This window comes from Telmatherina bonti (assembly GCF_933228915.1).
Source record: "Telmatherina bonti genome assembly, chromosome: 16".
In the NCBI taxonomy this organism is placed as follows: domain Eukaryota; kingdom Metazoa; phylum Chordata; class Actinopteri; order Atheriniformes; family Telmatherinidae; genus Telmatherina; species Telmatherina bonti.
The window spans coordinates 4027942-4100030 of NC_136614.1; positions in this window are offsets into that span (position 1 = coordinate 4027942).

Consider the following 72089-nt stretch of genomic DNA (forward strand, 5'->3'; position numbering starts at 1 on the left):
CATGTTTAACACAGTCACACACCAACATCATGCATGTTTACCACAGTCACACACCAACATCATGCATGTTAACACAGTCACACTCCAACATCAGGCATGTTTAATACAGTCACACACCAACATCATGCATGTTTATCGCAGTCACACACCAACATCATGCATGTTTAAAGCAGTCACACGCCAACATCAGGCATGTTTAACACAGTCACACACCAACATCATGCATGTTTAAAGATTTCACACGCCAACATCATGCATGTTTAACACAGTCACACCCCAACATCCTGCATGTTTAATACAGTCACACGCCAACATCATGCATGTTTAACACAGTCACACTCCAACATCATGCATGTTTAAAGCAGTCACACACCAACATCATGCATGTATAACACAGGCACACGCCAAAATCATGCAAGTTTAAAGCAGTCACACGCCAACATCATGCATGTTTGAAGCCGTCACACGCCAACATCGTGCATGTTTAACACAGTCACACACCAACATCATGCATGTTTAACACAGTCACACACCAACATCATGCATGTTAACACAGTCACACTCCAACATCATGCATGTTTAATACAGTCACATGCCAACATCGTGCATGTTTAACGCAGTCACACACCAACATCATGCATGTTTAAAGCAGTCACACGCAAACATCATGCATGTTTAACTCAGTCACACGCAAACATCATGCATGTTTAAAGCAGTCACACGCCAACATCATGCAGGTTTAAAGCAGTCACACACCAACATCATGCATTTTTAACACAGTCACACACCAACATCATGCATGTTTAAAGCAGTCACACTCCAACATCATGCATGTTTAAAGCAGTCACACACCAACATCATGCATGTTTAACACAGTCACACTCCAACATCATGCATGTTTAACACAGTCACACACCAACATCATGCATGTTTAACACAGTCACACACCAACATCATGCATGTTTAACACAGTCACACTCCAACATCATGCATGTTTAAAGCAGTCACACACCAACATCATGCATGTTTAACACAGTCACACACCAACATCATGCATGTTTAAAGCAGTCACACACCAACATTATGAATTTTTAACACAGTCACACACCAACATCATGCATGTTTAACACATACAAACGCCAACATCATGCATGTTTAACACAGTCACACTCCAACATCATGCATATTTAAAGAAGTCACACACCAACATCATGCATGTTTAACACAGTCACACGCCATCATCATGCATGTTGAACACAGTCACACACCAACATCATCCATGTTTAACAAAGTCACACACCAACATTATGCATGTTTAACGCAGTCACACGCCAGCATCATGGATATTTAACACAGTCACACACCAACATCATGCATGTTTAAATCAGTCACACGCCAACATCATGCATGTTGAACACAGTCACACACCAACATCATCCATGTTTAACAAAGTCACACACCAACATTATGCATGTTTAACGCAGTCACACGCCAGCATCATGGATATTTAACACAGTCACACAACAACATCATGCATGTTTAAATCAGTCACACACCAACATCATCCATGTTTAACAAAGTCACACACCAACATTATGCATGTTTAAATCAGTCACACACTAACATCATGCATGTTTAAAGCAGTCACACACTAACATCATGCATGTTTAAAGCAGTCACACGCCAACTCCATGCATGTTTAACACAGTCACACACTAACATCATGCATGTTTAAAGTAGTCAAACGCCAACATCATGCATGTTTAACACAGTCACACACCAACATCATGCATGTTTAAAGCAGTCACACGCCAACATCATGCATGTTTAACACAGTCACACTCCAACATCATGCATGTTTAACACAGTCACACACCAAAATCATGCATGTTTAACACAGTCACACGCCAACATCATGCAAGGTTAAAGCAGTCAAACGCCAACATCATGCATGTTTAACACAGTCACACGCCAACATCATGCATGTTTAAAGCAGTCACACACCAACATTATGCATGTTTAACACAGTCACACTCCAACATCATGCATGTTTAAAATAGTCACACACCAACATCATGCATGTTTAAATCAGTCACACTCCAACATCATGCATGTTTAAAGCAGTCACACACCAACATCATGCATTTTTAACACAGTCACACGCCACCATCATGCATGTTAAAAGCAGTCACACACCAACAACATGCATGTTTAACACAGTCACACACCAACATCATGCATGTTTAAAGCAGTCACACACCAACATTATGCATGTTTAACACAGTCACACACCAACATCATGCATGTTTAAAATAGTCACACACCAACATCATGCATGTTTAAAGCAGTCACACTCCAACATCATGCATGTTTAAAGCAGTCACACACCAACATCATGCATGTTTAACACAGTCACACTCCAACATCATGCATATTTAAAGTAGTCACACACCAACATCATGCATGTTTAACACAGTCACACGCCAACATCATGCATTTTGAAAGCAGTCACACGCCATCATCATGCATGTTTAACACAGTCACACACCAACATCATGCATGTTTAACACAGTCACACACCAACATCATGCATGTTTAAGACAGTCACACACCAACATCATGCATGTTTAAAGCAGTCACACACCAACATCATGCATGTTTAACACAGTCACACACCAACATCATGCATGTTTAAAGCAGTCACACGCCAACATCATGCATGTATAAAGCAGTCACACACCAAAATCATGCATGTTTAACACAGTCACACTGCAACATCATGCATGTTTAACACAGTCACACACCAACATCATGCATGTTTAACACAGTCACACACCAACATCATGCATGTTTAACACAGTCACACGCCAACATCATGCAAGTTTAAAGCAGTCACACGCCAACATCGTGCATGTTTGAAGCAGTCACACGCCAACATCATGCATGTTTAAAACAGTCACACACCAACATCATGCATGTTTAAATCAGTCACACTCCAACATCATGCATGTTTAACACAGTCACACTCCAACATCATGCATGTTTAACGCAGTCACACACCAACATCATGCATGTTTAAAGCAGTCACACGCAAACATCATGCATGTTTAAAGCAGTCACACTCCAACATCATGCATGTTTAAAGCAGTCACACGCCAACATCATGCAAGTTTAAAGCAGTCACACGCCAACATCATGCAAGTTTAAAGCAGTCACACGCAAACATCATGCATGTTTAACACAGTCACACGCCAACATCATGCATGTTTAAAGCAGTCACACTCCAACATCATGCATGTTTAAAGCAGTCACACACCAACATCATGCATGTTTAAAGCAGTCACACTACAACATCATGCATGTTTAAAGCAGTCACACGCAAACATCATGCATGTTTAACACAGTCATACGCCAACATCATGCATGTTTACAGCAGTCACACTCCAACATCATGCATGTTTAAAGCAGTCACACTCCAACATCATGCATGTTTAAAGCAGTCACACTCCAACATCATGCATGTTTAAAGCAGTCACACTCGAACATCATGCATGTTTAAAGCAGTCACACGCAAACATCATGCATGTTTAACACAGTCACACGCCAACATCATGCAAGTTTAAAGCAGTCACTCTCCAACATCATCCATGTTTAAAGCAGTCACACTCCAACATCATCCATGTTTAAAGCTTTCACACACCAATATCATGCATGTTTAACTCAGTCACACGCAAACATCATGCATGTTTAACACAGTAACACGCAAACATTATGAATGTTTAACACAGTCAGACGCCAACATCATGCATGTTTAACACATACACACGCCAACATCATGCATGTTTACAGCAGTCACACACCAACATCATGCATGTTTAAAGCAGTCACACACCAACATCATGCATGTTTAAAGCAGTCACACGCCATCATCATGCATGTTTAACGCAGTGACACGCCAACATCATGCAAGTTTAAAGCAGTCACACTCCAACATCATGCATGTTTAAAGCAGTCACACACCAACATCATGCATGTTTAACACAGTCACACTCCAACATCATGCATGTTTAAAGCTGTCACACTCCAACATCATGCATGTTTAACACAGTCACACACCAACATCATGCATGTTTAAAGCAGTCACACTCCAACATCATGCATGTTTAATACAGTCACATGCCAACATCATGCATGTTTAACACAGTCACACGCCAACATCATGCAAGTTTAAAGCAGTCACACGCCAACATCATGCATTTTTAACACAGTCACACACCAACATCATGCATGTTTAAAGCAGTCACACACCAACATCATGCATGTTTAAAGCAGTCACACACCAACATCATGCATGTTTAAAGCAGTCACACGCAAACATCATGCATGTTTAACGCAGTCACACGCCAACATCATGCAAGTTTAAAGCAGTCACACTCCAACATCATGCATGTTTAAAGCAGTCACACTCCAACATCATGCATGTTTAACGCAATCACACACCAACATCATGCATGTTTAACACAGTCACACACCAACATCATGCAAGTTTAAAGCAGTAACACGCAAACATTATGAATGTTTAACACAGTCAGACGCCAACATCATGCATGTTTAACACAGTCACACACCAACATCATGCATGTTTAACACAGTCACACTCCAACATCATGCATGTTTAATACAGTCACACACCAACATCATGCAAGTTTAAAGCAGTAACACACCAACATCATGCATGTTTAACACAGTCACACTCCAACATCATGCATGTTTAACACAGTCACACACCAACATCATGCAAGTTTAAAGCAGTAACACGCAAACATTATGAATGTTTAACACAGTCAGACGCCAACATCATGCATGTTTAACACATACACACTTCAACATCATGCATGTTTACAGCAGTCACACTCCAACATCTTGCATATTTAAAGTAGTCACACACCAACATCATGCATGTTTAACACAGTCACCCGCCATCATCATGCATGTTTAACACAGTCACACGCCAACATCATGCATTTTTAACACAGTCACACGCCATCATCATGCATGTTTAACACAGTCACACACCAACATCATGCATGTTTAACACAGTCACACACACCAACATCATGCATGTTTAACGCAGTCACACACCAACATCATGCATGTTTAACACAGTCACACACCAACATCATGCATGTTTAACGCAGTCACACACCAACATCATGCATGTTTAAAGCAGTCACACGCCAACATCATGCATGTTTAACGCAGTCACACGCCAACATCATGCATGTTTAACGCAGTCACACACCAACATCATGCATGTTTAACGCAGTCACACACCAACATCATGCATGTTTAAAGCAGTCACACGCCAACATCAGGCATGTTTAACGCAGTCACACACCAACATCATGCATGTTTAACGCAGTCACACACCAACATCATGCATGTTTAAAGCAGTCACACGCCAACATCAGGCATGTTTAACACAGTCACACACCAACATCATGCATGTTTAAAGATTTCACACGCCAACATCATGCATGTTTAACACAGTCACACCCCAACATCCTGCATGTTTAATACAGTCACACGCCAACATCATGCATGTTTAACACAGTCACACTCCAACATCATGCATGTTTAAAGCAGTCACACACCAACATCATGCATGTATAACACAGTCACACGCCAACATCATGCAAGTTTAAAGCAGTCACACACCAACATCATGCATGTTTGAAGCAGTCACACGCCAACATCGTGCATGTTTAACACAGTCACACACCAACATCATGCATGTTTACCACAGTCACACACCAACATCATGCATGTTAACGCTGTCACACTCCAACATCATGCATGTTTAATACAGTCACATGCCAACATCGTGCATGTTTAACGCAGTCACACACCAACATCATGCATGTTTAAAGCAGTCACACGCAAACATCATGAATGTTTAACTCAGTCACACGCAAACATCATGCATGTTTAACACAGTCACACGCCAACATCATGCAGGTTTAAAGCAGTCACACACCAACATCATGCATTTTTAACACAGTCACACACCAACATCATGCATGTTTAAAGCAGTCACACTCCAACATCATGCATGTTTAAAGCAGTCACACACCAACATCATGCATGTTTAACACAGTCACACACCAACATTATGAATGTTTAACACAGTCACACGCCAACATCATGCATTTTTAACACATACACACGCCAACATCATGCATGTTTAACACAGTCACACTCCAACATCATGCATATTTAAAGAAGTCACACACCAACATCATGCATGTTTAACACAGTCACACGCCATCATCATGCATGTTTAACACAGTCACACACCAACATCATGCATTTTTAACACAGTCACACACCAACATCATGCATGTTTAACACAGTCACACTCCAACATCATGCATGTTTAATACAGTCACACACCAACATCATGCAAGTTTAAAGCAGTAACACACCAACATCATGCATGTTTAACACAGTCACACTCCAACATCATGCATGTTTAACACAGTCACACACCAACATCATGCAAGTTTAAAGCAGTAACACGCAAACATTATGAATGTTTAACACAGTCAGACGCCAACATCATGCATGTTTAACACATACACACGCCAACATCATGCATGTTTACAGCAGTCACACTCCAACATCTTGCATATTTAAAGTAGTCACACACCAACATCATGCATGTTTAACACAGTCACCCGCCATCATCATGCATGTTTAACACAGTCACACGCCAACATCATGCATTTTTAACACAGTCACACGCCATCATCATGCATGTTTAACACAGTCACACACCAACATCATGCATGTTTAACACAGTCACACACACCAACATCATGCATGTTTAACGCAGTCACACACCAACATCATGCATGTTTAACACAGTCACACACCAACATCATGCATGTTTAACGCAGTCACACACCAACATCATGCATGTTTAAAGCAGTCACACGCCAACATCATGCATGTTTAACGCAGTCACACGCCAACATCATGCATGTTTAACGCAGTCACACACCAACATCATGCATGTTTAACGCAGTCACACACCAACATCATGCATGTTTAAAGCAGTCACACGCCAACATCAGGCATGTTTAACGCAGTCACACACCAACATCATGCATGTTTAACGCAGTCACACACCAACATCATGCATGTTTAAAGCAGTCACACGCCAACATCAGGCATGTTTAACACAGTCACACACCAACATCATGCATGTTTAAAGATTTCACACGCCAACATCATGCATGTTTAACACAGTCACACCCCAACATCCTGCATGTTTAATACAGTCACACGCCAACATCATGCATGTTTAACACAGTCACACTCCAACATCATGCATGTTTAAAGCAGTCACACACCAACATCATGCATGTATAACACAGTCACACGCCAACATCATGCAAGTTTAAAGCAGTCACACACCAACATCATGCATGTTTGAAGCAGTCACACGCCAACATCGTGCATGTTTAACACAGTCACACACCAACATCATGCATGTTTACCACAGTCACACACCAACATCATGCATGTTAACGCTGTCACACACCAACATCATGCATGTTTAAAGCAGTCACACGCAAACATCATGAATGTTTAACTCAGTCACACGCAAACATCATGCATGTTTAACACAGTCACACGCCAACATCATGCAGGTTTAAAGCAGTCACACACCAACATCATGCATTTTTAACACAGTCACACACCAACATCATGCATGTTTAAAGCAGTCACACTCCAACATCATGCATGTTTAAAGCAGTCACACACCAACATCATGCATGTTTAACACAGTCACACACCAACATTATGAATGTTTAACACAGTCACACGCCAACATCATGCATTTTTAACACATACACACGCCAACATCATGCATGTTTAACACAGTCACACTCCAACATCATGCATATTTAAAGAAGTCACACACCAACATCATGCATGTTTAACACAGTCACACGCCATCATCATGCATGTTTAACACAGTCACACACCAACATCATGCATTTTTAACACAGTCACACGCCATCATCATGCATGTTTAACACAGTCACACACCAACATCATGCATGTTTAACACAGTCACACACCAACATCATGCATGTTTAACACAGTCACACACCAACATCATGCATGTTTAACGTAGTCACACACCAAGATCATGCATGTTTAAAGCAGTCACACACCAACATCATGCATGTTTAACGCAGTCACACACCAACATCATGCATGTTTAAAGCAGTCACACACCAACATCATGCAAGTTTAAAGCAGTCACACACCAACATTATGAATGTGTAACACAGTCACATGCCAACATCATGCATTTTTAACACATACACACGCCAACATCATGCATGTTTAACACAGTCACACACCAACATCATGCATATTTAAAGAAGTCACACACCAACATCATGCATGTTTAACACAGTCACACACCAACATCATGCATTTTTAACACAGTCACACGCCATCATCATGCATGTTTAACACAGTCACACACCAACATCATGCATGTTTAAAGATTTCATACGCCAACATCATGCATGTTTAACACAGTCACACCCCAACATCCTGCATGTTTAATACAGTCACACGCCAACATCATGCATGTTTAAAGAAGTCACACACCAACATCATGCATGTTTAACACAGTCACACACCAACATCATGCATTTTTAACACAGTCACACGCCATCATCATGCATGTTTAACACAGTCACACACCAACATCATGCATGTTTAAAGATTTCATACGCCAACATCATGCATGTTTAACACAGTCACACCCCAACATCCTGCATGTTTAACACAGTCACACACCAACATCATGCATGTTTAAAGATTTCATACGCCAACATCATGCATGTTTAACACAGTCACACCCCAACATCATGCATGTTTAACACAGTCACACGCCAACATCTTGCATGTTTAACACAGTCACACTCCAACATCATGCATGTTTAAAGCAGTCACACTCCAACATCATGCATGTTTAAAGCAGTCACACACCAACATCATGCATGTTTAAAGCAGTCACACTACAACATCATGCATGTTTAAAGCAGTCACACGCAAACATCATGCATGTTTAACACAGTCATACGCCAACATCATGCATGTTTACAGCAGTCACACTCCAACATCATGCATGTTTAAAGCAGTCACACTCCAACATCATGCATGTTTAAAGCAGTCACACTCCAACATCATGCATGTTTAAAGCAGTCACACTCCAACATCATGCATGTTTAAAGCAGTCACACGCAAACATCATGCATGTTTAACACAGTCACACGCCAACATCATGCAAGTTTAAAGCAGTCACTCTCCAACATCATCCATGTTTAAAGCAGTCACACTCCAACATCATCCATGTTTAAAGCTTTCACACACCAACATCATGCATGTTTAACTCAGTCACACGCAAACATCATGCATGTTTAACACAGTAACACGCAAACATTATGAATGTTTAACACAGTCAGACGCCAACATCATGCATGTTTAACACATACACACGCCAACATCATGCATGTTTACAGCAGTCACACACCAACATCATGCATGTTTAAAGCAGTCACACACCAACATCATGCATGTTTAAAGCAGTCACACGCAAACATCATGCATGTTTAACGCAGTGACACGCCAACATCATGCAAGTTTAAAGCAGTCACACTCCAACATCATGCATGTTTAAAGCAGTCACACACCAACATCATGCATGTTTAACACAGTCACACTCCAACATCATGCATGTTTAAAGCTGTCACACTCCAACATCATGCATGTTTAACACAGTCACACACCAACATCATGCATGTTTAAAGCAGTCACATGCCAACATCGTGCATGTTTAAAGCAGTCACACACCAACATCATGCATGTTTAAAGCAGTCACACGCAAACATCATGCATGTTTAACTCAGTCACACGCAAACATCATGCATGTTTAACTCAGTCACACGCAAACATCATGCATGTTTAACACAGTCACACGCCAACATCATGCAAGTTTAAAGAAGTCACACGCCAACATCATGCATTTTTAACACAGTCACACACCAACATCATGCATGTTTAAAGCAGTCACACACCAACATCATGCATGTTTAAAGCAGTCACACACCAACATCATGCACGTTTAAAGCAGTCACACGCAAACATCATGCATGTTTAACGCAGTCACACGCCAACATCATGCAAGTTTAAAGCAGTCACACTCCAACATCATGCATGTTTAACACAGTCACACACCAACATCATGCATGTTTAACACAGTCACACTCCAACATCATGCATGTTTAAAGCAATCACACACCAACATCATGCATGTTTAACACAGTCACACACCAACATCATGCAAGTTTAAAGCAGTAACACGCAAACATTATGAATGTTTAACACAGTCAGACGCCAACATCATGCATGTTTAACACAGTCACACACCAACATCATGCATGTTTAACACAGTCACACTCCAACATCATGCATGTTTAATACAGTCACACACCAACATCATGCAAGTTTAAAGCAGTAACACACCAACATCATGCATGTTTAACACAGTCACACTCCAACATCATGCATGTTTAACACAGTCACACACCAACATCATGCAAGTTTAAAGCAGTAACACGCAAACATTATGAATGTTTAACACAGTCAGACGCCAACATCATGCATGTTTAACACATACACACGCCAACATCATGCATGTTTACAGCAGTCACACTCCAACATCTTGCATATTTAAAGTAGTCACACACCAACATCATGCATGTTTAACACAGTCACCCGCCATCATCATGCATGTTTAACACAGTCACACGCCAACATCATGCATTTTTAACACAGTCACACGCCATCATCATGCATGTTTAACACAGTCACACACCAACATCATGCATGTTTAACACAGTCACACACACCAACATCATGCATGTTTAACGCAGTCACACACCAACATCATGCATGTTTAACACAGTCACACACCAACATCATGCATGTTTAACGCAGTCACACACCAACATCATGCATGTTTAAAGCAGTCACACGCCAACATCATGCATGTTTAACGCAGTCACACGCCAACATCATGCATGTTTAACGCAGTCACACACCAACATCATGCATGTTTAACGCAGTCACACACCAACATCATGCATGTTTAAAGCAGTCACACGCCAACATCAGGCATGTTTAACGCAGTCACACACCAACATCATGCATGTTTAACGCAGTCACACACCAACATCATGCATGTTTAAAGCAGTCACACGCCAACATCAGGCATGTTTAACACAGTCACACACCAACATCATGCATGTTTAAAGATTTCACACGCCAACATCATGCATGTTTAACACAGTCACACCCCAACATCCTGCATGTTTAATACAGTCACACGCCAACATCATGCATGTTTAACACAGTCACACTCCAACATCATGCATGTTTAAAGCAGTCACACACCAACATCATGCATGTATAACACGGTCACACGCCAACATCATGCAAGTTTAAAGCAGTCACACGCCAACATCATGCATGTTTGAAGCAGTCACACGCCAACATCGTGCATGTTTAACACAGTCACACACCAACATCATGCATGTTTACCACAGTCACACACCAACATCATGCATGTTAACGCTGTCACACTCCAACATCATGCATGTTTAATACAGTCACATGCCAACATCGTGCATGTTTAACGCAGTCACACACCAACATCATGCATGTTTAAAGCAGTCACACGCAAACATCATGAATGTTTAACTCAGTCACACGCAAACATCATGCATGTTTAACACAGTCACACGCCAACATCATGCAGGTTTAAAGCAGTCACACACCAACATCATGCATTTTTAACACAGTCACACACCAACATCATGCATGTTTAAAGCAGTCACACTCCAACATCATGCATGTTTAAAGCAGTCACACACCAACATCATGCATGTTTAACACAGTCACACACCAACATTATGAATGTTTAACACAGTCACACGCCAACATCATGCATTTTTAACACATACACACGCCAACATCATGCATGTTTAACACAGTCACACTCCAACATCATGCATATTTAAAGAAGTCACACACCAACATCATGCATGTTTAACACAGTCACACGCCATCATCATGCATGTTTAACACAGTCACACACCAACATCATGCATTTTTAACACAGTCACACGCCATCATCATGCATGTTTAACACAGTCACACACCAACATCATGCATGTTTAACACAGTCACACACCAACATCATGCATGTTTAACACAGTCACACACCAACATCATGCATGTTTAACGTAGTCACACACCAAGATCATGCATGTTTAAAGCAGTCACACACCAACATCATGCATGTTTAACGCAGTCACACACCAACATCATGCATGTTTAAAGCAGTCACACACCAACATCATGCAAGTTTAAAGCAGTCACACACCAACATTATGAATGTGTAACACAGTCACACGCCAACATCATGCATTTTTAACACATACACACGCCAACATCATGCATGTTTAACACAGTCACACACCAACATCATGCATATTTAAAGAAGTCACACACCAACATCATGCATGTTTAACACAGTCACACACCAACATCATGCATTTTTAACACAGTCACACGCCATCATCATGCATGTTTAACACAGTCACACACCAACATCATGCATGTTTAAAGATTTCATACGCCAACATCATGCATGTTTAACACAGTCACACCCCAACATCCTGCATGTTTAATACAGTCACACGCCAACATCATGCATGTTTAAAGAAGTCACACACCAACATCATGCATGTTTAACACAGTCACACACCAACATCATGCATTTTTAACACAGTCACACGCCATCATCATGCATGTTTAACACAGTCACACACCAACATCATGCATGTTTAAAGATTTCATACCCCAACATCATGCATGTTTAACACAGTCACACCCCAACATCCTGCATGTTTAACACAGTCACACACCAACATCATGCATGTTTAAAGATTTTATACGCCAACATCATGCATGTTTAACACAGTCACACCCCAACATCATGCATGTTTAACACAGTCACACGCCAACATCTTGCATGTTTAACACAGTCACACTCCAACATCATGCATGTTTAACACAGTCACACTCCAACATCATGCATGTTTAAAGCAGTCACACACCAACATCATGCATGTTTAACACAGTCACACACCAACATCATGCATGTTTAACACAGTCACACACCAACATCATGCATGTTTAAAGCAGTAACACACCAACATCATGCATGTTTAACGCAGTCACACACCAACATCATGCATGTTTAAAGCAGTCACACTCCAACATCATGCATGTTTAAAGCAGTCACACTCCAACATCATGCATGTTTAAAGCAGTCACACACCAACATCATCCATGTTTAAAGCTTTCACACACCAACATCATGCATGTCTAAAGCAGTCACACACCAACATCATGCATTTTTAACACAGTCACACACCAACATCATGCATGTTTAAAGCAGTCACACACCAACATCATGCATGTTTAAAGCAGTCACACACCAACATCATGCATGTTTAAACCAGTCACACGCAAACATCATGCATGTTTAACGCAGTCACACACCAACATCATGCATGTTTAAAGCAGTCACACGCAAACATCATGCATGTTTAACTCAGTCACACGCAAACATCATGCATGTTTAACACAGTCACACGCCAACATCATGCACGTTTAAAGCAGTCACACACCAACATCATGCATTTTTAACACAGTCACACACCAACATCATGCAAGTTTAAAGCAGTCACACACCAACATCATTCATGTTTAAAGCAGTCACACACCAACATCATGCATGTTTAACACAGTCACACTCCAACATCATGCATGTTTAAAGCAGTCACACACCAACATCATGCATGTTTAACACAGTCACACACCAACATCATGCAAGTTTAAAGCAGTCACACACCAACATTATGAATGTTTAACACAGTCAGACGCCAACATCATGCATTTTTAACACATACACACGCCAACATCATGCATGTTTAACACAGTCACACTCCAACATCATGCATATTTAAAGTAGTCACACACCAACATCATGCATGTTTAACACAGTCACACGCCATCATCATGCATGTTTAACACAGTCACACGCCAACATCATGCATTTTTAACACAGTCACACGCCATCATCATGCATGTTTAACACAGTCACACACCAACATCATGCATGTTTAACACAGTCACACACCAACATCATGCATGTTTAACGCAGTCACACACCAACATCATGCATGTTTAACACAGTCACACACCAACATCATGCATGTTTAACGCAGTCACACACCAACATCATGCATGTTTAAAGCAGTCACACACCAACATCATGCATGTTTAACGCAGTCACACACCAACATCATGCATGTTTAACGCAGTCACACACCAACATCATGCATGTTTAACGCAGTCACACACCAACATCATGCATGTTTAAAGCAGTCACACGCCAACATCAGGCATGTTTAACACAGTCACACACCAACATCATGCATGTTTAAAGATTTCACACGCCAACATCATGCATGTTTAACACAGTCACACCCCAACATCCTGCATGTTTAATACAGTCACACGCCAACATCATGCATGTTTAACACAGTCACACTCCAACATCATGCATGTTTAAAGCAGTCACACACCAACATCATGCATGTATAACACAGTCACACGCCAACATCATGCAAGTTTAAAGCAGTCACACGCCAACATCATGCATGTTTGAAGCAGTCACACGCCAACATCGTGCATGTTTAACACAGTCACACACCAACATCATGCATGTTTAACACAGTTACACACCAACATCATGCATGTTAACACAGTCACACTCCAACATCATGCATGTTTAATACAGTCACATGCCAACATCGTGCATGTTTAACGCAGTCACACACCAACATCATGCATGTTTAAAGCAGTCACACGCAAACATCATGCATGTTTAACTCAGTCACACGCAAACATCATGCATGTTTAAAGCAGTCACACGCCAACATCATGCAGGTTTAAAGCAGTCACACACCAACATCATGCATTTTTAACACAGTCACACACCAACATCATGCATGTTTAAAGCAGTCACACTCCAACATCATGCATGTTTAAAGCAGTCACACACCAACATCATGCATGTTTAACACAGTCACACTCCAACATCATGCATGTTTAACACAGTCACACACCAACATCATGCATGTTTAACACAGTCACACACCAACATCATGCATGTTTAACACAGTCACACACCAACATCATGCAAGTTTAAAGCAGTCACACACCAACATTATGAATTTTTAACACAGTCACACACCAACATCATGCATGTTTAACACAGTCACACACCAACATCATGCATGTTTAACACAGTCACACACCAACATCATGCATTTTTAAGCAGTCACACACCTACATCATGCATGTTTAACGCAGTCACACCAACATCATGCATGTTTAAAGCAGTCACACGCCAACATCAGGCATGTTTAACACAGTGACACACCAACATCATGCATGTTTAAAGCAGTCACACGCCAACATCATGCATGTTTAACACAGTCACACCCCGACATCATGCATGTTTAATACAGTCACACTCCAACATCAGGCATGTTTAATACAGTCACACACCAACATCGTGCATGTTTAAAGCAGTCACACACCAACATCATGCATGTTTAAAGCAGTCACACGCAAACATCATGCATGTTTAACTCAGTCACACGCAAACATCATGCATGTTTAACACAGTCACACACCAACATCATGCAATTTTAAAGCAGTCACACACCAACATCATGCATGTTTAAAGCAGTCACACTCCAACATCATGCATGTTTAACGCAGTCACACGCAAACATCATGCATGTTTAACACAGTCACACGCCAACATCATGCAAATTTAAAGCAGTCACACTCCAACATCATGCATGTTTAAAGCAGTCACACACCAACATCATGCATGTTTAACACAGTCACACTCCAACATCATGCATGTTTAAAGCAGTCACACACCAACATCATGCATGTTTAACACAGTCACACTCCAACATCATGCATGTTTAAAGCAGTCACACACCAACATCATGCATGTTTAACACAGTCACACGCCATCATCATGCATGTTTAACACAGTCACACGCCAACATCATGCATTTTTAACACAGTCACAAGCCATCATCATGCATGTTTAAGACAGTCACACACCAACATCATGCATGTTTAACACAGTCACACACCAACATCATGCATGTTTAACGCAGTCACACACCAACATCATGCATGTTTAACACAGTCACACACCAACATCATGCATGTTTAACGCAGTCACACACCAACATCATGCATGTTTAAAGCAGTCACACACCAACATCATGCATGTTTAACGCAGTCACACACCAACATCATGCATGTTTAACGCAGTCACACACCAACATCATGCATGTTTAACGCAGTCACACACCAACATCATGCATGTTTAACGCAGTCACACACCAACATCATGTATGTTTAACACAGTCACACACCAACATCATGCATGTTTAACACACTCACACACCAACATCATGCATGTTTAAAGCAGTCACACGCCAACATCAGGCATGTTTAACACAGTGACACACCAACATCATGCATGTTTAAAGCAGTCACACGCCAACATCATGCATGTTTAACACAGTCACACCCCAACATCATGCATGTTTAACACAGTCACACGCCAACATCATGCATGTTTATCACAGTCACACTCCAACATCATGCATGTTTAAAGCAGTCACACCCCAACATCATGCATGTTTAATACAGTCACACGCCAACATCATGCATGTTTATCACAGTCACACTCCAACATCATGCATGTTTAAAGCAGTCACACACCAACATCATGCATGTATAACACAGTCACACGCCAACATCATGCAAGTTTAAAGCAGTCACACGCCAACATCGTGCATGTTTGAAGCAGTCACACGCCAACATCGTGCATGTTTAACACAGTCACACACCAACATCATGCATGTTTAAAGCAGTCACACCCCAACATCATGCATGTTTAATACAGTCACACGCCAACATCATGCATGTTTATCACAGTCACACTCCAACATCATGCATGTTTAAAGCAGTCACACACCAACATCATGCATGTATAACACAGTCACACGCCAACATCATGCAAGTTTAAAGCAGTCACACGCCAACATCGTGCATGTTTGAAGCAGTCACACGCCAACATCGTGCATGTTTAACACAGTCACACACCAACATCATGCATGTTTAACACAGTCACACACCAACATCATGCATGTTTCAAGCAGTCACACGCAAACATCATGCATGTTTAAAGCATTCACACACCAACATCATGCATGTTTAACGCAGTCACACACCAACATCCTGCATGTTTAACGCAGTCACACACCAACATCATGCATGTTTAAAGCAGTCACACGCAAACATCATGCATGTTTAACTCAGTCACACGCAAACATCATGCATGTTTAACACAGTTACACACCAATATCATGCATGTTTAACGCAGTCACACACCAACATCATGCATGTTTAACGCAGTCACACACCAACATCATGCATGTTTAAAGCAGTCACACACCAACATCATGCATGTTTAACGCAGTCACACACCAACATCATGCATGTTTAAAGCAGTCACACGCCAACATCAGGCATGTTAAACACAGTCACACACCAACATCATGCATGTTTAAAGATTTCACACGCCAACATCATGCATGTTTAACACAGTCACACCCCAACATCATGCATGTTTAATACAGTCACACACCAACATCATGCATGTTTAACGCAGTCACACACCAACATCATGCATGTTTAAAGCAGTCACACACCAACATCATGCATTTTTAACGCAGTCACACACCAACATCATGCATGTTTAACGCAGTCACACACCAACATCATGCATGTTTAACGCAGTCACACACCAACATCATGTATGTTTAACACAGTCACACACCAACATCATGCATGTTTAACACACTCACACACCAACATCATGCATGTTTAAAGCAGTCACACGCCAACATCATGCATGTTTAACACAGTCACACACCAACATCATGCATGTTTAAAGATTTCACACGCCAACATCATGCATGTTTAACACAGTCACACCCCAACATCATGCATGTTTAATACAGTCACACGCCAACATCATGCATGTTTATCACAGTCACACGCTAACATCATGCATTTTTAACACAGTCACACGCCAACATCATGCATGTTTATCACAGTCACACGCTAACATCATGCATTTTTAACACAGTCACACGCCATCATCATGCATGTTTAACACAGTCACACACCAACATCATGCATGTTTAACACAGTCACACACCAACATCATGCATGTTTAACACAGTCACACGCCATCATCATGCATGTTTAACACAGTCACACACCAACATCATGCATGTTTAACACAGTCACACACCAACATCATGCATGTTTAACACAGTCACACGCCAACATCATGCATTTTTAACACAGTCACACGCCATCATCATGCATGTTTAACACAGTCACACACCAACATCATTCATGTTTAACACAGTCACACACCAACATCATGCATGTTTAACACAGTCACACACCAACATCATGCATGTTTAACGCAGTCACACACCAACATCATGCATGTTTAACACAGTCACACACCAACATCATGCATGTTTAACGCAGTCACACACCAACATCATGCATGTTTAAGCAGTCACACACCAACATCATGCATTTTTAACGCAGTCACACACCTACATCATGCATGTTTAACGCAGTCACACGCCAACATCATGCATGTTTAACGCAGTCACACACCAACATCATGTATGTTTAACACAGTCACACACCAACATCATGCATGTTTAACACACTCACACACCAACATCATGCATGTTTAAAGCAGTCACACGCCAACATCAGGCATGTTTAACACAGTCACACACCAACATCATGCATGTTTAAAGATTTCACACGCCAACATCATGCATGTTTAACACAGTCACACCCCAACATCATGCATGTTTAATACAGTCACACGCCAACATCATGCATGTTTATCACAGTCACACTCCAACATCATGCATGTTCAAAGCAGTCACACCCCAACATCATGCATGTTTAATACAGTCACACGCCAACATCATGCATGTTTATCACAGTCACACTCCAACATCATGCATGTTTAAAGCAGTCAGACACCAACATCATGCATGTATAACACAGTCACACGCCAACATCATGCAAGTTCAAAGCAGTCACACGCCAACATCGTGCATGTTTGAAGCAGTCACACGCCAACATCGTGCATGTTTAACACAGTCACACACCAACATCATGCATGTTTAACACAGTCACACACCAACATCATGCATGTTTCAAGCAGTCACAAGGAAACATCATGCATGTTTAAAGCATTCACACACCAACATCATGCATGTTTAATACAGCCACACAGCAACATCATGCATGTTTAACGCAGTCACACACCAACATCCTGCATGTTTAACGCAGTCACACACCATCATGCATGTTTAAAGCAGTCACACGCAAACATCATGCATGTTTAACTCAGTCACACGCAAACATCATGCATGTTTAACACAGTTACACACCAACATCATGCATGTTTAACGCAGTCACACACCAACATCATGCATGTTTAACGCAGTCACACCAACATCATGCATGTTTAAAGCAGTCACACGCCAACATCAGGCATGTTTAACACAGTGACACACCAACATCATGCATGTTTAAAGCAGTCACACGCCAACATCATGCATGTTTAACACAGTCACACCCCAACATCATGCATGTTTAATACAGTCACACTCCAACATCAGGCATGTTTAATACAGTCACACACCAACATCGTGCATGTTTAAAGCAGTCACACACCAACATCATGCATGTTTAAAGCAGTCACACGCAAACATCATGCATGTTTAACTCAGTCACACGCAAACATCATGCATGTTTAACACAGTCACACACCAACATCATGCAATTTTAAAGCAGTCACACACCAACATCATGCATGTTTAAAGCAGTCACACTCCAACATCATGCATGTTTAACGCAGTCACACGCAAACATCATGCATGTTTAACACAGTCACACGCCAACATCATGCAAATTTAAAGCAGTCACACTCCAACATCATGCATGTTTAAAGCAGTCACACACCAACATCATGCATGTTTAACACAGTCACACTCCAACATCATGCATGTTTAAAGCAGTCACACACCAACATCATGCATGTTTAACACAGTCACACTCCAACATCATGCATGTTTAAAGCAGTCACACACCAACATCATGCATGTTTAACACAGTCACACGCCATCATCATGCATGTTTAACACAGTCACACGCCAACATCATGCATTTTTAACACAGTCACAAGCCATCATCATGCATGTTTAACACAGTCACACACCAACATCATGCATGTTTAACACAGTCACACACCAACATCATGCATGTTTAACGCAGTCACACACCAACATCATGCATGTTTAACACAGTCACACACCAACATCATGCATGTTTAACGCAGTCACACACCAACATCATGCATGTTTAAAGCAGTCACACACCAACATCATGCATGTTTAACGCAGTCACACACCAACATCATGCATGTTTAACGCAGTCACACACCAACATCATGCATGTTTAACGCAGTCACACACCAACATCATGCATGTTTAACGCAGTCACACACCAACATCATGTATGTTTAACACAGTCACACACCAACATCATGCATGTTTAACACACTCACACACCAACATCATGCATGTTTAAAGCAGTCACACGCCAACATCAGGCATGTTTAACACAGTGACACACCAACATCATGCATGTTTAAAGCAGTCACACGCCAACATCATGCATGTTTAACACAGTCACACCCCAACATCATGCATGTTTAATACAGTCACACGCCAACATCATGCATGTTTATCACAGTCACACTCCAACATCATGCATGTTTAAAGCAGTCACACCCCAACATCATGCATGTTTAATACAGTCACACGCCAACATCATGCATGTTTATCACAGTCACACTCCAACATCATGCATGTTTAAAGCAGTCACACACCAAAATCATGCATGTATAACACAGTCACACGCCAACATCATGCAAGTTTAAAGCAGTCACACGCCAACATCGTGCATGTTTGAAGCAGTCACACGCCAACATCGTGCATGTTTAACACAGTCACACACCAACATCATGCATGTTTAAAGCAGTCACACCCCAACATCATGCATGTTTAATACAGTCACACGCCAACATCATGCATGTTTATCACAGTCACACTCCAACATCATGCATGTTTAAAGCAGTCACACACCAACATCATGCATGTATAACACAGTCACACGCCAACATCATGCAAGTTTAAAGCAGTCACACGCCAACATCGTGCATGTTTGAAGCAGTCACACGCCAACATCATGCATGTTTAACACAGTCACACACCAACATCATGCATGTTTAACACAGTCACACACCAACATCATGCATGTTTCAAGCAGTCACACGCAAACATCATGCATGTTTAAAGCATTCACACACCAACATCATGCATGTTTAACGCAGTCACACACCAACATCCTGCATGTTTAACGCAGTCACACACCAACATCATGCATGTTTAAAGCAGTCACACGCAAACATCATGCATGTTTAACTCAGTCACACGCAAACATCATGCATGTTTAACACAGTTACACACCAACATCATGCATGTTTAACGCAGTCACACACCAACATCATGCATGTTTAACGCAGTCACACACCAACATCATGCATGTTTAAAGCAGTCACACACCAACATCATGCATGTTTAACGCAGTCACACACCAACATCATGCATGTTTAAAGCAGTCACACGCCAACATCAGGCATGTTAAACACAGTCACACACCAACATCATGCATGTTTAAAGATTTCACACGCCAACATCATGCATGTTTAACACAGTCACACCCCAACATCATGCATGTTTAATACAGTCACACACCAACATCATGCATGTTTAACGCAGTCACACACCAACATCATGCATGTTTAAAGCAGTCACACACCAACATCATGCATTTTTAACGCAGTCACACACCAACATCATGCATGTTTAACGCAGTCACACACCAACATCATGCATGTTTAACGCAGTCACACACCAACATCATGTATGTTTAACACAGTCACACACCAACATCATGCATGTTTAACACACTCACACACCAACATCATGCATGTTTAAAGCAGTCACACGCCAACATCAGGCATGTTTAACACAGTCACACACCAACATCATGCATGTTTAAAGATTTCACACGCCAACATCATGCATGTTTAACACAGTCACACCCCAACATCATGCATGTTTAATACAGTCACACGCCAACATCATGCATGTTTATCACAGTCACACGCTAACATCATGCATTTTTAACACAGTCACACGCCAACATCATGCATGTTTATCACAGTCACACGCTAACATCATGCATTTTTAACACAGTCACACGCCATCATCATGCATGTTTAACACAGTCACACACCAACATCATGCATGTCTAACACAGTCACACACCAACATCATGCATGTTTAACACAGTCACACGCCATCATCATGCATGTTTAACACAGTCACACACCAACATCATGCATGTTTAACACAGTCACACACCAACATCATGCATGTTTAACACAGTCACACGCCAACATCATGCATTTTTAACACAGTCACACGCCATCATCATGCATGTTTAACACAGTCACACACCAACATCATTCATGTTTAACACAGTCACACACCAACATCATGCATGTTTAACACAGTCACACACCAACATCATGCATGTTTAACGCAGTCACACACCAACATCATGCATGTTTAACACAGTCACACACCAACATCATGCATGTTTAACGCAGTCACACACCAACATCATGCATGTTTAAAGCAGTCACACACCAACATCATGCATTTTTAACGCAGTCACACACCTACATCATGCATGTTTAACGCAGTCACACGCCAACATCATGCATGTTTAACGCAGTCACACACCAACATCATGTATGTTTAACACAGTCACACACCAACATCATGCATGTTTAACACACTCACACACCAACATCATGCATGTTTAAAGCAGTCACACGCCAACATCAGGCATGTTTAACACAGTCACACACCAACATCATGCATGTTTAAAGATTTCACACGCCAACATCATGCATGTTTAACACAGTCACACCCCAACATCATGCATGTTTAAAGCAGTCACACGCAAACATCATGCATGTTTAACTCAGTCACACGCAAACATCATGCATGTTTAACACAGTTACACACCAACATCATGCATGTTTAACGCAGTCACACACCAACATCATGCATGTTTAACGCAGTCACACACCAACATCATGCATGTTTAACGCAGTCACACACCAACATCATGCATGTTTAACGCAGTCACACACCAACATCATGCATGTTTAAAGCAGTCACACGCCAACATCATGCATGTTTAACACAGTCACACACCAACATCATGCATGTTTAAAGATTTCACACGCCAACATCATGCATGTTTAATACAGTCACACGCCAACATCATGCATGTTTATCACAGTCACACTCCAACATCATGCATGTTTAAAGCAGTCACACACCAACATCATGCATGTATAACACAGTCACACGCCAACATCATGCAAGTTTAAAGCAGTCACACGCCAACATCATGCATGTTTGAAGCAGTCACACGCCAACATTGTGCATGTTTAACACAGTCACACACCAACATCATCCATGTTTAACGCAGTCACACACCAACATCATGCATGTTTAACACAGTCACACACCAACATCATGCATGTTTAACGCAGTCACACACCAACATCATGCATGTTTAAAGCAGTCACACACCAACATCATGCATGTTTAACGCAGTCACACACCAACATCATGCATGTTTAACGCAGTCACACACCAACATCATGCATGTTTAACGCAGTCACACACCAACATCATGCATGTTTAACACAGTCACATACCAACATCATGCATGTTTAACACAGTCACACACCAACATCATGCATGTTTAACGCAGTCACACGCCAACATCAGGCATGTTTAACACAGTCACACACCAACATCATGCATTTTTAAAGATTTCACACGCCAACATCATGCATGTTTAACACAGTCACACGCCAACATCATGCATTTTTAACACAGTCACACACCAACATCATGCATGTTTAAAGCAGTCACACACCAACATCATGCATGTTTAAAGCAGTCACACACCAACATCATGCATGTTTAAAGCAGTCACACGCAAACATCATGCATGTTTAACACAGTCACTCGCCAACATCATGCAAGTTTAAAGCAGTCACACTCCAACATCATGCATGTTTAAAGCAGTCACACACCAACATCATGCATGTTTAACGCAGTCACACGCCAACATCAGGCATGTTTAACACAGTCACAGACCAACATCATGCATGTTTAAAGATTTCACACGCCAACATCATGCATGTTTAACACAGTCACACCCCAACATCATGCATGTTTAATACAGTCACACGCCAACATCATGCATGTTTATCACAGTCACACTCCAACATCATGCATGTTTAAAGCAGTCACACTCCAACATCATGCATGTTTAAAGCAGTCACACGCAAACATCATGCATGTTTAACACAGTCACACACCAACATCATGCATGTTTAAAGCAGTCACACTCCAACATCATGCATGTTTAAAGCAGTCACACTCCAACATCATGCATGTTTAAAGCAGTCACACTCCAACATCATGCATGTTTAAAGCAGTCACACGCAAACATCATGCATTTTTAACACAGTCACACACCAACATCATGCATGTTTAAAGCAGTCACACTCCAACATCATGCATGTTTAAAGCAGTCACACTCCAACATCATGCATGTTTAAAGCAGTCACACGCAAACATCATGCATGTTTAACACAGTCACACACCAACATCATGCATGTTTAACACAGTCACACACCAACATCATGCATGTTTAAAGCAGTCACACTCCAACATCATGCATGTTTAAAGCAGTCACACTCCAACATCATGCATGTTTAAAGCAGTCACACGCAAACATCATGCATGTTTAACACAGTCACACGCCAACATCATGCAAGTTTAAAGCAGTCACACTCCAACATCATCCATGTTTAAAGCAGTCACACACCAACATCATGCATGTTTAACACAGTCACACTCCAACATCATGCATGTTTAACACAGTCACACACCAACATCATGCATGTTTAACACAGTCACACTCCAACATCATGCATGTTTAATACAGTCACACGCCATCATCATGCATGTTTAACGCAGTCACACACACCAACATCATGCATGTTTAACACAGTCACACTCCAACATCATGCATGTTTAACACAGTTACACACCAACATCATGCATGTTTAACGCAGTCACACACCAACATCATGCATGTTTAACGCAGTCACACACCAACATCATGCATGTTTAAAGCAGTCACACACCAACATCATGCATGTTTAACGCAGTCACACACCAACATCATGCATGTTTAAAGCAGTCACACGCCAACATCAGGCATGTTTAACACAGTCACACACCAACATCATGCATGTTTAAAGATTTCACACGCCAACATCATGCATGTTTAACACAGTCACACCCCAACATCATGCATGTTTAATACAGTCACACACCAACATCATGCATGTTTAACGCAGTCACACACCAACATCATGCATGTTTAAAGCAGTCACACACCAACATCATGCATTTTTAACGCAGTCACACACCAACATCATGCATGTTTAAAGCAGTCACACACCAACATCATGCATGTTTAACGCAGTCACACACCAACATCATGCATGTTTAACGCAGTCACACACCAACATCATGTATGTTTAACACAGTCACAAACCAACATCATGCATGTTTAACACACTCACACACCAACATCATGCATGTTTAAAGCAGTCACACGCTAACATCAGGCATGTTTAACACAGTCACACACCAACATCATGCATGTTTAAAGATTTCACACGCCAACATCATGCATGTTTAACACAGTCACACCCCAACATCATGCATGTTTAATACAGTCACACGCCAACATCATGCATGTTTATCACAGTCACACGCTAACATCATGCATTTTTAACACAGTCACACGCCATCATCATGCATGTTTAACACAGTCACACACCAACATCATGCATGTTTAACACAGTCACACACCAACATCATGCATGTTTAACACAGTCACACGCCATCATCATGCATGTTTAACACAGTCACACACCAACATCATGCATGTTTAACACAGTCACACACCAACATCATGCATGTTTAACACAGTCACACGCCAACATCATGCATTTTTAACACAGTCACACGCCATCATCATGCATGTTTAACACAGTCACACACCAACATCATTCATGTTTAACACAGTCACACACCAACATCATGCATGTTTAACGCAGTCACACACCAACATCCTGCATGTTTAACGCAGTCACACACCAACATCATGCATGTTTAAAGCAGTCACACGCAAACATCATGCATGTTTAACTCAGTCACACGCAAACATCATGCATGTTTAACACAGTTACACACCAACATCATGCATGTTTAACGCAGTCACACACCAACATCATGCATGTTTAACGCAGTCACACACCAACATCATGCATGTTTAAAGCAGTCACACACCAACATCATGCATGTTTAACGCAGTCACACACCAATATCATGCATGTTTAAAGCAGTCACACGCCAACATCAGGCATGTTTAACACAGTCACACACCAACATCATGCATGTTTAAAGATTTCACACGCCAACATCATGCATGTTTAACACAGTCACACCCCAACATCATGCATGTTTAATACAGTCACACACCAACATCATGCATGTTTAACGCAGTCACACACCAACATCATGCATGTTTAAAGCAGTCACACACCAACATCATGCATTTTTAACGCAGTCACACACCAACATCATGCATGTTTAACGCAGTCACACACCAACATCATGCATGTTTAACGCAGTCACACACCAACATCATGTATGTTTAACACAGTCACACACCAACATCATGCATGTTTAACACACTCACACACCAACATCATGCATGTTTAAAGCAGTCACACGCCAACATCAGGCATGTTTAACACAGTCACACACCAACATCATGCTTGTTTAAAGATTTCACACGCCAACATCATGCATGTTTAACACAGTCACACCCCAACATCATGCATGTTTAATACAGTCACACGCCAACATCATGCATGTTTATCACAGTCACACGCTAACATCATGCATTTTTAACACAGTCACACGCCATCATCATGCATGTTTAACACAGTCACACACCAACATCATGCATGTTTAACACAGTCACACACCAACATCATGCATGTTTAACACAGTCACACGCCATCATCATGCATGTTTAACACAGTCACACACCAACATCATGCATGTTTAACACAGTCACACACCAACATCATGCATGTTTAACACAGTCACACGCCAACATCATGCATTTTTAACACAGTCACACACCAACATCATGCATGTTTAACACAGTCACACACCAACATCATGCATGTTTAACGCAGTCACACACCAACATCATGCATGTTTAACACAGTCACACACCAACATCATGCATGTTTAACGCAGTCACACACCAACATCATGCATGTTTAAAGCAGTCACACACCAACATCATGCATTTTTAACGCAGTCACACACCTACATCATGCATGTTTAACGCAGTCACACACCAACATCATACATGTTTAACGCAGTCACACACCAACATCATGTATGTTTAACACAGTCACACACCAACATCATGCATGTTTAACACACTCACACACCAACATCATGCATGTTTAAAGCAGTCACACGCCAACATCAGGCATGTTTAACACAGTCACACTCCAACATCAGGCATGTTTAATACAGTCACACACCAACATCATGCATGTTTAACACAGTCACACACCAACATCATGCATGTTTAACGCAGTCACACACCAACATCATGCATGTTTAACACAGTCACACACCAACATCATGCATGTTTAACGCAGTCACACACCAACATCATGCATGTTTAAAGCAGTCACACACCAACATCATGCATTTTTAACGCAGTCACACACCTACATCATGCATGTTTAACGCAGTCACACACCAACATCATACATGTTTAACGCAGTCACACACCAACATCATGTATGTTTAACACAGTCACACACCAACATCATGCATGTTTAACACACTCACACACCAACATCATGCATGTTTAAAGCAGTCACACGCCAACATCAGGCATGTTTAACACAGTCACACTCCAACATCAGGCATGTTTAATACAGTCACACACCAACATCATGCATGTTTAAAGCAGTCACACACCAACATCATGCATGTTTAAAGCAGTCACACGCAAACATCATGCATGTTTAACTCAGTCACACGCAAACATCATGCATGTTTAACACAGTCACACACCAACATCATGCAATTTTAAAGCAGTCACACACCAACATCATGCATGTTTAAAGCAGTCACACTCCAACATCATGCATGTTTAACGCAGTCACACGCAAACATCATGCATGTTTAACACAGTCACACACCAACATCATGCATGTTTAACACAGTCACACACCAACATCATGCATGTTTCAAGCAGTCACAAGGAAACATCATGCATGTTTAAAGCATTCACACACCAACATCATGCATGTTTAATACAGCCACACAGCAACATCATGCATGTTTAACGCAGTCACACACCAACATCCTGCATGTTTAACGCAGTCACACACCATCATGCATGTTTAAAGCAGTCACACGCAAACATCATGCATGTTTAACTCAGTCACACGCAAACATCATGCATGTTTAACACAGTTACACACCAACATCATGCATGTTTAACGCAGTCACACACCAACATCATGCATGTTTAACGCAGTCACACACCAACATCATGCATGTTTAACGCAGTCACACACCAACATCATGCATGTTTAACGCAGTCACACACCAACATCATGCATGTTTAAAGCAGTCACACGCCAACATCATGCATGTTTAACACAGTCACACACCAACATCATGCATGTTTAAAGATTTCACACGCCAACATCATGCATGTTTAATACAGTCACACGCCAACATCATGCATGTTTATCACAGTCACACTCCAACATCATGCATGTTTAAAGCAGTCACACACCAACATCATGCATGTATAACACAGTCACACGCCAACATCATGCAAGTTTAAAGCAGTCACACGCCAACATCATGCATGTTTGAAGCAGTCACACGCCAACATTGTGCATGTTTAACACAGTCACACACCAACATCATCCATGTTTAACGCAGTCACACACCAACATCATGCATGTTTAACACAGTCACACACCAACATCATGCATGTTTAACGCAGTCACACACCAACATCATGCATGTTTAAAGCAGTCACACACCAACATCATGCATGTTTAACGCAGTCACACACCAACATCATGCATGTTTAACGCAGTCACACACCAACATCATGCATGTTTAACGCAGTCACACACCAACATCATGCATGTTTAACACAGTCACATACCAACATCATGCATGTTTAACACAGTCACACACCAACATCATGCATGTTTAACGCAGTCACACGCCAACATCAGGCATGTTTAACACAGTCACACACCAACATCATGCATTTTTAAAGATTTCACACGCCAACATCATGCATGTTTAACACAGTCACACGCCAACATCATGCATTTTTAACACAGTCACACACCAACATCATGCATGTTTAAAGCAGTCACACACCAACATCATGCATGTTTAAAGCAGTCACACACCAACATCATGCATGTTTAAAGCAGTCACACGCAAACATCATGCATGTTTAACACAGTCACTCGCCAACATCATGCAAGTTTAAAGCAGTCACACTCCAACATCATGCATGTTTAAAGCAGTCACACACCAACATCATGCATGTTTAACGCAGTCACACGCCAACATCAGGCATGTTTAACACAGTCACAGACCAACATCATGCATGTTTAAAGATTTCACACGCCAACATCATGCATGTTTAACACAGTCACACCCCAACATCATGCATGTTTAATACAGTCACACGCCAACATCATGCATGTTTATCACAGTCACACTCCAACATCATGCATGTTTAAAGCAGTCACACTCCAACATCATGCATGTTTAAAGCAGTCACACGCAAACATCATGCATGTTTAACACAGTCACACACCAACATCATGCATGTTTAAAGCAGTCACACTCCAACATCATGCATGTTTAAAGCAGTCACACTCCAACATCATGCATGTTTAAAGCAGTCACACGCAAACATCATGCATTTTTAACACAGTCACAGGCCAACATCATGCAAGTTTAAAGCAGTCACACTCCAACATCATGCATGTTTAAAGCAGTCACACACCAACATCATGCATGTTTAACACAGTCACACTCCAACATCATGCATGTTTAACACAGTCACACACCAACATCATGCATGTTTAACACAGTCACACACCAACATCATGCATGTTTAAAGCAGTCACACTCCAACATCATGCATGTTTAAAGCAGTCACACTCCAACATCATGCATGTTTAAAGCAGTCACACGCAAACATCATGCATGTTTAACACAGTCACACGCCAACATCATGCAAGTTTAAAGCAGTCACACTCCAACATCATCCATGTTTAAAGCAGTCACACACCAACATCATGCATGTTTAACACAGTCACACTCCAACATCATGCATGTTTAACACAGTCACACACCAACATCATGCATGTTTAACACAGTCACACTCCAACATCATGCATGTTTAATACAGTCACACGCCATCATCATGCATGTTTAACGCAGTCACACACACCAACATCATGCATGTTTAACGCAGTCACACTCCAACATCATGCATGTTTAACACAGTTACACACCAACATCATGCATGTTTAACGCAGTCACACACCAACATCATGCATGTTTAACGCAGTCACACACCAACATCATGCATGTTTAAAGCAGTCACACACCAACATCATGCATGTTTAACGCAGTCACACACCAACATCATGCATGTTTAAAGCAGTCACACGCCAACATCAGGCATGTTTAACACAGTCACACACCAACATCATGCATGTTTAAAGATTTCACACGCCAACATCATGCATGTTTAATACAGTCACACACCAACATCATGCATGTTTAACGCAGTCACACACCAACATCATGCATGTTTAAAGCAGTCACACACCAACATCATGCATTTTTAACGCAGTCACACACCAACATCATGCATGTTTAACGCAGTCACACACCAACATCATGCATGTTTAACGCAGTCACACACCAACATCATGTATGTTTAACACAGTCACAAACCAACATCATGCATGTTTAACACACTCACACACCAACATCATGCATGTTTAAAGCAGTCACACGCCAACATCAGGCATGTTTAACACAGTCACACACCAACATCATGCATGTTTAAAGATTTCACACGCCAACATCATGCATGTTTAACACAGTCACACCCCAACATCATGCATGTTTAATACAGTCACACGCCAACATCATGCATGTTTATCACAGTCACACGCTAACATCATGCATTTTTAACACAGTCACACGCCATCATCATGCATGTTTAACACAGTCACACACCAACATCATTCATGTTTAACACAGTCACACACCAACATCATGCATGTTTAACACAGTCACACGCCATCATCATGCATGTTTAACACAGTCACACACCAACATCATGCATGTTTAACACAGTCACACACCAACATCATGCATGTTTAACACAGTCACACGCCAACATCATGCATTTTTAACACAGTCACACGCCATCATCATGCATGTTTAACACAGTCACACACCAACATCATTCATGTTTAACACAGTCACACACCAACATCATGCATGTTTAACGCAGTCACACACCAACATCCTGCATGTTTAACGCAGTCACACACCAACATCATGCATGTTTAAAGCAGTCACACGCAAACATCATGCATGTTTAACTCAGTCACACGCAAACATCATGCATGTTTAACACAGTTACACACCAACATCATGCATGTTTAACGCAGTCACACACCAACATCATGCATGTTTAACGCAGTCACACACCAACATCATGCATGTTTAAAGCAGTCACACACCAACATCATGCATGTTTAACGCAGTCACACACCAATATCATGCATGTTTAAAGCAGTCACACGCCAACATCAGGCATGTTTAACACAGTCACACACCAACATCATGCATGTTTAAAGATTTCACACGCCAACATCATGCATGTTTAACACAGTCACACCCCAACATCATGCATGTTTAATACAGTCACACACCAACATCATGCATGTTTAACGCAGTCACACACCAACATCATGCATGTTTAAAGCAGTCACACACCAACATCATGCATTTTTAACGCAGTCACACACCAACATCATGCATGTTTAACGCAGTCACACACCAACATCATGCATGTTTAACGCAGTCACACACCAACATCATGTATGTTTAACACAGTCACACACCAACATCATGCATGTTTAACACACTCACACACCAACATCATGCATGTTTAAAGCAGTCACACGCCAACATCAGGCATGTTTAACACAGTCACACACCAACATCATGCTTGTTTAAAGATTTCACACGCCAACATCATGCATGTTTAACACAGTCACACCCCAACATCATGCATGTTTAATACAGTCACACACCAACATCATGCATGTTTATCACAGTCACACGCTAACATCATGCATTTTTAACACAGTCACACGCCATCATCATGCATGTTTAACACAGTCACACACCAACATCATGCATGTTTAACACAGTCACACACCAACATCATGCATGTTTAACACAGTCACACGCCATCATCATGCATGTTTAACACAGTCACACACCAACATCATGCATGTTTAACACAGTCACACACCAACATCATGCATGTTTAACACAGTCACACGCCAACATCATGCATTTTTAACACAGTCACACGCCATCATCATGCATGTTTAACACAGTCACACACCAACATCATTCATGTTTAACACAGTCACACACCAACATCATGCATGTTTAACACAGTCACACACCAACATCATGCATGTTTAACGCAGTCACACACCAACATCATGCATGTTTAACACAGTCACACACCAACATCATGCATGTTTAACGCAGTCACACACCAACATCATGCATGTTTAAAGCAGTCACACACCAACATCATGCATTTTTAACGCAGTCACACACCTACATCATGCATGTTTAACGCAGTCACACACCAACATCATACATGTTTAACGCAGTCACACACCAACATCATGTATGTTTAACACAGTCACACACCAACATCATGCATGTTTAACACACTCACACACCAACATCATGCATGTTTAAAGCAGTCACACGCCAACATCAGGCATGTTTAACACAGTCACACTCCAACATCAGGCATGTTTAATACAGTCACACACCAACATCATGCATGTTTAAAGCAGTCACACACCAACATCAAGCATGTTTAAAGCAGTCACACGCAAACATCATGCATGTTTAACTCAGTCACACGCAAACATCATGCATGTTTAACACAGTCACACACCAACATCATGCAATTTTAAAGCAGTCACACACCAACATCATGCATGTTTAAAGCAGTCACACTCCAACATCATGCATGTTTAACGCAGTCACACGCAAACATCATGCATGTTTAACACAGTCACACGCCAACATCATGCAAATTTAAAGCAGTCACACTCCAACATCATGCATGTTTAAAGCAGTCACACACCAACATCATGCATGTTTAACACAGTCACACTCCAACATCATGCATGTTTAAAGCAGTCACACACCAACGTCATGCATGTTTAACACAGTCACACTCCAACATCATGCATGTTTAAAGCAGTCACACACCAACATCATGCATGTTTAACACAGTCACACGCCATCATCATGCATGTTTAACACAGTCACACGCCAACATCATGCATTTTTAACACAGTCACAAGCCATCATCATGCATGTTTAACACAGTCACACACCAACATCATGCATGTTTAACACAGTCACACACCAACATCATGCATGTTTAACGCAGTCACACACCAACATCATGCATGTTTAACACAGTCACACACCAACATCATGCATGTTTAACGCAGTCACACACCAACATCATGCATGTTTAAAGCAGTCACACACCAACATCATGCATGTTTAACGCAGTCACACACCAACATCATGCATGTTTAACGCAGTCACACACCAACATCATGCATGTTTAACGCAGTCACACACCAACATCATGCATGTTTAACGCAGTCACACACCAACATCATGTATGTTTAAAGCAGTCACACCCCAACATCATGCATGTTTAATACAGTCACACGCCAACATCATGCATGTTTATCACAGTCACACTCCAACATCATGCATGTTTAAAGCAGTCACACACCAACATCATGCATGTATAACACAGTCACACGCCAACATCATGCAAGTTTAAAGCAGTCACACGCCAACATCGTGCATGTTTGAAGCAGTCACACGCCAACATCGTGCATGTTTAACACAGTCACACACCAACATCATGCATGTTTAAAGCAGTCACACCCCAACATCATGCATGTTTAATACAGTCACACGCCAACATCATGCATGTTTATCACAGTCACACTCCAACATCATGCATGTTTAAAGCAGTCACACACCAACATCATGCATGTATAACACAGTCACACGCCAACATCATGCAAGTTTAAAGCAGTCACACGCCAACATCGTGCATGTTTGAAGCAGTCACACGCCAACATCGTGCATGTTTAACACAGTCACACACCAACATCATGCATGTTTAACACAGTCACACACCAACATCCTGCATGTTTAACGCAGTCACACACCAACATCATGCATGTTTAAAGCAGTCACACGCAAACATCATGCATGTTTAACTCAGTCACACGCAAACATCATGCATGTTTAACACAGTTACACACCAACATCATGCATGTTTAACGCAGTCACACACCAACATCATGCATGTTTAACGCAGTCACACACCAACATCATGCATGTTTAAAGCAGTCACACACCAACATCATGCATGTTTAACGCAGTCACACACCAACATCATGCATGTTTAAAGCAGTCACACGCCAACATCAGGCATGTTTAACACAGTCACACACCAACATCATGCATGTTTAAAGATTTCACACGCCAACATCATGCATGTTTAACACAGTCACACCCCAACATCATGCATGTTTAATACAGTCACACACCAACATCATGCATGTTTAACGCAGTCACACACCAACATCATGCATGTTTAAAGCAGTCACACACCAACATCATGCATTTTTAACGCAGTCACACACCAACATCATGCATGTTTAACGCAGTCACACACCAACATCATGCATGTTTAACGCAGTCACACACCAACATCATGTATGTTTAACACAGTCACACACCAACATCATGCATGTTTAACACACTCACACACCAACATCATGCATGTTTAAAGCAGTCACACGCCAACATCAGGCATGTTTAACACAGTCACACACCAACATCATGCATGTTTAAAGATTTCACACGCCAACATCATGCATGTTTAACACAGTCACACCCCAACATCATGCATGTTTAATACAGTCACACGCCAACATCATGCATGTTTATCACAGTCACACGCTAACATCATGCATTTTTAACACAGTCACACGCCATCATCATGCATGTTTAACACAGTCACACTCCAACATCATGCATGTTTAACGCAGTCACACGCAAACATCATGCATGTTTAACACAGTCACACGCCAACATCATGCAAATTTAAAGCAGTCACACTCCAACATCATGCATGTTTAAAGCAGTCACACACCAACATCATGCATGTTTAACACAGTCACACTCCAACATCATGCATGTTTAAAGCAGTCACACACCAACATCATGCATGTTTAACACAGTCACACTCCAACATCATGCATGTTTAAAGCAGTCACACACCAACATCATGCATGTTTAACACAGTCACACTCCAACATCATGCATGTTTAAAGCAGTCACACACCAACATCATGCATGTTTAACACAGTCACACGCCATCATCATGCATGTTTAACACAGTCACACGCCAACATCATGCATTTTTAACACAGTCACAAGCCATCATCATGCATGTTTAACACAGTCACACACCAACATCATGCATGTTTAACACAGTCACACACCAACATCATGCATGTTTAACGCAGTCACACACCAACATCATGCATGTTTAACACAGTCACACACCAACATCATGCATGTTTAACGCAGTCACACACCAACATCATGCATGTTTAAAGCAGTCACACACCAACATCATGCATGTTTAACGCAGTCACACACCAACATCATGCATGTTTAACGCAGTCACACACCAACATCATGCATGTTTAACGCAGTCACACACCAACATCATGCATGTTTAACGCAGTCACACACCAACATCATGTATGTTTAAAGCAGTCACACCCCAACATCATGCATGTTTAATACAGTCACACGCCAACATCATGCATGTTTATCACAGTCACACTCCAACATCATGCATGTTTAAAGCAGTCACACACCAACATCATGCATGTATAACACAGTCACACGCCAACATCATGCAAGTTTAAAGCAGTCACACGCCAACATCGTGCATGTTTGAAGCAGTCACACGCCAACATCGTGCATGTTTAACACAGTCACACACCAACATCATGCATGTTTAAAGCAGTCACACCCCAACATCATGCATGTTTAATACAGTCACACGCCAACATCATGCATGTTTATCACAGTCACACTCCAACATCATGCATGTTTAAAGCAGTCACACACCAACATCATGCATGTATAACACAGTCACACGCCAACATCATGCAAGTTTAAAGCAGTCACACGCCAACATCGTGCATGTTTGAAGCAGTCACACGCCAACATCGTGCATGTTTAACACAGTCACACACCAACATCATGCATGTTTAACACAGTCACACACCAACATCATGCATGTTTCAAGCAGTCACACGCAAACATCATGCATGTTTAAAGCATTCACACACCAACATCATGCATGTTTAACGCAGTCACACACCAACATCCTGCATGTTTAACAAAGTCACACACCAACATCATGCATGTTTAAAGCAGTCACACGCAAACATCATGCATGTTTAACTCAGTCACACGCAAACATCATGCATGTTTAACACAGTTACACACCAACATCATGCATGTTTAACGCAGTCACACACCAACATCATGCATGTTTAACGCAGTCACACACCAACATCATGCATGTTTAAAGCAGTCACACACCAACATCATGCATGTTTAACGCAGTCACACACCAACATCATGCATGTTTAAAGCAGTCACACGCCAACATCAGGCATGTTTAACACAGTCACACACCAACATCATGCATGTTTAAAGATTTCACACGCCAACATCATGCATGTTTAACACAGTCACACCCCAACATCATGCATGTTTAATACAGTCACACACCAACATCATGCATGTTTAACGCAGTCACACACCAACATCATGCATGTTTAAAGCAGTCACACACCAACATCATGCATTTTTAACGCAGTCACACACCAACATCATGCATGTTTAACGCAGTCACACACCAACATCATGCATGTTTAACGCAGTCACACACCAACATCATGTATGTTTAACACAGTCACACACCAACATCATGCATGTTTAACACACTCACACACCAACATCATGCATGTTTAAAGCAGTCACACGCCAACATCAGGCATGTTTAACACAGTCACACACCAACATCATGCATGTTTAAAGATTTCACACGCCAACATCATGCATGTTTAACACAGTCACACCCCAACATCATGCATGTTTAATACAGTCACACGCCAACATCATGCATGTTTATCACAGTCACACGCTAACATCATGCATTTTTAACACAGTCACACGCCATCATCATGCATGTTTAACACAGTCACACACCAACATCATGCATGTTTAACACAGTCACACACCAACATCATGCATGTTTAACACAGTCACACGCCATCATCATGCATGTTTAACACAGTCACACACCAACATCATGCATGTTTAACACAGTCACACACCAACATCATGCATGTTTAACACAGTCACACGCCAACATCATGCATTTTTAACACAGTCACACGCCATCATCATGCATGTTTAACACAGTCACACACCAACATCATTCATGTTTAACACAGTCACACACCAACATCATGCATGTTTAACACAGTCACACACCAACATCATGCATGTTTAACGCAGTCACACACCAACATCATGCATGTTTAACACAGTCACACACCAACATCATGCATGTTTAACGCAGTCACACACCAACATCATGCATGTTTAAAGCAGTCACACACCAACATCATGCATTTTTAACGCAGTCACACACCTACATCATGCATGTTTAACGCAGTCACACACCAACATCATGCATGTTTAACGCAGTCACACACCAACATCATGTATGTTTAACACAGTCACACACCAACATCATGCATGTTTAACACACTCACACACCAACATCATGCATGTTTAAAGCAGTCACACGCCATCATCAGGCATGTTTAACACAGTCACACACCAACATCATGCATGTTTAAAGATTTCACACGCCAACATCATGCATGTTTAACACAGTCACACCCCAACATCATGCATGTTTAATACAGTCACACGCCAACATCATGCAAGTTCAAAGCAGTCACACGCCAACATCGTGCATGTTTGAAGCAGTCACACGCCAACATCGTGCATGTTTCAAGCAGTCACACGCAAACATCATGCATGTTTAAAGCATTCACACACCAACATCATGCATGTTTAACGCAGCCACACAGCAACATCATGCATGTTTAACGCAGTCACACACCAACATCCTGCATGTTTAACGCAGTCACACACCATCATGCATGTTTAAAGCAGTCACACGCAAACATCATGCATGTTTAACTCAGTCACACGCAAACATCATGCATGTTTAACACAGTTACACACCAACATCATGCATGTTTAACGCAGTCACACACCAACATCATGCATGTTTAACGCAGTCACACACCAACATCATGCATGTTTAACGCAGTCACACACCAACATCATGCATGTTTAACGCAGTCACACACCAACATCATGCATGTTTAAAGCAGTCACACGCCAACATCATGCATGTTTAACACAGTCACACACCAACATCATGCATGTTTAAAGATTTCACACGCCAACATCATGCATGTTTAATACAGTCACACGCCAACATCATGCATGTTTATCACAGTCACACTCCAACATCATGCATGTTTAAAGCAGTCACACACCAACATCATGCATGTATAACACAGTCACACGCCAACATCATGCAAGTTTAAAGCAGTCACACGCCAACATCATGCATGTTTGAAGCAGTCACACGCCAACATTGTGCATGTTTAACACAGTCACACACCAACATCATCCATGTTTAACGCAGTCACACACCAACATCATGCATGTTTAACACAGTCACACACCAACATCATGCATGTTTAACGCAGTCACACACCAACATCATGCATGTTTAAAGCAGTCACACACCAACATCATGCATGTTTAACGCAGTCACACACCAACATCATGCATGTTTAACGCAGTCACACACCAACATCATGCATGTTTAACGCAGTCACACACCAACATCATGCATGTTTAACACAGTCACACACCAACATCATGCATGTTTAACACAGTCACACACCAACATCATGCATGTTTAACGCAGTCACACGCCAACATCAGGCATGTTTAACACAGTCACACACCAACATCATGCATTTTTAAAGATTTCACACGCCAACATCATGCATGTTTAACACAGTCACACGCCAACATCATGCATTTTTAACACAGTCACACACCAACATCATGCATGTTTAAAGCAGTCACACACCAACATCATGCATGTTTAAAGCAGTCACACACCAACATCATGCATGTTTAAAGCAGTCACACGCAAACATCATGCATGTTTAACACAGTCACTCGCCAACATCATGCAAGTTTAAAGCAGTCACACTCCAACATCATGCATGTTTAAAGCAGTCACACACCAACATCATGCATGTTTAACGCAGTCACACGCCAACATCAGGCATGTTTAACACAGTCACAGACCAACATCATGCATGTTTAAAGATTTCACACGCCAACATCATGCATGTTTAACACAGTCACACCCCAACATCATGCATGTTTAATACAGTCACACGCCAACATCATGCATGTTTATCACAGTCACACTCCAACATCATGCATGTTTAAAGCAGTCACACACCAACATCATGCATGTATAACACAGTCACACGCCAACATCATGCAAGTTTAAAGCAGTCACACTCCAACATCATGCATGTTTAAAGCAGTCACACGCAAACATCATGCATGTTTAACACAGTCACACACCAACATCATGCATGTTTAAAGCAGTCACACTCCAACATCATGCATGTTTAAAGCAGTCACACTCCAACATCATGCATGTTTAAAGCAGTCACACTCCAACATCATGCATGTTTAAAGCAGTCACACGCAAACATCATGCATTTTTAACACAGTCACAGGCCAACATCATGCAAGTTTAAAGCAGTCACACTCCAACATCATGCATGTTTAAAGCAGTCACACACCAACATCATGCATGTTTAACACAGTCACACTCCAACATCATGCATGTTTAACACAGTCACACACCAACATCATGCATGTTTAACACAGTCACACACCAACATCATGCATGTTTAAAGCAGTCACACTCCAACATCATGCATGTTTAAAGCAGTCACACTCCAACATCATGCATGTTTAAAGCAGTCACACGCAAACATCATGCATGTTTAACACAGTCACACGCCAACATCATGCAAGTTTAAAGCAGTCACACTCCAACATCATCCATGTTTAAAGCAGTCACACACCAACATCATGCATGTTTAACACAGTCACACTCCAACATCATGCATGTTTAATACAGTCACATGCCATCATCATGCATGTTTAACGCAGTCACACACACCAACATCATGCATGTTTAAAGCAGTGACACGCAAACATCATGCATGTTTAACTCAGTCACACGCAAACATCATGCATGTTTAACACAGTGACACGCCAACATCATGCAAGTTTAAAGCAGTCACACGCCAACATCATGCATTTTTAACACAGTCACACACCAACATCATGCATGTTTAAAGCAGTCACACACCAACATCATGCATGTTTAAAGCAGTCACACTCCAACATCATGCATGTTTATAGCAGTCACACGCAAACATCATGCATGTTTAACACAGTCACACGCCAACATCATGCAAGTTTAAAGCAGTAACACGCCAACATCATGCATGTTTAACACAGTCACACACCAAGATCATGCATGTTTAACACAGTCACACACCAACATCATGCATGTTTAACGCAGTCACACACCAACATCATGCATGTTTAACACAGTCACACACCAACATCATGCATGTTTAACGCAGTCACACACCAACATCATGCATGTTTAAAGGAGTCACACACCAACATCATGCATGTTTAACGCAGTCACACACCAACATCATGCATGTTTAACGCAGTCACACACCAACATCATGCATGTTTAAAGATTTCACACGCCAACATCATGCATGTTTAAAACAGTCACACCCCAACATCATGCATGTTTAATACAGTCACACGCTAACATCATGCATGTTTATCACAGTCACACTCCAACATCATGCATGTTTAAAGCAGTCACACACCAACATCATGCATGTATAACACAGTCACACGCCAACATCATGCAAGTTTAAAGCAGTCACACTCCAACATCATGCATGTTTAAAGCAGTCACACGCAAACATCATGCATGTTTAACACAGTCACATGCCAACATCATGCATGTTTAAAGCAGTCACACTCCAACATCATGCATGTTTAAAGCAGTCACACTCCAACATCATGCATGTTTAATACAGTCACACGCTATCATCATGCATGTTTAAAGCAGTCACACGCAAACATCATGCATGTTTAACTCAGTCACACGCCAACATCATGCATGTTTAACACAGTCACACGCCAACATCATGCAAGTTTAAAGCAGTCACACGCCAACATCATGCATGTTTAAAGCAGTCACACACCAACATCATGCATGTTTAAAGCAGTCACACTCCAACATCATGCATGTTTAAAGCAGTCACACGCAAACATCATGCATGTTTAACACAGTCACACACCAACATCATGCATGTTTAAAGCAGTCACACTCCAACATCATGCATGTTTAAAGCAGTCACACTCCAACATCATGCATGTTTAATACAGTCACACGCCAACATCATGCATGTTTATTACAGTCACACTCCAACATCATGCAAGTTTAAAGCAGTCACACACCAACATCATGCATGTATAACACAGTCACACGCCAACATTGTGCATGTTTAACACAGTCACACACCAACATCATGCATGTTTAACACAGTCACACTCCAACATCATGCATGTTTAATACAGTCACATGCCAACATCGTGCATGTTTAACGCAGTCACACACCAACATCATGCATGTTTAAAGCAGTGACACGCAAACATCATGCATGTTTAACTCAGTCACACGCAAACATCATGCATGTTTAACACAGTCACACGCCAACATCATGCAAGTTTAAAGCAGTCACACGCCAACATCATGCATGTTTAACACAGTCACACACCAACATCATGCATGTTTAACACAGTCACACACCAACATCATCCATGTTTAACGCAGTCACACACCAACATCATGCATGTTTAACACAGTCACACACCAACATCATGCATGTTTAACGCAGTCACACACCAACATAATGCATGTTTAAAGCAGTCACACACCAACATCATGCATGTTTAACACAGTCACACACCAACATCATGCATGTTTAACGCAGTCACACACCAACATCATGCATGTTTAACGCAGTCACACACCAACATCATGCATGTTTAACACAGTCACACACCAACATCATGCATGTTTAACACAGTCACACACCAACATCACGCATGTTTAACGCAGTCACACACCAACATCAGGCATGTTTAACACAGTCACACACCAACATCATGCATTTTTAAAGATTTCACACGCCAACATCATGCATGTTTAACACAGTCACACGCCAACATCATGCATTTTTAACACAGTCACACACCAACATCATGCATGTTTAAAGCAGTCACACACCAACATCATGCATGTTTAAAGCAGTCACACACCAACATCATGCATGTTTAAAGCAGTCACACGCAAACATCATGCATGTTTAACACAGTCACTCGCCAACATCATGCAAGTTTAAAGCAGTCACACTCCAACATCATGCATGTTTAAAGCAGTCACACACCAACATCATGCATGTTTAACGCAGTCACACGCCAACATCAGGCATGTTTAACACAGTCACACACCAACATCATGCATGTTTAAAGATTTCACACGCCAACATCATGCATGTTTAACACAGTCACACCCCAACATCATGCATGTTTAATACAGTCACACGCCAACATCATGCATGTTTATCACAGTCACACACCAACATCATGCATGTATAACACAGTCACACGCCAACATCATGCAAGTTTAAAGCAGTCACACTCCAACATCATGCATGTTTAAAGCAGTCACACGCAAACATCATGCATGTTTAACACAGTCACACACCAACATCATGCATGTTTAAAGCAGTCACACTCCAACATCATGCATGTTTAAAGCAGTCACACTCCAACATCATGCATGTTCAAAGCAGTCACACTCCAACATCATGCATGTTTAAAGCAGTCACACTCCAACATCATGCATTTTTAACACAGTCACAGGCCAACATCATGCAAGTTTAAAGCAGTCACACTCCAACATCATGCATGTTTAAAGCTGTCACACACCAACATCATGCATGTTTAACACAGTCACACTCCAACATCATGCATGTTTAACACAGTCACACACCAACATCATGCATGTTTAACACAGTCACACACCAACATCATGCATGTTTAAAGCAGTTGCACTCCAACATCATGCATGTTTAAAGCAGTCACACTCCAACATCATGCATGTTTAAAGCAGTCACACTCCAACATCATGCATGTTTAAAGCAGTCACACGCAAACATCATGCATGTTTAACACAGTCACACGCCAACATCATGCAAGTTTAAAGCAGTCACACTCCAACATCATCCATGTTTAAAGCAGTCACACACCAACATCATGCATGTTTAACACAGTCACACGCCAACATCATGCAAGTTTAAGGCAGTCACACGCCAACATCATGCATGTTTAACACAGTCACACACCAACATCATGCATGTTTAACACAGTCACACACCAACATCATGCATGTTTAACGCAGTCACACACCAACATCATGCATGTTTAACACAGTCACACACCAACATCATGCATGTTTAACGCAGTCACACACCAACATCATGCATGTTTAAAGCAGTCACACACCAACATCATGCATGTTTAACGCAGTCACACACCAACATCATGCATGTTTAACGCAGTCACACACCAACATCATGCATGTTTAACGCAGTCACACACCAACATCATGCATGTATAACACAGTCACACGCCAACATCATGCAAGTTTAAAGCAGTCACACTCCAACATCATGCATGTTTAAAGCAGTCACACGCAAACATCATGCATGTTTAACACAGTCACACACCAACATCATGCATGTTTAAAGCAGTCACACTCCAACATCATGCATGTTTAAAGCAGTCACACTCCAACATCATGCATGTTCAAAGCAGTCACACTCCAACATCATGCATGTTTAAAGCAGTCACACGCAAACATCATGCATTTTTAACACAGTCACAGGCCAACATCATGCAAGTTTAAAGCAGTCACACTCCAACATCATGCATGTTTAAAGCTGTCACACACCAACATCATGCATGTTTAACACAGTCACACGCCAACATCATGCATGTTTAACACAGTCACACACCAACATCATGCATGTTTAACACAGTCACACACCAACATCATGCATGTTTAACGCAGTCACACACCAACATCATGCATGTTTAACACAGTCACACACCAACATCATGCATGTTTAACGCAGTCACACACCAACATCATGCATGTTTAAAGCAGTCACACACCAACATCATGCATGTTTAACGCAGTCACACACCAACATCATGCATGTTTAACGCAGTCACACACCAACATCATGCATGTTTAACGCAGTCACACACCAACATCATGCATGTTTAACACAGTCACACACCAACATCATGCATGTTTAACACAGTCACACCCCAACATCATGCATGTTTAATACAGTCACACGCTAACATTATGCATGTTTATCACAGTCACACTCCAACATCATGCATGTTTAAAGCAGTCACACACCAACATCATGCATGTATAACACAGTCACACGCCAACATCATGCAAGTTTAAAGCAGTCACACTCCCACATCATGCATGTTTAAAGCAGTCACACGCAAACATCATGCATGTTTAATGCAGTCACATGCCAACATCATGCATGTTTAAAGCAGTCACACTCCAACATCATGCATGTTTAAAGCAGTCACACTCCAACATCATGCATGTTTAAAGCAGTCACACTCCAACATCATGCATGTTTAATACAGTCACACGCCATCATCATGCATGTTTAACGCAGTCACACACCTACATCATGCATGTTTAAAGCAGTCACACGCAAACATCATGCATGTTTAACTCAGTCACACGCAAACATCATGCATGTTTAACACAGTCACACGCCAACATCATGCAAGTTTAAAGCAGTCACACGCCAACATCATGCATGTTTAAAGCAGTCACACACCAACATCATGCATGTTTAAAGCAGTCACACTCCAACATCATGCATGTTTAAAGCAGTCACACGCAAACATCATGCATGTTTAACACAGTCACACGCCAACATCATGCATGTTTAAAGCAGTCACACTCCAACATCATGCATGTTTAAAGCGGTCACACTCCAACATCATGCATGCTTAAAGCCGTCACACGCAAACATCATGCATGTTTAACACAGTCACATGCCAACATCATGCAAGTTTAAAGCAGTCACACTCCAACATCATCCATGTTTAAAGCAGTCACACACCAACATCATGCATGTTTAACACAGTCACACACCAACATCATGCATGTTTAACACAGTCACACTCCAACATCATGCATGTTTAATACAGTCACATGCCAACATCGTGCATGTTTAACGCAGTCACACACCAACATAATGCATGTTTAAAGCAGTCACACGCAAACATCATGCATGTTTAACTCAGTCACACGCAAACATCATGCATGTTTAACACAGTCACACGCCAACATCATGGAAGTTTAAAGCAGTCACACGCCAACATCTTGCATTTTTAATACAGTCACACACCAACATCATGCATGTTTAAAGCAGTCACACGCCAACATCATTCATGTTTAAAGCAGTCACACACCAACATCATGCATGTTTAAAGCAGTCACACGCCAACATCATGCATGTTTAACACAGTCACACTGCAACATCATGCATGTTTAATACAGTCACACGCCATCATCATGCATGTTTAACGCAGTCACACACTAACATCATGCATGTTTAAAGCAGTCACACGCAAACATCATGCATGTTTAACTCAGTCATACGGAAACATCATGCATGTTTAAAAAAGTCACACGCCAACATCATGCATGTTTAAAGCAGTCACACTCCAACATCATGCATGTTTAAAGCAGTCACACGCCAACATCATGCATGTTTAAAGCAGTCACACGCAAACATCATGCATGTTTAACACAGTCACACGCCAACATCATGCAAGTTTAAAGCAGTCACACTCCAACATCATCCATGTTTAAAGCAGTCACACACCAACATCATGCATGTTTAACACAGTCACACTCCAACATCATGCATGTTTAACACAGTCACACACCAACATCATGCATGTTTAACACAGTCACACTCCAACATCATGCATGTTTTAAGCAGTCACACACCAACATCATGCAAGTTTAAAGCAGTCACACACCAACATTATGAATGTTTCACACAGTCACACGCCAACATCATGCATTTTTAACACATACACACGCCAACATCATGCATGTTTAACACAGTCACACCCCAACATCATGCATGTTTAATACAGTCACACGCCAACATCATGCATGTTTATCACAGTCACACTCCAACATCATGCATGTTTAAAGCAGTCACACACCAACATCATGCATGTATAACACAGTCACACGCCAACATCATGCAAGTTCTAAGCAGTCACACGCCAACATCATGCATGTTTGAAGCAGTCACACGCCAACATCGTGCATGTTTAACACAGTCAAACACCAACATCATGCATGTTTACCAGAGTCACACACCAACATCATGCATGTTTAACACAGTCACACTCCAACATCATGCATGTTTAATACAGTCACATGCCAACATCGTGCATGTTTAACGCAGTCACACACTAACATCATGCATGTTTAAAGCAGTCACACGCAAACATCATGCATGTTTAACACAGTCACACGCCAACATCATGCAAGTTTAAAGCAGTCACACGCCAACATCATGCATTTTTAACACAGTCACACTCCAACATCATGCATGTTTAAAGCAGTCACACTCCAACATCATGCATGTTTAAAGATTTCACACGCCAACATCATGCATGTTTAACACAGTCACACCCCAACATCATGCATGTTTAATTCAGTCACACGCTAACATCATGCATGTTTATCACAGTCACACTCCAACATCATGCATGTTTAAAGCAGTCACACACCAACATCATGCATGTATAACACAGTCACACGCCAACATCATGCAAGTTTAAAGCAGTCACACTCCAACATCATGCATGTTTAAAGCAGTCACACGCAAACATCATGCATGTTTAACACAGTCACATGCCAACATCATGCATGTTTAAAGCAGTCACACTCCAACATCATGCATGTTTAAAGCAGTCACACTCCAACATCATGCATGTTTAAAGCAGTCACACTCCAACATCATGCATGTTTAATACAGTCACACGCCATCATCATGCATGTTTAACGCAGTCACACACCTACATCATGCATGTTTAAAGCAGTCACACACCAACATCATGCATGTTTAACACAGTCACACACCAACATCATGCATGTTTAACACAGTCACACTCCAACATCATGCATGTTTAATACAGTCACACACCAACATAATGCATGTTTAACGCAGTCACACACCAACATAATGCATGTTTAAAGCAGTCACACGCAAACATCATGCATGTTTAACTCAGTCACACGCAAACATCATGCATGTTTAACACAGTCACACGCCAACATCATGCAAGTTTAAAGCAGTCACACGCCAACATCATGCATTTTTAACACAGTCACACACCAACATCATGCATGTTTAAAGCAGTCACACGCCAACATCATTCATGTTTAAAGCAGTCACACACCAACATCATGCATGTTTAAAGCAGTCACACGCAAATATCATGCATGTTTAACACAGTCACACGCCAACATCATGCAAGTTTAAAGCAGTCACACTCCAACATCATGCATGTTTAAAGCAGTCACACACCAACATCATGCATGTTTAACACAGTCACACTCCAACATCATGCATGTTTAACGCAGTCACACGCCAACATCAGGCATGTTTAACACAGTTACACACCAACATCATGCATGTTTAAAGATTTCACACGCCAACATCATGCATGTTTAACACAGTCACACCCCAACATCATGCATGTTTAATACAGTCACACGCCAACATCATGCAAGTTTATCACAGTCACACTCCAACATCATGCATGTTTAAAGCAGTCACACACCATCATGCATGTATAACACAGTCACACGCCAACATCATGCAAGTTTAAAGCAGTCACACTCCAACATCATGCTTGTTAGTAGCAGTCACACGCAAACATCATGCATGTTTAACACAGTCACACACCAACATCATGCATGTTTAAAGCAGTCACACTCCAACATCATGCATGTTTAAAGCAGTCACACTCCAACATCATGCATGTTTAAAGCAGTCACACTCTAACATCATGCATGTTTAAAGCAGTCACACGCAAACATCATGCATGTTTAACACAGTCACACGCCAACATCATGCAAGTTTAAAGCAGTCACACTCCAACATCATCCATGTTTAAAGCAGTCACACACCAAATCTTGCATGTTTAACACAGTCACACACCAACATCATGCATGTTTAACACAGTCACACTCCAACATCATGCATGTTTAATACAGTCACACGCCATCATCATGCATGTTTAACGCAGTCACACACCAACATCATGCATGTTTAAAGCAGTCACACGCAAACATCATGCATGTTTAACTCAGTCACACGCAAACATCATGCATGTTTAACACAGTCACACGCCAACATCATGCATGTTTAAAGCAGTCACACTCCAACATCATGCATGTTTAAAGCAGTCACACGCCAACATCATGCATGTTTAAAGCAGTCACACGCAAACATCATGCATGTTTAACACAGTCACACGCCAACATCATGCATGTTTAACACAGTCACACTCCAACATCATGCATGTTTAACACAGTCACACACCAACATCATGCATGTTTAACACAGTCACACTCCAACATCAGGCATGTTTAACACAGTTACACACCAACATCATGCATGTTTAAAGATTTCACACGCCAACATCATGCATGTTTAACACAGTCACACCCGAACATCATGCATGTTTAATACAGTCACACGCCAACATCATGCAAGTTTATCACAGTCACACTCCAACATCATGCATGTTTAAAGCAGTCACACACCATCATGCATGTATAACACAGTCACACGCCAACATCATGCAAGTTTAAAGCAGTCACACTCCAACATCATGCATGTTAGTAGCAGTCACACGCAAACATCATGCATGTTTAACACAGTCACACACCAACATCATGCATGTTTAAAGCAGTCACACTCCAACATCATGCATGTTTAAAGCAGTCACACTCCAACATCATGCATGTTTAAAGCAGTCACACTCCAACATCATGCATGTTTAAAGCAGTCACACGCAAACATCATGCATGTTTAACACAGTCACACGCCAACATCATGCAAGTTTAAAGCAGTCACACTCCAACATCTTCCATGTTTAAAGCAGTCACACACCAAATCTTGCATGTTTAACACAGTCACACACCAACATCATGCATGTTTAACACAGTCACACTCCAACATCATGCATGTTTAATACAGTCACACGCCATCATCATGCATGTTTAACGCAGTCACACACCAACATCATGCATGTTTAAAGCAGTCACACGCAAACATCATGCATGTTTAACTCAGTCACACGCAAACATCATGCATGTTTAACACAGTCACACGCCAACATCATGCATGTTTAAAGCAGTCACACTCCAACATCATGCATGTTTAAAGCAGTCACACGCCAACATCATGCATGTTTAACACAGTCACACGCCAACATCATGCATGTTTAACACAGTCACACTCCAACATCATGCATGTTTAACACAGTCACACACCAACATCATGCATGTTTAACACAGTCACACTCCAACATCATGCATGTTTAATACAGTCACACACAAACATCATGCATGTTTAACGCAGTCACACACCAACATCATGCATGTTTAAAGCAGTCACACGCAAACATCATGCATGTTTAAAGCAGTCACACGCAAACATCATGCATGTTTAACACAGTCACACTCCAACATCATGCATGTTTAAAGCAGTCACACACCAACATCATGCATGTTTAACACAGTCACACTCCAACATCATGCATGTTTAAAGCAGTCACACACCAACATCATGCAAGTTTAAAGCAGTCACACACCAACATTATGAATGTTTAACACAGTCACACGCCAACATCATGCATTTTTAACACATACACACGCCAACATCATGCATGTTTAACACAGTCACACCCCAACATCATGCATGTTTAATACAGTCACACGCCAACATCATGCATGTTTATCACAGTCACACTCCAACATCATGCATGTTTAAAGCAGTCACACACCAACATCATGCATGTATAACACAGTCACACGCCAACATCATGCAAGTTCAAAGCAGTCACACGCCAACATCATGCATGTTTGAAGCAGTCACACGCCAACATCGTGCATGTTTAACACAGTCACACACCAACATCATGCATGTTTACCAGAGTCACACACCAACATCATGCATGTTTTACACAGTCACACTCCAACATCATGCATGTTTAATACAGTCACATGCCAACATCGTGCATGTTTAACGCAGTCACACACTAACATCATGCATGTTTAAAGCAGTCACACGCAAACATCATGCATGTTTAACACAGTCACACACCAACATCATGCATGTTTAAAGCAGTCACACACCAACATCATGCATGTTTAAAGCAGTCACACTCCAACATCATGCATGTTTAAAGCAGTCACACGCCAACATCATGCATGTTTAAAGCAGTCACACTCCAACATCATGCATGTTTAAAGCAGTCACACACCAACATCATGCATGTTTAACACAGTCACACTCCAACATCATGCATGTTTAAAGCAGTCACACACCAACATTATGAATGTTTAACACAGTCACACGCCAACATCATGCATGTTTAACACAGTCACACTCCAACATCATGCATATTTAAAGTAGTCACACACCAACATCATGCATGTTTAACACAGTCACACGCCATCATCATGCATGTTTAACACAGTCACACGCCAACATCATGCATGTTTAACTCAGTCACACGCAAACATCATGCATGTTTAACACAGTCACACGCCAACATCATGCATGTTTAAAGCAGTCACACTCCAACATCATGCATGTTTAAAGCAGTCACACGCCAACATCATGCATGTTTATAGCAGTCACACGCAAACATCATGCATGTTTAACACAGTCACACGCCAACATCATGCATGTTTAACACAGTCACACTCCAACATCATGCATGTTTAACACAGTCACACACCAACATCATGCATGTTTAACACAGTCACACTCCAACATCAGGCATGTTTAACACAGTTACACACCAACATCATGCATGTTTAAAGATTTCACACGCCAACATCATGCATGTTTAACACAGTCACACCCCAACATCATGCATGTTTAATACAGTCACACGCCAACATCATGCAAGTTTATCACAGTCACACTCCAACCTCATGCATGTTTAAAGCAGTCACACACCATCATGCATGTATAACACAGTCACACGCCAACATCATGCAAGTTTAAAGCAGTCACACTCCAACATCATGCATGTTAGTAGCAGTCACACGCAAACATCATGCATGTTTAACACAGTCACACACCAACATCATGCATGTTTAAAGCAGTCACACTCCAACATCATGCATGTTTAAAGCAGTCACACTCCAACATCATGCATGTTTAAAGCAGTCACACTCCAACATCATGCATGTTTAAAGCAGTCACACGCAAACATCATGCATGTTTAACACAGTCACACGCCAACATCATGCAAGTTTAAAGCAGTCACACTCCAACATCATCCATGTTTAAAGCAGTCACACACCAAATCTTGCATGTTTAACACAGTCACACACCAACATCATGCATGTTTAACACAGTCACACTCCAACATCATGCATGTTTAATACAGTCACACGCCATCATCATGCATGTTTAACGCAGTCACACACCAACATCATGCATGTTTAAAGCAGTCACACGCAAACATCATGCATGTTTAACTCAGTCACACGCAAACATCATGCATGTTTAACACAGTCACACGCCAACATCATGCATGTTTAAAGCAGTCACACTCCAACATCATGCATGTTTAAAGCAGTCACACGCCAACATCATGCATGTTTAAAGCAGTCACACGCAAACATCATGCATGTTTAACACAGTCACACGCCAACATCATGCATGTTTAACACAGTCACACTCCAACATCATGCATGTTTAACACAGTCACACACCAACATCATGCATGTTTAACACAGTCACACTCCAACATCATGCATGTTTAATACAGTCACACACAAACATCATGCATGTTTAACGCAGTTACACACCAACATCATGCATGTTTAAAGCAGTCACACGCAAACATCATGCATGTTTAAAGCAGTCACAGGCAAACATCATGCATGTTTAACACAGTCACATTCCAACATCATGCATGTTTAAAGCAGTCACACACCAACATCATGCATGTTTAACACAGTCACACTCCAACATCATGCATGTTTAAAGCAGTCACACACCAACATCATGCAAGTTTAAAGCAGTCACACACCAACATTATGAATGTTTAACACAGTCACACACCAACATAATGCATTTTTAACACATACACACGCCAACATCATGCATGTTTAACACAGTCACACACCAACATCATGCATGTTTAATACAGTCACACGCCAACATCATGCATGTTTATCACAGTCACACTCCAACATCATGCATGTTTAAAGCAGTCACACACCAACATCATGCATGTATAACACAGTCACACGCCAACATCATGCAAGTTCAAAGCAGTCACACGCCAACATCATGCATGTTTGAAGCAGTCACACGCCAACATCGTGCATGTTTAACCCAGTCACACACCAACATCATGCATGTTTACCAGAGTCACACACCAACATCATGCATGTTTAACACAGTCACACTCCAACATCATGCATGTTTAATACAGTCACATGCCAACATCGTGCATGTTTAACGCAGTCACACACTAACATCATGCATGTTTAAAGCAGTCACACGCAAACATCATGCATGTTTAACACAGTCACACACCAACATCATGCATGTTTAAAGCAGTCACACTCCAACATCATGCATGTTTAAAGAAGTCACACACCAACATCATGCATGTTTAAAGCAGTCACACCAAAATTATGCATGTTTAAAGCAGTCACACGCCAACATCATGCATGTTTAAAGCAGTCACACTCCAACATCATGCATGTTTAAAGCAGTCACACACCAACATCATGCATGTTTAACACAGTCACACTCCAACATCATGCATGTTTAAAGCAGTCACACACCAACATTATGAATGTTTAACACAGTCACACTCCAACATCATGCATATTTAAAGTAGTCACACACCAACATCATGCATGTTTAACACAGTCACACACCATCATCATGGATGTTTAACACAGTCACACGCAAACATCATGCATTTTTAACACAGTCACACGCCATCATCATGCATGTTTAAAGCAGTCACACACCAACATCATGCATGTTTAACGCAGTCACACACCAACATAATGCATGTTTAACGCAGTCACACACCAACATCATGCATGTTTAACGCAGTCACACACCAACATCATGCATGTTTAACGCAGTCACACGCCAACATCAGGCATGTTGAACACAGTCACACACCAACATCATGCATGTTTAAAGATTTCACACGCCAACATCATGCATGTTTAACACAGTCACACCCCAACATCATGCATGTTTAATACAGTCACACGCCAACATCATGCATGTTTATCACAGTCACACTCCAACATCATGCATGTTTAAAGCAGTCACACACCAACATCATGCATGTATAACACAGTCACACGCCAACATCATGCAAGTTTAAAGCAGTCACACGCCAACATCGTGCATGTTTGAAGCAGTCACACGCCAACATCGTGCATGTTTAACACAGTCACACACCAACATCATGCATGTTTAACACAATCACACACCAACATCATGCATGTTTAAAGCAGTCACACGCAAACATCATGCATGTTTAACGCAGTTACACACCAACATCATGCATGTTTAAAGCAGTCACACGCAAACATCATGCATGTTTAAAGCAGTCACACACCAACATCATGCATGTTTAACACAGTCACACTCCAACATCATGCATGTTTAACACAGTCACACACCAACATCATGCATGTTTAACACAGTCACACTCCAACATCATGCATGTTTAATACAGTCACACGCCATCATCATGCATGTTTAACGCAGTCACACACCAACATCATGCATGTTTAAAGCAGTCACACGCAAACATCATGCATGTTTAACTCAGGCACACGCAAACATCATGCATGTTTAACACAGTCACACGCCAACATCATGCAAGTTTAAAGCAGTCACACGCCAACATCATGCATTTTTAACACAGTCACACACCAACATCATGCATGTTTAAAGCAGTCACACGCAAACATCATGCATGTTTAAAGCAGTCACAGGCAAACATCATGCATGTTTAAAGCAGTCACACGCAAACATCATGCATGTTTAAAGCAGTCACACACCAACATCATGCATGTTTAACACAGTCACACTCCAACATCATGCATGTTTAACACAGTCACACACCAACATCATGCATGTTTAACACAGTCACACTCCAACATCATGCATGTTTAATACAGTCACACGCCATCATCATGCATGTTTAACGCAGTCACACACCAACATCATGCATGTTTAAAGCAGTCACACTCCAACATCATGCATGTTTAAAGCAGTCACACTCCAACATCATGCATGTTTAAAGCAGTCACAGGCAAACATCATGCATGTTTAACACAGTCACATTCCAACATCATGCATGTTTAAAGCAGTCACACACCAACATCATGCATGTTTAACACAGTCACACTCCAACATCATGCATGTTTAAAGCAGTCACACACCAACATCATGCAAGTTTAACACAGTCACACTCCAACATCATGCATGTTTAACACAGTCACACACCAACATCATGCATGTTTAACACAGTCACACACCAACATTATGCATTTTTAACACAGTCACACACCAACATCATGCATGTTTAAAGCAGTCACACTCCAACATCATGCATGTTTAAAGCAGTCACACTCCAACATCATGCATGTTTAAAGCAGTCACACTCCAACATCATGCATGTTTAAAGCAGTCACAGGCAAACATCATGCATGTTTAACACAGTCATATTCCAACATCATGCATGTTTAAAGCAGTCACACACCAACATCATGCATGTTTAACACAGTCACACTCCAACATCATGCATGTTTAAAGCAGTCACACACCAACATCATGCAAGTTTAAAGCAGTCACACACCAACATTATGAATGTTTAACACAGTCACACACCAACATAATGCATTTTTAACACATACACACGCCAACATCATGCATGTTTAACACAGTCACACACCAACATCATGCATGTTTAATACAGTCACACGCCAACATCATGCATGTTTATCACAGTCACACTCCAACATCATGCATGTTTAAAGCAGTCACACACCAACATCATGCATGTATAACACAGTCACACGCCAACATCATGCAAGTTCAAAGCAGTCACACGCCAACATCATGCATGTTTGAAGCAGTCACACGCCAACATCGTGCATGTTTAACCCAGTCACACACCAACATCATGCATGTTTACCAGAGTCACACACCAACATCATGCATGTTTAACACAGTCACACTCCAACATCATGCATGTTTAATACAGTCACATGCCAACATCGTGCATGTTTAACGCAGTCACACACTAACATCATGCATGTTTAAAGCAGTCACACGCAAACATCATGCATGTTTAACACAGTCACACACCAACATCATGCATGTTTAAAGCAGTCACACTCCAACATCATGCATGTTTAAAGAAGTCACACACCAACATCATGCATGTTTAAAGCAGTCACACTCCAAAATTATGCATGTTTAAAGCAGTCACACTCCAACATCATGCATGTTTAAAGCAGTCACACACCAACATCATGCATGTTTAACACAGTCACACTCCAACATCATGCATGTTTAAAGCAGTCACACACCAACATTATGAATGTTTAACACAGTCACACGCCAACATCGTGCATGTTTAACACAGTCACACTCCAACATCATGCATGTTTAAAGCAGTCACACACCAACATCATGCATGTTTAACGCAGTCACACACCAACATAATGCATGTTTAACGCAGTCACACACCAACATCATGCATGTTTAACGCAGTCACACACCAACATCATGCATGTTTAACGCAGTCACACGCCAACATCAGGCATGTTTAAAGCAGTCACACGCCAACATCGTGCATGTTTAACCCAGTCACACACCAACATCATGCATGTTTACCAGAGTCACACACCAACATCATGCATGTTTAACACAGTCACACTCCAACATCATGCATGTTTAATACAGTCACATGCCAACATCGTGCATGTTTAACGCAGTCACACACTAACATCATGCATGTTTAAAGCAGTCACACGCAAACATCATGCATGTTTAACACAGTCACACACCAACATCATGCATGTTTAAAGCAGTCACACTCCAACATCATGCATGTTTAAAGAAGTCACACACCAACATCATGCATGTTTAAAGCAGTCACACTCCAAAATTATGCATGTTTAAAGCAGTCACACGCCAACATCATGCATGTTTAAAGCAGTCACACTCCAACATCATGCATGTTTAAAGCAGTCACACACCAACATCATGCATGTTTAACACAGTCACACTCCAACATCATGCATGTTTAAAGCAGTCACACACCAACATTATGAATGTTTAACACAGTCACACGCCAACATCGTGCATGTTTAACACAGTCACACTCCAACATCATGCATATTTAAAGTAGTCACACACCAACATCATGCATGTTTAACACAGTCACACACCATCATCATGGATGTTTAACACAGTCACACGCAAACATCATGCATTTTTAACACAGTCACACGCCATCATCATGCATGTTTAAAGCAGTCACACACCAACATCATGCATGTTTAACGCAGTCACACACCAACATAATGCATGTTTAACGCAGTCACACACCAACATCATGCATGTTTAACGCAGTCACACACCAACATCATGCATGTTTAACGCAGTCACACGCCAACATCATGCATGTTTAAAGATTTCACACGCCAACATCATGCATGTTTAACACAGTCACACCCCAACATCATGCATGTTTAATACAGTCACACGCCAACATCATGCATGTTTATCACAGTCACACTCCAACATCATGCATGTTTAAAGCAGTCACACACCAACATCATGCATGTATAACACAGTCACACGCCAACATCATGCAAGTTTAAAGCAGTCACACGCCAACATCGTGCATGTTTGAAGCAGTCACACGCCAACATCGTGCATGTTTAACACAGTCACACACCAACATCATGCATGTTTAACACAATCACACACCAACATCATGCATGTTTAAAGCAGTCACACGCAAACATCATGCATGTTTAACGCAGTTACACACCAACATCATGCATGTTTAAAGCAGTCACACGCAAACATCATGCATGTTTAAAGCAGTCACACACCAACATCATGCATGTTTAACACAGTCACACTCCAACATCATGCATGTTTAACACAGTCACACACCAACATCATGCATGTTTAACACAGTCACACTCCAACATCATGCATGTTTAATACAGTCACACGCCATCATCATGCATGTTTAACGCAGTCACACACCAACATCATGCATGTTTAAAGCAGTCACACGCAAACATCATGCATGTTTAACTCAGGCACACGCAAACATCATGCATGTTTAACACAGTCACACGCCAACATCATGCAAGTTTAAAGCAGTCACACGCCAACATCATGCATGTTTACCAGAGTCACACACCAACATCATGCATGTTTAAAGCAGTCACACGCAAACATCATGCATGTTTAAAGCAGTCACAGGCAAACATCATGCATGTTTAAAGCAGTCACACGCAAACATCATGCATGTTTAAAGCAGTCACACACCAACATCATGCATGTTTAACACAGTCACACTCCAACATCATGCATGTTTAACACAGTCACACACCAACATCATGCATGTTTAACACAGTCACACTCCAACATCATGCATGTTTAATACAGTCACACGCCATCATCATGCATGTTTAACGCAGTCACACACCAACATCATGCATGTTTAAAGCAGTCACACGCAAACATCATGCATGTTTAACTCAGTCACACGCAAACATCATGCATGTTTAACACAGTCACACCCCAACATCATGCAAGTTTAAAGCAGTCACACGCCAACATCATGCATTTTTAACACAGTCACACACCAACATCATGCATGTTTAAAGCAGTCACACACCAACATCATGCATGTTTAAAGCAGTCACACTCCAACATCATGCATGTTTAAAGCAGTCACACGCAAACATCATGCATGTTTAACACAGTCACACGCCAACATCATGCATGTTTAAAGCAGTCACACTCCAACATCATGCATGTTTAAAGCAGTCACACTCCAACATCATGCATGTTTAAAGCAGTCACACGCAAACATCATGCATGTTTAACACAGTCACACGCCAACATCATGCAAGTTTAAAGCAGTCACACTCCAACATCATCCATGTTTAAAGCAGTCACACACCAACATCATGCATGTTTAACACAGTCACACTCCAACATCATGCATGTTTAACACAGTCACACACCAACATCATGCATGTTTAACACAGTCACACTCCAACATCATGCATGTTTAATACAGTCACACACCAACATCATGCATGTTTAACGCAGTCACACACCAACATCATGCATGTTTAAAGCAGTCAGACGCAAACATCATGCATGTTTAAAGCAGTCACAAACAAACATCATGCATGTTTAACACAGTCACACGCCAACATCATGCAAGTTTAAAGCAGTCACACGCCAACATCATGCATTTTTAACACAGTCAAACACCAACATCATGCATGTTTAAAGCAGTCACACACCAACATCATGCATGTTTAAAGCAGTCACACACCAACATCATGCATGTTTAAAGCAGTCACACGCAAACATCATGCATGTTTAACACAGTCACACGCCAACATCATGCAAGTTTAAAGCAGTCACACTCCAACATCATGCATGTTTAAAGCAGTCACACACCAACATCATGCATGTTTAACACAGTCACACTCCAACATCATGCATGTTTAAAGCAGTCACACACCAACATCATGCATGTTTAAAGCAGTCACACACCAACATTATGAATGTTTAACACAGTCACACGCCAACATCATGCATTTTTAACACATACACACGCCAACATCATGCATGTTTAACACAGTCACACCCCAACATCATGCATGTTTAATACAGTCACACGCCAACATCATGCATGTTTATCACAGTCACACTCCAACATCATGCATGTTTAAAGCAGTCACACACCAACATCATGCATGTATAACACAGTCACACGCCAACATCATGCAAGTTCAAAGCAGTCACACGCCAACATCATGCATGTTTGAAGCAGTCACACGCCAACATCGTGCATGTTTAACACAGTCACACACCAACATCATGCATGTTTATCACAGTCACACACCAACATCATGCATGTTTAACACAGTCACACTCCATCATCATGCATGTTTAATACAGTCACATGCCAACATCGTGCATGTTTAACGCAGTCACACACTAACATCATGCATGTTTAAAGCAGTCACACGCAAACATCATGCATGTTTAACACAGTCACACGCCAACATTATGCAAGTTTAAAGCAGTCACACGCCAACATCATGCATTTTTAACACAGTCACACACCAACATCATGCATGTTTAAAGCAGTCACACTCCAACATCATGCATGTTTAAAGCAGTCACACACCAACATCATGCATGTTTAAAGCAGTCACACTCCAACATCATGCATGTTTAAAGCAGTCACACGCCAACATCATGCATGTTTAAAGCAGTCACACTCCAACATCATGCATGTTTAACACAGTCACACGCCAACATCATGCAAGTTTAAAGCAGTCACACTCCAACATCATGCATGTTTAAAGCAGTCACACACCAACATTATGAATGTTTAACACAGTCACACGCCAACATCATGCATGTTTAACACAGTCACACTCCAACATCATGCATATTTAAACTAGTCACACACCAACATCATGCATGTTTAACACAGTCACACGCCATCATCATGCATGTTTAACACAGTCACACGCTAACATCATGCATTTTTAACACAGTCACACGCCATCATCATGCATGTTTAAAGCAGTCACAAACCAACATCATGCATGTTTAATGCAGTCACACACCAACATCATGCATGTTTAACGCAGTCACACACCAACATCATGCATGTTTAACGCAGTCACACACCAACATCATGCATGTTTAACGCAGTCACACGCCAACATCAGGCATGTTGAACACAGTCACACACCAACATCATGCATGTTTAAAGATTTCATACGCCAACATCATGCATGTTTAACACAGTCACACCCCAACATCATGCATGTTTAATACAGTCACACGCCAACATCATGCATGTTTATCACAGTCACACTCCAACATCATGCATGTTTAAAGCAGTCACACACCAACATCATGCATGTATAACACAGTCACACGCCAACATCATGCAAGTTTAAAGCAGTCACACGCCAACATCATGCATGTTTGAAGCAGTCACACGCCAACATCGTGCATGTTTAACACAGTCACACACCAACATCATGCATGTTTAACACAATCACACACCAACATCATGCATGTTTAAAGCAGTCACACGCAAACATCATGCATGTTTAACGCAGTTACACACCAACATCATGCATGTTTAAAGCAGTTACACACCAACATCATGCATGTTTAAAGCAGTCACACACCAACATCATGCATGTTTAACACAGTCACACTCCAACATCATGCATGTTTAACACAGTCACACACCAACATCATGCATGTTTAACACAGTCACACTCCAACATCATGCATGTTTAATACAGTCACACGCCACCATCATGCATGTTTAACGCAGTCACACACCAACATCCTGCATGTTTAACACAGTCACACTCCAACATCATGCATGTTTAAAGCAGTCACACGCAAACATCATGCATGTTTAAAGCAGTCACACACCAACATCATGCATGTTTAGCACAGTCACACTCCAACATCATGCATGTTTAACACAGTCACACACCAACATCATGCATGTTTAACACAGTCACACTCCAACATCATGCATGTTTAATACAGTCACACGCCACCATCATGCATGTTTAACGCAGTCACACACCAACATCCTGCATGTTTAAAGCAGTCACACGCAAACATCATGCATGTTTAACTCAGTCACACGCAAACATCATGCATGTTTAACACAGTCACACGCCAACATCATGCAAGTTTAAAGCAGTCACACGCCAACATCATGCATTTTTAACACAGTCACACACCAACATCATGCATGTTTAAAGCAGTCACACGCAAACATCATGCATGTTTAAAGCAGTCACAGGCAAACATCATGCATGTTTAAAGCAGTCACACGCAAACATCATGCATGTTTAAAGCAGTCACACACCAACATCATGCATGTTTAACACAGTCACACTCCAACATCATGCATGTTTAACACAGTCACACACCAACATCATGCATGTTTAACACAGTCACACTCCAACATCATGCATGTTTAATACAGTCACACGCCATCATCATGCATGTTTAACGCAGTCACACACCAACATTATGCATGTTTAAAGCAGTCACACGCAAACATCATGCATGTTTAACTCAGTCACACGCAAACATCATGCATGTTTAACACAGTCACACCCCAACATCATGCAAGTTTAAAGCAGTCACACGCCAACATCATGCATTTTTAACACAGTCACACACCAACATCATGCATGTATAAAGCAGTCACACTCCAACATCATGCATGTTTAAAGCAGTCACGCGCAAACATCATGCATGTTTAACACAGTCACACGCCAACATCATGCATGTTTAAAGCAGTCACACTCCAACATCATGCATGTTTAAAGCAGTCACACACCAACATCATGCATGTTTAAAGCAGTCACACGCAAACATCATGCATGTTTAACACAGTCACACGCCAACATCATGCAAGTTTAAAGCAGTCACACTCCAACATCATCCATGTTTAAAGCAGTCACACACCAACATCATGCATGTTTAACACAGTCACACTCCAACATCATGCATGTTTAACACAGTCACACACCAACATCATGCATGTTTAATACAGTCACACACCAACATCATGCATGTTTAACGCAGTCACACACCAACATCATGCATGTTTAAAGCAGTCAGACGCAAACATCATGCATGTTTAAAGCAGTCACACGCAAACATCATGCATGTTTAACACAGTCACACGCCAACATCATGCAAGTTTAAAGCAGTCACACGCCAACATCATGCATTTTTAACACAGTCACACACCAACATCATGCATGTTTAAAGCAGTCACACACCAACATCATGCATGTTTAAAGCAGTCACACACCAACATCATGCATGTTTAAAGCAGTCACACGCAAACATCATGCATGTTTAACACAGTCACACGCCAACATCATGCAAGTTTAAAGCAGTCACACTCCAACATCATGCATGTTTAAAGCAGTCATACACCAACATCATGCATGTTTAACACAGTCACACTCCAACATCATGCATGTTTAAAGCAGTCACACACCAACATCATGCAAGTTTAAAGCAGTCACACACCAACATTATGAATGTTTAACACAGTCACACGCAAACATCATGCATTTTTAACACATACACACGCCAACATCATGCATGTTTAACACAGTCACACCCCAACATCATGCATGTTTAATACAGTCACACGCCAACATCATGCATGTTTATCACAGTCACACTCCAACATCATGCATGTTTAAAGCAGTCACACACCAACATCATGCATGTATAACACAGTCACACGCCAACATCATGCAAGTTCAAAGCAGTCACACGCCAACATCATGCATGTTTGAAGCAGTCACACGCCAACATCGTGCATGTTTAACACAGTCACACACCAACATCATGCATGTTTACCACAGTCACACACCAACATCATGCATGTTTAACACAGTCACACTCCATCATCATGCATGTTTAATACAGTCAGATGCCAACATCGTGCATGTTTAACGCAGTCACACACTAACATCATGCATGTTTAAAGCAGTCACACGCAAACATCATGCATGTTTAACACAGTCACACGCCAACATCATGCAAGTTTAAAGCAGTCACACGCCAACATCATGCATTTTTAACACAGTCACACACCAACATCATGCATGTTTAAAGCAGTCACACTCCAACATCATGCATGTTTAAAGCAGTCACACGCCAACATCATGCATGTATAAAGCAGTCACACTCCAACATCATGCATGTTTAACACAGTCACACGCCAACATCATGCAAGTTTAAAGCAGTCACACTCCAACATCATGCATGTTTAAAGCAGTCACACACCAACATCATGCATGTTTAACACAGTCACACTCCAACATCATGCATGTTTAAAGCAGTCACACACCAACATTATGAATGTTTAACACAGTCACACGCCAACATCATGCATGTTTAACACAGTCACACTCCAACATCATGCATATTTAAAGTAGTCACACACCAACATCATGCATGTTTAAAGCAGTCACACGCCATCATCATGCATGTTTAACACAGTCACACGCCAACATCATGCATTTTTAACACAGTCACACGCCATCATCATGCATGTTTAAAGCAGTCACACACCAACATCATGCATGTTTAACGCAGTCACACACCAACATCATGCATGTTTAACGCAGTCACACACCAACATCATGCATATTTAACGCAGTCACACACCAACATCATGCATGTTTAACTCAGTCACACGCCAACATCAGGCATGTTTAACACAGTCACACACCAACATCATGCATGTTTAAAGATTTCACACGCCAACATCATGCATGTTTAACACAGTCACACCCCAACATCATGCATGTTTAATACAGTCACACGCCAACATCATCCATGTTTATCACAGTCACACTCCAACATCATGCATGTTTAAAGCAGTCACACACCAACATCATGCATGTATAACACAGTCACACGCCAACATCATGCATGTTTAAAGCAGTCACACGCCAACATCGTGCATGTTTGAAGCAGTCACACGCCAACATCGTGCATGTTTAACACAGTCACACACCAACATCATGCATGTTTAACACAATCACACACCAACATCATGCATGTTTAAAGCAGTCACACGCAAACATCATGCATGTTTAAAGCAGTCACACGCAAACATCATGCATGTTTAACGCAATCACACACCAACATCATGCATGTTTGACGCAGTCACACACCAACATCATGCATGTTTAAAGCAGTCACACGCAAACATCATGCATGTTTAAAGCAGTCACACACCAACATCATGCATGTTTAACGCAGTCACACACCAACATCATGCATGTTTAACGCAGTTACACACCAACATCCTGCATATTAACGCAGTCACACACCAACATCATGCATGTTTAAAGCAGTCACACACCAACATCATGCATGTTTAACACAGTCACACACCAACATCATGCATGTTTAAAGCAGTCACACGCAAACATCATGCATGTTTAAAGCAGTCACACGCAAACATCATGCATGTTTAACGCAGTCACACACCAGCATCCTGCATGTTTGACGCAGTCACACACCAACATCATGCATGTTTAAAGCAGTCACACGCAAACATCATGCATGTTTAAAGCAGTCACACACCAACATCATGCATGTTTAAAGCAGTCACACTCCAACATCATGCATGTTTAAAGCAGTCACACTCCAACATCATGCATGTTTAACACAGTCACACACCAACATCATGCATGTTTAACACAGTCACACTCCAACATCATGCATGTTTAATACAGTCACACGCCATCATCATGCATGTTTAACGCAGTCACACACCAACATCATGCATGTTTAAAGCAGTCACACGCAAACATCATGCATGTTTAACTCAGTCACACGCAAACATCATGCATGTTTAACACAGTCACACCCCAACATCATGCAAGTTTAAAGCAGTCACAAGCCAACATCATGCATTTTTAACACAGTCACACACCAACATCATGCATGTTTAAAGCAGTCACACACCAACATCATGCATGTTTAAAGCAGTCACACTCCAACATCATGCATGTTTAAAGCAGTCACGCGCAAACATCATGCATGTTTAACACAGTCACACGCCAACATCATGCATGTTTAAAGCAGTCACACTCCAACATCATGCATGTTTAAAGCAGTCACACACCAACATCATGCATGTTTAAAGCAGTCACACGCAAACATCATGCATGTTTAACACAGTCACACGCCAACATCATGCAAGTTTAAAGCAGTCACACACCAACATCATGCATGTTTAATACAGTCACACACCAACATCATCCATGTTTAAAGCAGTCACACACCAACATCATGCATGTTTAACACAGTCACACTCCAACATCATGCATGTTTAACACAGTCACACACCAACATCATGCATGTTTAATACAGTCACACACCAACATCATGCATGTTTAACGCAGTCACACACCAACATCATGCATGTTTAAAGCAGTCAGACGCAAACATCATGCATGTTTAAAGCAGTCACACGCAAACATCATGCATGTTTAACACAGTCACACGCCAACATCATGCAAGTTTAAAGCAGTCACACACCAACATCATGCATGTTTAATACAGTCACACACCAACATCATCCATGTTTAAAGCAGTCACACACCAACATCATGCATGTTTAACACAGTCACACTCCAACATCATGCATGTTTAACACAGTCACACACCAACATCATGCATGTTTAATACAGTCACACACCAACATCATGCATGTTTAACGCAGTCACACACCAACATCATGCATGTTTAAAGCAGTCAGACGCAAACATCATGCATGTTTAAAGCAGTCACACGCAAACATCATGCATGTTTAACAAAGTCACACGCCAACATCATGCAAGTTTAAAGCAGTCACACGCCAACATCATGCATTTTTAACACAGTCACACACCAACATCATGCATGTTTAAAGCAGTCACACACCAACATCGTGCATGTTTAAAGCAGTCACACGCAAACATCATGCATGTTTAACACAGTCACACGCCAACATCATGCAAGTTTAAAGCAGTCACACTCCAACATCATGCATGTTTAAAGCAGTCATACACCAACATCATGCATGTTTAACACAGTCACACTCCAACATCATGCATGTTTAAAGCAGTCACACACCAACATCATGCAAGTTTAAAGCAGTCACACACCAACATTATGAATGTTTAACACAGTCACACGCAAACATCATGCATTTTTAACACATACACACGCCAACATCATGCATGTTTAACACAGTCACACCCCAACATCATGCATGTTTAATACAGTCACACGCCAACATCATGCATGTTTATCACAGTCACACTCCAACATCATGCATGTTTAAAGCAGTCACACACCAACATCATGCATGTATAACACAGTCACACGCCAACATCATTTAAGTTCAAAGCAGTCACACGCCAACATCATGCATGTTTGAAGCAGTCACACGCCAACATCGGGCATGTTTAACACAGTCACACACCAACATCATGCATGTTTACCACAGTCACACACCAACATCATGCATGTTTAACACAGTCACACTCCATCATCATGCATGTTTAATACAGTCACATGCCAACATCATGCATGTTTAACGCAGTCACACACTAACATCATGCATGTTTAAAGCAGTCACACGCAAACATCATGCATGTTTAACACAGTCACACGCCAACATCATGCAAGTTTAAAGCAGTCACACGCCAACATCATGCATTTTTAACACAGTCACACACCAACATCATGCATGTTTAAAGCAGTCACACGCCAACATCATGCATGTATAAAGCAGTCACACTCCAACATCATGCATGTTTAACACAGTCACACGCCAACATCATGCAAGTTTAAAGCAGTCACACTCCAACATCATGCATGTTTAAAGCAGTCACACACCAACATCATGCATGTTTAACACAGTCACACTCCAACATCATGCATGTTTAAAGCAGTCACACACCAACATTATGAATGTTTAACACAGTCACACGCCAACATCATGCATGTTTAACACAGTCACACTCCAACATCATGCATATTTAAAGTAGTCACACACCAACATCATGCATGTTTAAAGCAGTCACACGCCATCATCATGCATGTTTAACACAGTCACACGCCAACATCATGCATTTTTAACACAGTCACACGCCATCATCATGCATGTTTAAAGCAGTCACACACCAACATCATGCATGTTTAACGCAGTCACACACCAACATCATGCATGTTTAACGCAGTCACACACCAACATCATGCATATTTAACGCAGTCACACACCAACATCATGCATGTTTAACTCAGTCACACGCCAACATCAGGCATGTTTAACACAGTCACACACCAACATCATGCATGTTTAAAGATTTCACACGCCAACATCATGCATGTTTAACACAGTCACACCCCAACATCATGCATGTTTAATACAGTCACACGCCAACATCATCCATGTTTATCACAGTCACACTCCAACATCATGCATGTTTAAAGCAGTCACACACCAACATCATGCATGTATAACACAGTCACACGCCAACATCATGCATGTTTAAAGCAGTCACACGCCAACATCGTGCATGTTTGAAGCAGTCACACGCCAACATCGTGCATGTTTAACACAGTCACACACCAACATCATGCATGTTTAACACAATCTCACACCAACATCATGCATGTTTAAAGCAGTCACACGCAAACATCATGCATGTTTAAAGCAGTCACACGCAAACATCATGCATGTTTAACGCAATCACACACCAACATCATGCATGTTTGACTCAGTCACACACCAACATCATGCATGTTTAAAGCAGTCACACGCAAACATCATGCATGTTTAAAGCAGTCACACACCAACATCATGCATGTTTAACGCAGTCACACACCAACATCATGCATGTTTAACGCAGTTACACACCAACATCCTGCATATTAACGCAGTCACACACCAACATCATGCATGTTTAAAGCAGTCACACACCAACATCATGCATGTTTAACACAGTCACACACCAACATCATGCATGTTTAAAGCAGTCACACGCAAACATCATGCATGTTTAAAGCAGTCACACGCAAACATCATGCATGTTTAACGCAGTCACACACCAGCATCCTGCATGTTTGACGCAGTCACACACCAACATCATGCATGTTTAAAGCAGTCACACGCAAACATCATGCATGTTTAAAGCAGTCACACACCAACATCATGCATGTTTAAAGCAGTCACACTCCAACATCATGCATGTTTAAAGCAGTCACACGCCAACATCATGCATGTTTAAAGCAGTCACACTCCAACATCATGCATGTTTAACACAGTCACACTCCAACATCATGCAAGTTTAAAGCAGTCACACTCCAACATCATGCATGTTTAAAGCAGTCACACACCAACATCATGCATGTTTAACACAGTCACACTCCAACATCATGCATGTTTAAAGCAGTCACACACCTACATTATGAATGTTTAACACAGTCACACGCAAACATCATGCATTTTTAACACATACACACGCCAACATCATGCAAGTTTAAAGCAGTCACACACCAACATCATGCATGTTTAATACAGTCACACACCAACATTATCCATGTTTAAAGCAGTCACACACCAACATCATGCATGTTTAACACAGTCACACTCCAACATCATGCATGTTTAACACAGTCACACACCAACATCATGCATGTTTAATACAGTCACACACCAACATCATGCATGTTTAACGCAGTCACACACCAACATCATGCATGTTTAAAGCAGTCAGACGCAAACATCATGCATGTTTAAAGCAGTCACACGCAAACATCATGCATGTTTAACACAGTCAAGCGCCAACATCATGCAAGTTTAAAGCAGTCACACGCCAACATCATGCATTTTTAACACAGTCACACACCAACATCATGCATGTTTAAAGCAGTCACACACTAACATCATGCATGTTTAAAGCAGTCACACGCAAACATCATGCATGTTTAACACAGTCACACGCCAACATCATGCAAGTTTAAAGCAGTCACACGCCAACATCATGCATTTTTAACACAGTCACACACCAACATCATGCATGTTTAAAGCAGTCACACTCCAACATCTTGCATGTTTAAAGCAGTCACACGCCAACATCATGCATGTATAAAGCAGTCACACTCCAACATCATGCATGTTTAACACAGTCACACGCCAACATCATGCAAGTTTAAAGCAGTCACACTCCAACATCATGCATGTTTAAAGCAGTCACACACCAACATCATGCATGTTTAACACAGTCACACTCCAACATCATGCATGTTTAAAGCAGTCACACACCAACATTATGAATGTTTAACACAGTCACACGCCAACATCATGCATGTTTAACACAGTCACACTCCAACATCATGCATATTTAAAGTAGTCACACACCAACATCATGCATGTTTAAAGCAGTCACACGCCATCATCATGCATGTTTAACACAGTCACACGCCAACATCATGCATTTTTAACACAGTCACACGCCATCATCATGCATGTTTAAAGCAGTCACACACCAACATCATGCATGTTTAACGCAGTCACACACCAACATCATGCATGTTTAACGCAGTCACACACCAACATCATGCATATTTAACGCAGTCACACACCAACATCATGCATGTTTAACTCAGTCACACGCCAACATCAGGCATGTTTAACACAGTCACACACCAACATCATGCATGTTTAAAGATTTCACACGCCAACATCATGCATGTTTAACACAGTCACACCCCAACATCATGCATGTTTAATACAGTCACACGCCAACATCATCCATGTTTATCACAGTCACACTCCAACATCATGCATGTTTAAAGCAGTCACACACCAACATCATGCATGTATAACACAGTCACACGCCAACATCATGCATGTTTAAAGCAGTCACACGCCAACATCGTGCATGTTTGAAGCAGTCACACGCCAACATCGTGCATGTTTAACACAGTCACACACCAACATCATGCATGTTTAACACAATCTCACACCAACATCATGCATGTTTAAAGCAGTCACACGCAAACATCATGCATGTTTAAAGCAGTCACACGCAAACATCATGCATGTTTAACGCAATCACACACCAACATCATGCATGTTTGACTCAGTCACACACCAACATCATGCATGTTTAAAGCAGTCACACGCAAACATCATGCATGTTTAAAGCAGTCACACACCAACATCATGCATGTTTAACGCAGTCAC